Here is a 72,089-nt window from a genome sequence, read left to right as displayed (position 1 = left end):
CTAGGTAAAGTGGAGATGACAGCTGTCACCGATCTCTTGTAATAAGAGAAATATATGTTAAGTGATGGGCCCAGAGGAAGCCCTCAGGTAAGAGGGAGTTATTATCAGCATATTAGTGCCCCATGGGGCTTCCCTGCTGGCTCAGATGGTAAAGAATCTGCCTGAAATGCAGGAGACCCAGTTCAATCCCTGGGTCGGGAAGATCTTCTGGAGAAGGAAACTGCAACCCACTCCAATATTGTTGTCTGGAGAATTCCATGGATAGAGGAGCCTGGCGTGCTACAGTCCATGGTGTCGCAAGAGTTAGACATGACTGAGAAACTAACACTTCACACTTAACTAAGTGCTCCATGAATACCACTAGTTAGAGAACCAACTTCCATTCCTTCCCTCTTTCCTCTCACATAAAAGAATCTATCAATGAAAATACTCTTTCTGCAGCTTCCTTTGCAGCTAGGAGTAACCCTATGACAGAATTTCGGTAAACAAGACACAAGCACATATCTTCTAAGGGTATCCTTTGAATGGGTTTACTTTCACAATAAGAGGAGGAGACCCAATTAGTGTGGCCCAACACCCCATCACCCCTGATTCCTGCTTTAAATTCAAGGATGATGTCTGAGGCTGGGACCACAAACTCAAAGCCATAGAGAAAAGTCCAAGAGAATGACAAAGATGCCAGCCCGCCCAGCTCTGGGGAGCTGCCAGTGTACACCAGTGCCAGTGGCCATCCATTTATCCAGAGTCCTTGTCGTGTGAGAAAAATAAACCATTATGTCCAAGTCACTGAATCTGGGTTTCCTGTGTACTTGTCACTGAAATGTTGGCCTAACTGATGTAAGAGGTAAAGGGAAGACAGAAGAGAAAGTCACTAGGTGGTTTTGACCAGCAACTTTCCAGCTCAAGGAAATTTACAAATGCTCCACATAGACTCTCTGCTCTCCTCTTTCTGTGCTTTTTCTTACAAGAATCTCCCTAGCAGGAGCTTTCCTGCTCTGTTCTGCCTCCCCAACACTCATCTCTGAGTGCCTAAATCTTCCCATTGGAAGGACTGATGCTGAAGCTGAAACTCCAATACTTTGGCCACCTGATGCAAAGAACTGACTCATTTGAAAAGACCCTGATGCTGGAAAAGATTGAGGGCAGGAGGAGAAGGGGATGACAGAGGATGAGATGGTTGGATGGCATCACTGACTCAGTGGACATGAGTTTGAGTGAACTCCAGGAGTTAGTGACGGACAGGGAGGCCTGGTGTGCTGCGGTTCACGAGGTCGCAAAAGTCGGAGACAACTGAGCTACTGAACTGAACTGAACTGAAATCCTCCCAGGCTCAGCCTAGCACCACCTCATCCATGAACCATCTCCATCTCTCCACATACAATGGATCTGTCTTTACATTTCTGTTTTACACACTTTGGGTTCTTATTTTTTTAATTATATTTATTGTGTAGTTTGTTATTACCATTCCTATCTTATCTCTTCTCACAGAAACTAAGCTCTGTTACATACATTATTTCTAAATAAGATTGTGCATCAAAGGTGTTTGGCACAATCTTACAAAAAATTAGATATTATCATTATTTTGTACTTTCAATGTTTGGCCTATTCAGTCACCATATGTGTACCAAGAATCTACTTATTACAAACATGTACTGACAATGTACATGTACCATCAGGATTAATAGCATTTGCTCTGAGGATAAACAGATTGGGCTCTATGGGACAACTTTCTCAGTTTCTTCATCTTTCAAATAGGGTAATAGAGATATTATGAGGAATAATTGATTTAATATGTCTGAAGCATACAGAACAGTGTATGCTGCTGCTGCTAAGTCACTTCAGTCGTACCCAACTCTGTGCGACCCCATAGATGGCAGCCCACCAGACTCCCCTGCCCCTGGGATTCTCTAGGCAAGAACACTGGAGTGGGTTGCCATTTCCTTCTCCAATGCATGAAAGTGAAAAGTGAGAGTGAAGTCGCTCAGTCGTGTCCGACTCTTAGCAACCCCATGGACTGCAGCCTACCAGGCTCCTCTGTCCATGGGGTTTTCCAGACAAGAGTACTGGAGTGGGGTGCCATTGCCTTCTCCAACAGAAGAGTGTATAGCATGCATCAAACATTTGGGGGATAATATTATTAACCACATTGTCAATTAGTTTCAGGGGATATACCTAACATGCTTTCTACCATATAGTACGACCTCAATAAACATTGAATGGATAACGTTTGGGTAACAGTACATATAAAAAATTCCAAGTAAGACTAATTTAAATTCATATAGAGTTAAGTATATTAACATTCATGAATAATTCACAGTAACAAACATGTGTTTTTTAATTGATTTTCTTTAGAGATTACATTGAGCATTTCACAACAGCCCTTGAAGTAATTGGAGAAGCCCTGGCAAATACCACAAAACCAGAAAGAGGAATGACTTAGGTCAACTAGGAAATTCACTCACTTCTAGACTCTGCAATTGTCTACATGCTCCATGTTTCACCTCAGCACCTGGGGAGGCTTCTACTACCTTCTACGACTTTTTCCAAAGTGAAAGTCAACCCTCTCCTCTCACAGGCTCATGGGAACCCCAGCCCCACCCCAGGCTGAGCCCAACACCCGAGATCAGCTTTGTTTTCAACCCCTTGCTGAGTCTAGGCTCTGTGGTCAGAATGCATGGGTTTGTCCTCCTACCCTGTCGGTGGGAGTGTGAACTGGTGCAGTCGCCATGGAAAGCAGTATGGAGGTTCCTCAAAATGCTACAGATAGAGTTGCCATAGGATCACGGATGGCTCAGATGATAAAGAGTCTGACCGCAACGTGGGAGACCCTGGGTTCAATCCCTGGTTCAGGAAGATCCTCTAGAGAAGGGAATGGAAACCCACTCCAGTATTCTTGCCTGGAGAATTCCATGGACACAGGAGCCTGGCAGGCCCCATCCCATGGGGCTGCAAACAGTTGGACATGACTGAGTGACTAACATTTTCACTTTCACTTTATGAAATGGCAATCCTCCTCCTGGGCATATATCCAAACAAAACTATAACTCGAAAAGATACATGCACTTCCAGTGTTCACTGCTGTACTACGCAGCCATAAAAAAGAATGAAATAATACCATTTGCAGCAATATGGAGGGATCTAGAAATGGTCCTACTAAATGAAGTCAGTCAGAAAAAGAAAGACAAATATCATATATCACTTACATGTGGAATCTAAAGTATGACAAAAATTAACTTACCTATGAAACAGAAATCGACTCACAGACAGAGAATAGGCTTGTGGTTGCCAGGGTGTTTGAAGTGGGAGAAATATATTGTGAGTTTTGGGTTAATAGGTGCCAACTACTATGCATGGAATGGATAAACAGCAAGGTCCTACGGTATAGCACAGGGAATAATATCCCATATCCTGTGATAATGAAAAAGAACCTGAAAACGATATATATATATATCTATATATATATCTATATATAGATATATCTATATCTATCTATCTATCTATCTATCTATATAGAGATATAGATATCTGAATCACTTTGCTGTATGGTGGAAATTAAAACAACATTGTAAATTAAGGATACTTCCATAAAACAATGGGCTTAAATGGGCTTCCGCAGTGGCTCAGCAGTAAAGAATCTGCCTGCTATGCAGGAGTTGCAGGAGCCCCAGTTTCAATCCCTGGGTCGGGAAGATTCCCCTGCAGGAGGGCATGGTAACGCTCTCCAGTATTCTTGCTTGGAGAATCCCATGGGCAGAGCTTGGTGGGCTACAGTCCATGGGGTTTCAAAGAGGTGGACACGACTCTTTGTGGCTGAGGAGTGTTCCACGGTGTGTCGGGACCACATCTTCTTTGTCCTTTCATCTGTTGATGGACATTTAGGCTGTTTCCATGTCTTGGCTATTGTAAATAGTGCTGCAGGGAACATCAGAAGTACGTGTCTCTTTTCAAATGCCCTGGAGGGGGATTGCCATTTCATAAAGTGAAACATAGAGCGACTTAGCGTGTAGCACCCTGAAATAAAATTAAAAAAGAGAATGCCTGGGATGAGATTCTTGTCCTGCTACTTGCTAACAATCCCTCTGGGCCTTAGTCCACTTCGCACAATGGATACAATAGTAAGAGTATCCCTCATACTGAGTGGCTGGGGAGCTGAGTTAATCCAAGTAAAGTGCTGAGCACTATGTGGAGCACCGGCTGTGTGCCCAGTAGGTGTGACTCGTCTCGTTCTAGTACCCCAGCAGGGCAGCCTCTCTAAGCTGCTCCCTGAGCTCCTCCCATACTTCACAACTTAGCACTTGTTCAGTCCCATAACGGTCCCCTCCCTGATTCAGCCTAGATTGAATATTCTACCTCCATTTCAAGAGAACAAGACTCTCTAAAGACCCCAGGTGTTTGTTAGCACACACTCACATCAAATGGTGACTAGAAAGGCATGTCCGACATCCCAGACTAGTAGCATCTATAGGTGTTTGGGAAAGGGGTCCTTTAAGGGATTCACTTTTAAGATTGTTGCTGTTGAGAGTGACACATCATTCTTTTTTGCTGTTGTTGTTCTTCACTGTATAAACTGCTATTGATTCGTCCAGACTCATTACAAATGACACCCTCAGAGGGTATATGACACGGCACAATCATACATTCCCAGAGTTTATCATCTTCAGGGGGAAACCACAAATAAACAATTGCACTCTCAACAGCCACAGACAATCTTAAAAATGAATCACTTGAAGGACCCCTTTCCCAAGCCCCCAGGGTATTTAATATGCCTTTCTATTCACCGTTTGAGCAAAGCCTGAGAAAGAGAGCTGTGTTCTCTTGAAATTGAGGTAGAATATTTGACCTGTGCTGAGTTTGGGAGGGGACTGGTATCTGTGGGGTGCCCACCACATGTTGGCCCTGCAGGAGGGCTTACGCCCTCATATTGAATCTTTACTACCATCCTACGAAGTAGACGGTGTTCCTCATTTTAAATAGGAGGAAACCAAGGCACAGAGTGGTCTTAGTACTTGCTTGCATTTACTCAGCTATATACTGACTCTAGAATTTGCATTCGGATCTTTGTGCTGACAGAGTCCTGTCCCCCTGGGTTTCGTTGAAGACGGGATGGAGCGGTCCGGGATTAGGGGAGCATGAATAGAGGAATTTGGGCAGGCAGGAAAGCCAGACTTTTCTCCCCTCGCCAATCCTATTAAGGGCTGATTCCGACTAAAATCCTGCCAGGTGTACATCAACAAGAGAGGAAAACATTCCTGCGAAGGCTTCTTTTATTTGCAGAGTGGGAATTATCCGGCCATGATCACCAGAAGAAGTGTTTTGCTTGGAAACCAAGAACTCTGGCCATCGTCGTCTTCTGAATTCATATCGAATTACTCATGGTGTGCTGGAAAGCCTGCTTTAGAGGAAGTCATTGCTAACTGGGGATCTGGATTCTGACACACGAGTTGCCAGACTTCAGGCTAGTGATAGGAGCTGACGGAACCTCAGTTGTCTCATCTAAAAATGGGATTATCAGAGATATCAGCTCAGAGGATGATAATGAGGGACTATTAAATGACTGTATGATTAGGGTGCATGCCTAATTGTTCGTTCAAATGAGGACACTGCCTGGGGAGAGTCCTGCTGAGAATTATGCTGGGACAACAGGGGTAAACTGATGCCATCCTGTGCAAACTGGTCACACCAGGGGTGAGTGGTAAGAAGCCCCCCAGCAGAGGGGCTGCCACCGGGTAAGCCCCGCACATGCCCTTCCCTGACAGTATTTTAAGCACAATACCAAAGTCAAGCTACTGTAGTGCACCATTTATCATTTTTCTGACCGTATTAGACTCACAGGCAGAGATGTGAGCTCAGCCTGGCTCCTATTAGTCTTTAGTTAGTCATTTTTCTAAGGCTGATCAACTGTGAACATGTGCAGACTCATCTACATCTGATTTCTAAGTCATATTTCTAAGTCTGACCGACTGCGAACATGTGGAGACTCATCAGTACAACACAGAGGCTTCTCAGTGTAGTCAGAACAAGACCACGGGAGAGAGTTTGTTCATAGGCAAGAGGAAGGAAGGTGTGTGCTGTAATCTATTTAAAAACAGACAGAAGACACAGCAGCTTCAGAGCAGAAGATGGGAGAGGGGATGTAAATGCACAGCGGGGAACAAGTTAGAACACCCAATTTAGTCACCTATATCTACCAAGGAGTGAAGATGCAGGGGTCGAAATAGTCCAGCAAGGAGAAGCGTCTTTAGCAACTGCTGGACAATAAAGTTAAGTTGCTCAGTCGTATCCGACTCCTAGTGACCCCATGGACTGTAGCCTACCAGGCTCCTCCGTCCATGGGATTTTCCAGGCAAGAGTACTGGAGTGGGTTGCCATTGCCTTCTCCAGGCAATAACTGGTGGAAATAACAGGGGAGGAAGGCAGAAATCCTAGGATTTCATTCTCCCAGATAAGCAGGGGATACTTAGTACCTATTTGTTTCTTTCCTCTGCTTCTTTTGTGGTAAGGATTTATAAAGTAATCTGAGAAGGTGATTTACAGTTTACACCCACAGCCTAGAAGCTGATGATCACGAATGCCTGCCTGGTCATCAATTTTTCTTCCTTTCCTCCCCACTCCCTACCGCCTCCTTTCCTCTCACAGCTCTTTATTGAGCCAGGCGCTGAGGATGCAGGGATGAAGAGACAGGTTCGTATTTGTCAGGGAAGAAAGGCGCTGAGCAGATAATGAACCACAACTGGAGTAAGTGCCCTGAGATAGAATCCGCTCCTCACCCCAGACCCTTGACTTTTGCTCTGGTTGACATGTCCCTGTGTCCTCAAAGCATCTGACGAAACACGTCCAACACTGAGCTCATGGTCTTCCTCCCACATTCTTCCTGCCCCTATTGTCAGAGTTGATAGGATCACTAACTCTCAAGCCCTTGTCTTTTTACTACACCACAGTGCATGGTTCACCGGAGCAGAGTCTTGGGGAGAAGGTGATTTGTGTTTTTAGAGACCTACAGAGAGCTGTGGTGTTGGAGAAGACTCTTGAGAATCCCCTGGACTGCTAGGAGATCAAACCAGTCAATCCTAAAGAAAATCAATCCTGAATATTCATTAGAAGGGCTGATGCTAAAGCTGAAGCTCCAATACTTTGGCCACCTGATGCGAAGAACTGCCTCACTGGAAAAGACCCTGATGCTGGGAAAGACTGAAAGTGGGAGAAGGGGATGACAGAGGATGAGATGGTTGGATGGCATCACCAACTCAATGGACATGAGTTTGAGTCAACTCTGGGAGATGGCGGTGGGCAGGGAGAACTGGTGTGCTGGAGTCCATGGGGTTGCAAAGAGTCAGATGCAACTGAGCGACTGAACAACAGAGAGCTCATGGGAGAGCGAGTGTTGGGGGCTGCACATTCTGACCATTAACTCTGGGTTTGCTTTACAAATGAATGTGTGTGTGGAGGGGGCTGGATATGGTGGCGGGAAGTGAATTTGTGAGTCAAGATAACAATCCTGGCTCTGATGAATCTAAGTCCCTCTCCCCTTCTGCTGTGGAATCACCTTCCCCTCTTGCTTTGTCATTTTCATCATCAATAGCAACAAAAACCCAAAATGCAGAACTCAAGCCTCTGTTCAACCTGCATTCTCAGAATAAGAGAGGCTCATTTGCTAAATGCCTTCTGTGACAAGAAGACAGCAGGTCTGGTTGCAATCGCCACCCGATACTCTCCACCCCATCCCTCCTTATCTATCATCTATTTACCCATTTGAGTAATGGGAGGAAAAACCAGCTCTGTAATCAATCTCATTTTCCCTGAGTGCTCAGAGTTAAAAATCATTTGCATTTCGACAATGGCCCAGCAGTTCCTTACCCCATCCATCAAGGTGAATGATAAATTGGCTGCCCAGTTTCCGTCTGATCTTTAATTGAATAACTGCATGCTATCAACACAAATTTGCAGTTTGGCCTAGAGCTTATTTTGGGGTGGTGGGGTGGGCTTTGCTTCTTTACTAAAGTGTTTCCAATTTTAAATTTATATTATGTCCATATAATAGTGTGTATGGGTTTGGAGAGAAAATGCGGGTGGTGGACAAAGAGAGGGCAGAGTGATGGGGCTGGGAAAGAGGGTACATGAAGGGGCGAAAGCATGCAAACCACTAATTAAAATGGGAAAACAAAGTTCTTTCACTGGGGCCACAGGCAGTGAATGTTCCTTGCAAGAAGAAAAAAAAAAAGTGTAGCCCCTAATACTTAGAGATTTGCAACTGGGTAATAACTTTGTAAAATGTGATGGACAGTTACCGGATTATCTCCTTAATCACACCTTTATTTCTATTAAGCAGGGCTTACGCTCCCAGCAGGTTTCAAACATGTGTTAACACTGAACATCCCATGAAGGAATCAAAGGGCCATAGTGACTGCAGCTTTGTAGAGGGACTCTACAAATAGAAGCATCCAGAAAGAGGGGCAGAAAAACCAGTGCAGGGCAAAAACAGCCTCAGTCTGCTCTGGCTTAAATAAATCTCTCTTCCCCCCAACCACTGCAGAATGTCAGGAACTTTGGAGGGAGATGATAGAAACACAGGGAAAGGCATACAGATCAGCAATACTGCAGAAATTCTTCTTCCTTTTTTTTTTCTTCAATGAAATCTTAGGATTCTAAGAGTTGGTTGTTTTAAAGGACTAATTCCCATAAGACATAATTAGCATTTATATGACATTTTATTATGAGTAGTCTTTTTCTTACAATCCAAATGTGTAACCACTCTGAATAGTTAACCTGCCAGTAAACCCTCAGCAAGAGATGAAAATGATCAGAGTCCCAGTTTGTGGTTTAAAATTGAGCCCCTCATAAGGTACAAAGTACTCTAGTAGTTACTGGAATCTCTTCCCAGGAGTTTGCACAGGAGGGAAAAAAGGGGATAGATGCTAATGAAGGATGCAGACTAAGTACTGACTATCTATTAACTTGGCCAATCCTACCTTCTGCACTGTGGATACTGGTATCCCATATTGGAAATGAGGAAACTGAGCCCAGAGAGATCCATTAACTTGCTCATACTTACAAAATCATGGGATTTAAACTCAGATCCTCCCCCTCATTAGCCAGCTTAAGTGAAAGGAACAAAGAGCTCAGCAGCTATTTGGAGGTCTTCTTTCTGGATCCTGTTTTTAAGGATCCTTGCTTCCCCTCCGTTTTTTTAAAATTCCCTTCCAATATCCAATGTGCTCATAGTTTCCACTGACTCTTCCATATTTACTCTTTTCTACCCTGATCTGTGCCTCACAGAACAGCCACCCTTGCTCTCTGGCATTGTGTCCAGCCAAGGGAGGACCTGGAAGCAGACTGGAAGGAGGGACAAGATGACACTGGGGTTTCTCCCTCCCAGGCTCCCTCCCTGCAAAGTTGCAGCAGTGGTTGCCCAGGTCCCGCAAGGTGGCCATCTTCACAACAACTGTCTCCAAACTGCAATAATCCAACAGTTGATGAGTGCCTGAGAGCCAAAATTTGAACTGCCGTGCTGAAGAAGACTCTTGAGAGTCCCTTGGACTGCAAGGAGATCCAACCAGTCCATCCTAAAGGAAATCCGTCCTGAATATTCACTGGAAGGACTGATGCTAAATTCCAATACTTTGGCCACCTGATGTGAAGAACAGACTCATTGGAAAAGACCCTGATGCTGGGAAAGATTGAAGGCAGGAGGAGAAGGGGATGACAGAGTTTGTACATGAGTTTGAACAAACTCCAGGAGATAGTGAAGAACAGGAAAGCCTGATGTGCTGCAGTCCATGGGGTTGCAAAGAGTCGGATAAGACTTGGTAACTGAACAGCACCAATAACAGTTTCCAAATGTTTTGATCTCAGAATCCTTTTAGAAATAGTGGAAGACACCCCTCCCCAAGAGCTTTTGTTTTTCTCTCAATGTTTACCATGCTAGAAATTAAAACCGAAAAATTCTAAAACACAAGACCTGCAAACATACATTCCAGGAGCCATCAGAGTGGAGACACCATCTCAGGTCACATAGATAGAAAACTCCCTTGAGTGCTCATGATGGAACAAGAACAGAAGAGGCAAAAAACTATCTCAGTATCTCTTGTAAGATGGTTTTGACACTGTGGATCTCTGACAGAGTCTCAGGGATCCCACAGGCTTCCAGCCTAAGAACCGCTGCGCACACTCAGACGCGCTCCAGGACGCTTCTCCAGCCTCGCTAGGCTTCTCACTCTGCCTGGACCTTCGTAATTCAGCTTTATGCTTCTCTCCTCCACCACTCCGATGTTTTGAGTATGCCCTCTGTTTTCTACCAGAATGCTGACTCATCACAGACCAAGGGGTGGCTGGAAATTTACCTTGGAAATAGTGCTGGGGCCAGAAGAGGCTCAGGAATGCCAGCAGCAAAGAAAAAAGATATTCCTTCTGCCTGCACTGACCTTTTTCCTTTGAACGTTGATTCATCTTTTCAATGGTATTTATTAGTTCCTCACTGATGAAAGGGTGTATGTAGAATCAGAGAGATGATGGCTTCTTTTTCCTGGACTCAGGCCAGAATGTAGAGATCTACATGCTGCCAGAGATGTAGACAAGACAAACCCTCTTCAGAGGAGACTCGAAACGAGTTAGTGAGGAAGAAACGAAGGAAAGTTTCCTCTGAAGGAGAGGAATTTCTTCCCGTCTTCCAGGCTCCCACTGAATTTGGATCAGATCTCAATTGTCCCATATCACTTTATATTGTCATTTATATAACATATTTCTCTCCCCTCTTCTAGACTGTAAGCTCTTCAAGACGCTTTCAGTCACCAAGGCAGTTCTACCTTCAGTGTGTGATAAACGTTTATTGAAGGATGGAGTAGAGAGAGAACTCTTTCATAACCACCGTTTTCTTGCCCATAGTCAAGAGGAGACAGTTCATGCTTAGCTGCAAAGACCTGTGTTTTTTTTCTTGAACAGTTTTCTAGAGGATAATTGATCTGCAACAAAACTCCATATATTGAAGATGTATAATTTGATGATATTGGAACATATGCCCATGATACCATTAGCACAATCAAGGATAAAGCAAATACCACCTAAACTTTTCTTAAGCTTGTGTCTCTTCTTTACCATTTTTTGTGGTAAGAATATGTAATATGAGATTTACCCTCTTATACGTAACAAATTTTTAAGTACAAATACTGTTAACTGTGGGTACCTCATTGTGCAACAGGTCTCTAGAACTTGCTCATCCAGCTTAAATGAAACTTTATACATTGTTGAACAATAACTTTCCATTTCTGCCACACCTAGCCCCTGACAAGTGGAATCATGCAGTGTTAGTTTTACAAATCACATGGGAAGTCATTCGATATGCCTGTAGAAGCAGAAAGGGAAGCCCCTGAAATGTTTATGCAGGTGTTGTGATACCTTTGGGATAAATGATTGGAAATAAAAAGCCCCGAGTTTCCATCTCAGCCCCACCACTGACTAGTGGCACTGCCTTTCACAAGTCACTTCCTTTCTCTGAGCCTCATGTCCTCAGAATGAATGGTTTGGCAGAGTGAATGCCAACTCATGCTTCCACATTTCAGGGTGCCACTGCAAGGGATCTGAAATCTACAAGGGTACCAAACATTGGTGGATGCCTTAAAAATTAGTATCTCTGACACATATCTGAATTACGTTATCACATATGTGGAGATGTGCTTATAATTGATGAAATATGAGACTCAGGTCGTTCTTGAAATTGGTATGTATATTTTGACATGTATGTATATTCCAATCAAAAGATAATAAAATTATTTAGTGTGTCATAATCTGACTCTAGAGAGAAGCTCTTCTTCTTGGAAAAACTGGAAATTGCTGAGCCTCAAGCCTTAGTTTTGCCTCTGAAGGCTCTAGATCTGATGCATGAAGCAAGAATGGACAGTTTTTCTCACCTGCAGATTGGAAGGGCTTTGCTCACCACTGTTATATACACTGATGGAGGAAATATCTGCCTAAAGCCAATGAACACATCTTCTAGTTTTCTAGTTCATTTCTTTCTCCGCAGACAGCACCCATGACATAAGCACAAGCCCCATATTATGAGAAGAGCCTGAAAGTGTTTAAAGTGTGTGGTGGAAAAACATTTTTTTTTTTTTTAACCAGACAAAGCAATTTTTGCTCTCACCTTCACCCATTGTAATCTCTAATCTTCACTCAAAAATATTTTATAAACTTCCTTTCTCCAACAGATGAGACAGGTTTGAAGGAGAACTAAGGCTACAGAAAACATGTTTGGGGAGCCACTATACAGATGAAAAGAAATTTGTTAACTCTCAGGGAAATTTGTCAATGCCTAATTCAAGAAATTCATTGACAACTGAATGGGAATTGTCAACTCTTAGAACCAATGAAATGTTCCCTTGGTATCTCTAATTTTCTTGAAGAGATCTCCAGTCTTTCCCATTCTGTTGTTTTCCTCTATTTCTTTGCATTGATCACTGAGGAAGGCTTTCTTATCTCTCCTTGCTATTCTTTGGAACTCTGCATTCAGATGTTTATATCTTTCCTTTTCTCCTTTGCTTTTCGCTTTTCTTCTTTTCACAGCTATTTGTAAGGCCTCCCCAGACCGCCGTTTTACTTTTTTGCATTTCTTTTCCATGGGGATGGTCTTGATCCCTGTCTCCTGTACAATGTCACGAACCTCAGTCCGTAGTTCATCAGGCACTCTAACTATCAGATCTAGGCCCTTAAATGTGTTTCTCACTTCCACTGTATAATCATAAGGGATTTGATTTAGGTCATACCTGAATGGTCTAGTGGTTTTCCCTACTTTCTTCAATTTAAGTCTGAATTTAGTAATAAGGAGTTCATGATCTGAGCCACAGTCAGCTCCTGGTCTTGTTTTTGTTGACTGTATAGAGCTTCTCCATCTTTGGCTGCAAAGAATATAATCAATCTGATTTCGGTGTTGACCATCTGGTGATGTCCTTGTGTAGAGTGTTCTCTTGTGTTGTTGGAAGAGGGTGTTTGCTATGACCAGTGCATTTTCTTGGCAAAACTCTATTAGTCTTTGCCCTGCTTCATTCTGTATTCTAAGGCCAAATTTGTCTGTTACTCCAGGTGTTTCTTGACTTCCTACTTTTGCATTCCAGTCCCCTATAATGAAAAGGACATCTTTTTTGGGTGTTAGTTCTAAAAGGCCTTGTAGGTCTTCATAGAACTGTTCAACTTCAGCTTCTTCAGCATTACTGGTTGGGGCATAGACTTGGATTACTGTGATATTGAATGGTTTGCCTTGGAAACGAACAGAGATCATTCTGTCATTTTTGAGATTGAATCCAAGTACTGCATTTCGGACTCTTTTGTTGACCATGATGGCTACTCCATTTCTTCTGAGGGATTCCTGCCCGCAGTAGTAGATATAATGGTCATCTGAGTTAAATTCACCCATTCCAGTCCATTTTAGTTCGCTGATTCCTAGAATGTCGACATTCACTCTTGCCATTTCTTGTTTGACCACTTCCAATTTGCCTTGATTTATGGACCTGACATTCCAGGTTCCTATGCAATATTGCTCTTAACAGCATCGGACCTTGCTTCTATCACCAGTCACATCCACAGCTAGGTATTCTTTTTGCTTTGGATCCATCCCTTCATTCTTTCTGAAGTTATTTCTCCACTGATCTTCAGTAGCATATTGGGCACCTACTGACCTGGGGAGTTTCTCTTTCAGTATCTTATCATTTTGCCTTTTCGTACTATTCATGGGGTTCTCAAGAAAAGAATACTGAAGTGGTTTGCCATTCCCTTCTCCAGTGGACCACATTCTGTCAGACCTCTCCACCATGACCTGCCCATCTTGGGTTGCCCCATGGGCATGGCTTAGTTTCATTGAGAAAGAAAATTAGAGATACCAAGAGGAAATTAGAGATATCAAGGGAACATTTCATGCAAAGATGGGCTCGATAAAGGATAGAAATGGTAGGGACCTAACAGAAGCAGAAGATATCAAGAAGAGGTGGGAAGATTACACAGAAGAACAGTACAAAAAAGATCTTCACGTCCCAGATAATCACAATGGTGTGATCACTGACCTAGAGCCAGACATCCTGGAATGTGAAGTCAAGTGGGCCCTAGAATGCATCACTATGAACAAAGCTAGTGGAGGTGATGGAATTCCAGTTGAGCTTTTTCAAATCCTGAAAGATGATGCTGTGAAAGTGCTGCACTCAATATGCTAGCAAATTTGGAAAACTCAGCAGTGGCCACAGGACTGGAAAAGGTCAGTTTTCATTCTAATCCCAAAGAAAGGCAATGCCAAAGAATGCTCAAACTACTGCACAATTGCACTCATCTCACACGCTAGTAAAGTAATGCTCTAAGCCAGGCTTCAGCAATATGTGAACCGTGAACTTCCTGATGTTCAAGCTGGTTTTAGAAAAGGCAGAGGAACCAGAGATCAAATTGCCAACATCCGCTGGATCATGGAAAAAGCAAAAGAGTTCCGGAAAAACATCTATTTCTGCTTTATTGACTATGCCAAAGCCTTTGACTGTGTAGATCACAATAAACTGTGGAAAATTCTTCAAGAGATGGGAATACCAAACCGCCTGATCTGCCTCTTGAGAAATCTGTATGCAGGTCAGGAAGCAACAGTTAGAACTGGACATGGAACAACAGACTGGTTACAAATAGGAAAAGGAGTACGTCAAGGCTGTATATTGTCACCCTGCTTATTTAACTTCTATGCAGAGTACATCATGAGAAATGCTGGGCTGGAAGAAACACAAGCTGGAATCAAGATTGCCGGGAGAAATAGCAATAACCTCAGATATGCAGATGACACCACCCTTATGGCAGAAAGTGAAGAGGAACTCAAAAGTCTCTTGATGCAAGTGAAAGTGGAGAGTGAAAAAGTTGGCTTAAAGCTCAACATTCAGAAAACGAAGATCATGGCATCTGGTCCCATCACTTCATGGGAAATAGATGGGGAAACAGTGCAAAGAGTGTCAGACTTTATTTTTCTGGGTTCCAAAATCACTACAGATGGTTACTGCAGCCATGAGATTAAAAGACGCTTACTCCTTGGAAGGAAAATTATGTCCAATCTAGATAGCATATTAAAAAGCAGAGACATTACTTTGCCAACAAAGGTCTGTCTAGTCAAGGCTATGGTTTTCCCTGTGGTCATGTATGGATGTGAGAGTTGGATTGTGAAGAAGGCTGAGCGCCGAAGAATTGATGCTTTTGAACTGTGATATTGGAGAAGACTCTTGAGAGTCCCTTGGACTGCAAGGAGATCCAACCAGTCCATTCTGAAGGAGATCAGCCCTGGGATTTCTTTGGAAGGAATGATGCTAAAGCTGAAACTCCAGTACTTTGGCCACCTCATGCGAAGAGTTGACTCATTGGAAAAGACTCTGATGCTGGGAGGGATTGGGGGCAGGAGGAGAAGGGGACGACAGAGGATGAGATGGCTGGATGGCATCACTGACTCGATGGACATGAGTCTGAGTGAACTCCGGGAGTTGGTGATGGATAGGGAGGCCTCACGTGCTGCGATTCATGGGGTCCCAAAGAGTCGGACACGACTGAGCGACTGAACTGAACTCAACTGAACTGAGAACCAATGAACTAAATAATTATGCTTTAAACATTTTCAATAATATTTTTTTCTATATTTCTGCTACCAAAATAATACATACCTACTGTAGAATTTGGAAAAGATAGAAAGCCTCAAAAGAATATCTAAACCACCATCAATCTACATTTAGCATTTTACATGCTTTCATGTATCTTTATACTTAGAAATTTTAAATTGCTTCATGCTATTCATATGTTTGATAACTTGCCTTCTCTTAAAAGCTTTTATTATAGAATATTAGACACATGTGAAGAACTATAAGTAAGTTACATTATAAAGCATGATAATAAAATGAATTATGTTTAGAGATTCAAATATCACCATTATTGTTTAACCTGTCTTTATGCTTCTCCTCACTTCTCCCGACTTGGAATGAGGGTGTAAGGCTGGGAGCTAAAGCAGCCATGTGATGAGTATGAGGGAAAGGCTAAGAAAATTAATGAAAAATCTGACCTTGACCATCCTTGCACCCATCTATCTACAAGTTTATGCTTATGCCATTTTAAAATATGGTTATATGATTTGCTTAAATACTACATGGTTGATTTTCTGTGAACGAGACTGAATGTAGTACTGATTGGGATGGCATCTCTCACCCACTTATTCTCCAAACTAGACTCTTATATCCAGCAGTATCCAAAAAGTTAGTGAAGAAGTTCCACAAATAATCTTTTAAGACATGTTACACTTTAAAAAAATGTATGTATTTATATATTTGGCCATGTCACTTTTGGGATCCTTGCTCCCTGACTAGGGATCAAACACGTGACCCCTGCATTGGAAGCATGAAGAGCCTTTAACCACTAGACCACCAGGAAGTCCCCTCTATAAGTAGGTTTTTTAAATCAGGGTTCACATTTCTTAGTGAAGCTCCCATGATCTGGCCACTCCCTGTTTTCTTATCCTCATGAGAATCACTCTGCCTCTCATGAATTTGGTCACTGACTTGACCCTTTATAATTTCCAAGAAAATACTAAATTCTTTCCAATTTCATAGCTTTCAAGCATTCGATTTCATTTGCCTGGATCCCTTCTCCCCTGAGTAACTGTCCCATTCTAAACGAGCCCCACCTCTTTTAAGCAAATCACCAGGCTTGGAGTTCCACTAGAGGAAACTCCTTATCAATTTTGTTGACTGTATACCAAGCAGAGCCTAGCACAGCGCATAACAGATTATAATTGCTCAAAAGTATTCTGTTAGATGAGCGGGTGAACACATTATGTGCTAAGCAAGTGTCAGACAAAGCCTATCCTCAGTTCCTCTTTAATTTTCCAAGCCAGGTTTCTTCATCTTTGAGATGGGTAGATGATCCTTGTGTTTCAGCATGGTTTGAGAAATAAATATGATCATTGTGTTTAGGGGATAAATAGGTGCTTGAAATATGGCATATTTGACTCTGATAGGGGAGTCTTTATCCCCCAATTAAAAAATTTTCCTTCCAACTTCACACTTCAAAACTAACACTTGGTAGAATTGTTATTAGTGATAATTATAATCCATTCCAATACATGCTGAGCACTTGTTCATATGCCAGTATGTTATATGTATGACCTTATTTTTATGTCATAGGCCTCTGTTATTATCCCTTTGTTGCAGATGAAGAAACTGAGGCTGAGACTAAGGACAAGCTTCTCGGGGTGCCCGGCCGCTGCCTACAGATGGAAACCTACAATCAGGCTTCATCAGAAACTAGCCAGCAGAGAGCCTGATATTTACAGGACGTGTTCCCTGCTTTGCTTCATTTTGTTCTTTTCCTGAGAAAAAGGCAAAGCAGAATAAAATGAGGTGATACCATTTTTTTTTTTTTTTTTTAAAGAAAAGCAAGTTCCAAAGACTGCTCTGAGGTCAATACAGATTTTCATTCCAATCTTCTCTCCTCCTAGATCCACAGGCTCTGAAATGAAAATTGACACTCAAGCTGGTGACCCTAAGGCAGGATCCTCAACCAGAAAACAATGCCCAAGTCAGACCTGCGGCAGCGTACCTTCCAGGTCCAGAAAGCAGATTGATACGCATGACGGAGATTTACCTACAAGAATTGAAAGCAAAAGGCATTTGTTTTAACCTGAGCTCCTTATGTACTGGTTGGCCAAAAAGTCTGTTCAGGATTTTACAAAGCAACTTATGGCCAACCTGATCTTTCTGGCCACCTCAGTAGAAATGTACACATAGGAGGTGCTTAATAAACGTTGGCTGAAATGCATTTCATGGGTCTCATGATATAGTGAGATTTTATGATTTTAATATAATTTATTCTTTATGTCACACAATTTAATATAGTAACCCATACTCTTCAAAACTTGCCCTAACCTTGCCTTCCAGTTTCTTCTCTTAATAATCCAGCCCTGGCACATAGTTCTAACCACTTCTGGGTACTGTTTCCTAGATACGCCCTAGTGTTTAGTTGCTGTGTTTAGCTGCTCTGTGCCTTTGGACCTGCTCTGTACCTGCTTCCAAGAATTCCTGCACCCCAGTCTCACCTCTTTGCATAGATTTGGCCAACTCATCCAGTAGGTCTCTGTTACACAGGCTTTTCCCCCCTGAAGCCCATCTCAGGTAAGACAGATCCACACCAGTGAGCTTTCAAATCTTCCAGACATAATTACAGTAACATTTTCCATTTTGTGGCACAGTGTGGCCAGCAGATATTTAATAAAACATGGACTTTAGAGTTGGAAAGATGGGGCCACAAATTCCAACTCTACCACATTAAAGTCATGCATCCTGGTGATCTACCTAAATGTGAGCTTCTATTTCCTCTTTGGAAATGAGGGTGCTCTGAGCCGCCTGTTAGGGCTGTTGTGGGAATGGGAGGGGAGGACATTTATGATTCCCACCACAGATCTGGTTCATGGTCAGCAGTGCCTCATTCTGGTTACTCAGGCTCTCAGCTCAAAGTTCTCTCCTGAGAATGGCCCCATCTAATATCCCACTCCTCCATCCTACCCTCTTCTTTAAAGCTTTGGGCCCAGGTTGTCCAATTTCAAATTCCAGCTCTACTTCTGAGTGTGGGTAAAGTAACTTAATTCTGTTCTCTCATTTTCCTCACATGTAAACTGGGGCCAATAATAATAATGATGGACTCATAAGCATGTCACAGGGACCGAAAGCTCAGATGAGTACCCGATGATGAATACTCTGGTCGTTACTGTACTGTTCACTCCTGTGTCTCTGGGGTACACATTAGTGCCTGGCCCAGAGAGGAACTCATCTTGTATTTGTTGAATGAATGAATGCACATGCTCTGGTTCTTTTCTCCTTCCCTTGCCTCCTATCCTTGGTTCTTGGAATAGAATGTGGGCTCCCCTGGGGCAGGAAGAAGGTGCCATTGCTATTAGGTGGTCAACCGCCAGCTTAGGGTCTGGCACCGGCAGTTAGTCAGAATAGAAGGGGCATTGTCCACAACGTATTCCTGCTGCGTTCCCCTGGAAGTGAGTTCAATAGCATCAGCTGGCAGAATAGTCAGCACTCCGCCCACCACTCAGCAACCTCTTGCCACCACTTACTCAAGCTCACTTAACAGAGGGTGACCCAGGGATGCTAAGCGGCTTCCTCTCTGGCATGACAAGGACCTTGGCCATTGTCTCTCTTGACTGAGTACAAGACTTACTTATTCTGCTGGCAGATGCGTTTAGAGGATGCCCTGTTTGGCTGGCAGCAAGAGGACTCTTTTCTTTCTTTGTGGGTCTAATCCCTTGAATCAATATTTGTTCCCACCTCCCTCTGTTTACAGATGGAGACGGCTGGGCTGAAACGACATCTCCAAAGTAAGAGGACCAAAGTGGGCCACGAGGAGGGAGTGTGGGAAAGAGAAGGAAGGGCCCAGCCTGAGGGCCCTTCAACAGGTCAGGGGCTCTGCTTTCCAGTAAAACCAGTCACTTCCTTGGCGACTTCCCTTAAGCTCTTTGCAAGCTTCCCAAAAGAGGTGGTGCAGGAGGAGTGGAGGGGTGGCCAACTGCAGTTCAGTCTGACCAACAAAGAGAAGTAGGCCATGGCTGACTAACAGAGAGGCATTGACAGAGACCGGCCCTGGCACCAGGAGGCCACCCGGCTTGAATATTCTTTTCTTCCAAAACAAGAGGGCCTCCCAAAGCTTGGAGTCACACTGTCCACGTCTGGGTTTGTAAAGCACGTGTTTCTCTCGCACAGAGCCTGCGGCACCATCTCTTTGGCCCCCTCTCCCATCCCCTCCCTTCCTCACGACGGGACACAGACTATTTTTGTCGATTCATCAACACCGTCATCCCTGAGTTTGCCTCCTACTGCTAGATCTAGTATCTCCGCACAGCTGCCGGCAGAGTCTGACTCTGCTACCAGACAGATGCTGTTCCATCACACAAGTACTCTGGATGCCAACACGAGAGCTTCCCCCTAGTCCTCTGCTGGCTGATCACTTTTCAGGTCAGATGGGAGGGGAGAGACAGAGGGTGGGGAGAGAGGTGAAGAGAGAGGGGCAGACTCACCGATGGAGGAAGCCAAGGCAATATGAGACTGGAGAGCTCTGATTTTTATTTAAGATTTTTTTTTTTTTTGATGTGGACCATTTTAATAATCTTTATTGACTTTGTTACAACATTGCTTCTTTTTTATGTTTTGTTTTTTTTTTTTTTTTGCCAAGAGGAATGTGGAATCTTAGCTTCCTGACAAGGGATCAAATCCCATCTCCCTCATTGGAAGGTGAAGTCTTAACCGCTGGACCACTGGAGAAGGCCCCTGAATCTCCGACTTATAAACCAGATGTGATGGAAGGGTGCTTAAGAGACGACATACTCTACTTTCACTTGTGTGTCCTTGAAAATTGGTATGAAACCTGAGGCAGGAGAATGTCGATCAAAAAACCTCGCAGAGTAAAGGACATTCTCCTAAAAGCTAAAAGTCATTAAACATTCACTAACGTATATTAGTTTTCAGACATAACAGTTGAGATATGTGTGCTGTGCTCAGTCATGCCTGACTCTTGGTGACCCCATGGGCTGTAGCCCTCCAGGCTCCTTTGTCCATGGGATTTCCCAGGTAAGAATACTTTAGTGAGTTGCCATTTCCTTCTCCAGGGGATCTTCCCAACCCAGGGATGGAAACCTTGTCTCCTGTGCCTCTTGTGTTGGCAGGAGGCAGCTTTACCACTGTGCCACCTGGGAAGCCCAACTTATTTTACTTTTTAAATGCAATAGTTCAGATATTGGCTGCCTATTTCATACGTAATCATTTATTTGGCTTTTTTCTTGCACAACTGAACAGAAGTTGGTGTGCTTCAGCCTAAAATGTGTCCAGCTGAGGCCACAGTTTACTTTTGGGACAGACCTGATGTCCCCAACTCAGCTGTATTAAGGTAACAAGGCCAGTGGTACTTCCTGTAACTGTGACTTAGCTATCGTAACTGGCTTCACTGTTATTCTTGTCATAGATGAGGGAGGGGGCGTTGCTGTAGTCTGGGGGTCAGCATCGCCATGTCCACAGTGTCTATTTCATCAAGTGAATGCCCGCAGCACATGAAGCAGAAATGTCCTGCTTGCTAAAAAGTCAAAAGTCAAACAGTCCAGGGCCATCGGTGGTGGCTCAAAAATTGGGCTTTGTCAACAAAGGAGGGCTTGAATCCCATTTGCTGGTTCTGAAGCTCTTTCTATAGTGTCTGGGGTCCAGAAGACCAGGATACGCTTAAAGGTCAATGCCATAAATAGCACCATCATCAAGAGCTAAAGCCTGATCATGGGAGGAATAAGGAATCAGAATAAGAATGAGCCCTATTGTCAACTAGCACTGAAATTTATTGGCCCTGCAGGGGCCTGGCCAGTTTTAACACTTGGCAACTCTTTTGTCTGCCAGCTCACCAAAGCCACCCAGGCTGGGCTTCCGTCCTTTTGAGTACAACACAGTGCAGGTCACAGATTTCAGAGTCCCAGAGCCCTGGCCCAGGAATGGGCTTCCCGTCTTCCACATGAACTTGGGTACATTCATTACAACCTCTGAAATTTGATTTCACTTATCAAATGAGAATAGTACTGTTTACTTTATACTAACTCTTAAGAGGGTCACAGGGTTCAGATGGATACACATATAAAATTATTAGCACAATCTGACACATGATAAATCCTTTGACTGGTAGTTCTCAATGGAGGATGGCTTTGCTGCCCAGCGGACATCTGGCGACATCTGAGGAGTTTTCCCAATTATAGGACTGGGGGGAGTACATGCTACAGGCATCTAGTAGGTAAGTCAGGAATGTTGCTAAGTATCCTACAATCCATAGCCCCATAGAGTAAGGAACCATCTGTCTCAGGTGTCAACAGTGCCAAGGCTGAGAAACTCTGGTGAGATAGATAACAACCATTATGCACCAGGCATGTTCCTGTATGAATGGAATCTCTTTAAACTGTACAGGTTCCAAAATGTGGATGCTGACTTAAAAGGCTGATCACAATGACAACACCCACTCATTTACAAAGAGCTTTCACATACATACTACACTATTTCATTCGATCTTCAAAAGGACCTGTTTCTAAGTATTATTAATGTCAACTTATCCTCCAGGGGATCTTCCCGACCCAGGGACAGAACCCACATCTCTTGCATTGGCAGGCAGGTTCTTTACCACTAGCGCCACCTGGGAAGCCCTATTTTATAGGCTGTCACACTTAGGTTGAGACCTTGGATCACTCAGCTGGTAAACAACATCCCAAGTTTAGGATACAGTTCTCCTGTTCACTCGTGTACCATCACAGGCATCTGGCATATTTAGATAACATGGCTGCTCAGCTTTGAAGAGTTTGGGTAACGCATTCAGCTGTGAAAGGGGACATATCATACTAATCATTGGGGAGCAATCTTTGCAAGCACACGAAATGATGTGTACAGCAGGCACTCAAAAATCAGAGCTCCATCAGCGTCCCTGAGTCCTCTGGATGACTGGGCAGCATATAGTCCTCAGCCCCCATTTGTAAGCCAAGAGACCCCCAAGGCCAAGTCAGGCCTCAGGTGCTGTGTCAGGTCCCCCAGCAAAAGCCTGTGCAGGAGCGTCAGGCTCAGACAGTGGCCCAGGACCTGCTGTCCACAGTCACTTGGTTCAGCAAGTGATGCTGCCTGTTAGGTTCCGCCCTGTGCTGGTTAGCGAGTCCTTCTAGCGCCTGGTACCCCAGGGCTGATGCCTTGACAACCACACTACCACATTCTTATTACCTATCGGGCAGGTCACCTTTCTGATAGACAGCTTTGAAAATTATTCCCTAAATTTATTTTTAGTAGCAAAGACAGATCATAGTTCTGACATGCTCTGCTTGTTCTGACATGAAACAGCGTTCTTGTTTCTTTTTCTTGGAGACGCATAACTGCTGACTTTGGTTCACGTGGCATGTCACTATGGCATAGTGTTTATTTGCTCAGATCTTCCATAACATTTACATATGCCTTCATTCATTCATTCATTCACTCACCCTGCATGTGAATATCTACGGTGAACTTAGCACTCTGCTGTGCATTTACTGGATTGAAACAACACGCTTCTATTCAGTCCTTGGCCTTGAGGACTTCTCAGTCTAGTGGGTAAGGCAAGGGTGTAACGAGGATCCATTTTTAAAGTGGTCAGTGAAACAAAAGAGGTATGTATCGTACCTTGCAGGATGGAATTCAGAATTATTTGTGGATCTGTAGAGCAGGTTGCCTGGTTCACTCTGGATGGTGAAAGATGGGGTAACAGCAGAGGCTGAAGACTGGATTTTGTTGGAATATGCCATAATCTGTGTGCAGGGGATGGAAGAGAACTGTGCATCTACAACTGACAAAAGCTGATGAGACTCTGATCTGGAAGAAGGCCTGGATGCCTGAGTGACTCTTAATGACCTTGATGTGCCCTTGGTGAATGACATTTCAAAGGCACCACTGAGTATCCGAATGTATTAGCAAAAAGCTGTAGAAAAGGAATTGCTAACACTGCGTGGGGTAGGGGTGGAAGCAGTTCCCCAGAAGATGTGTTATTTCAACAGGGCAGAAAGTGTTTAGAAAGGCTCCCTGGTGGGGAAGGGAAGCGGGAGATTTCTGGGCAGAGCAAGAGTGAAGCCAACACTATTGAAAGATGACAGTGTTGTTGGATCAAAGCATGGGGGAGGGAGGGCGGAGGGATGAAGCTGGAGGGCGCTTTGGGGTCGTTCGCATGCTGGGCTAGCGGGGAGAGGTCCTACCTCTGCGGGGGACCTACTGGGTTGTGGCTGATTTATGCGGAGGCGTGATCTGGTAAGATCTACACTGTGCACGCATCTCCCTGGGAGCGGTACGGGGCTGTGGGAGGCTGGACTGTGAGCTCAGATCAGGGGGCAAAGGGACAAGTCAGGCAGCTGCTGCACCCACCCGAAAGAGACTGTGAGCCCTCCTCAGGCTTCACCCAACAGAACAGTCTCTACCTTTGCCCAAGCTGGTTACCTATGCTTCCCACCAGATGCCCCAGCACATATTCAGAGGGGAAAAAAAACAAAACAAAACAGGGAAAAGGCCAAGAATAAATGAAACAAAACTTAAGATGTGTTTCAATCCCAGAGGAAATCAACCCTGAATATTCACTGGAAGGGTTGATGCTGAAGCTGAAGCTCCAATACTTTAGCCACCTGATGCGAAGAGCTGACTCATTGGAAAAGACCCTGATGCTCAGAAAGATTGAAGGCTAATGGAGAAGGGGACAGCAGAGGATGAGATGGTTATGTAGCACCACCAACTCAATAGACATGAATCTGAGAAAACTCCGGAAAATAGTGAAGGACAGGAGAGCCTGGTGTGCTGCAGTCTGTGGGGTTACAAAGAATCAGACATAACTTAATGACTGAACAACAACAAAGATGTTTAAATACTCAAGTACCTAGTAGAATTTGTAGTCCCTATACTTCATGGTATACCTGCTTATTTAATTATACCTGCTTATTTATATGGTATACCTGCTTATTTATACCATACACCTGTTTATTTAACTTATAGGCAAGGTACATCATGTGAAATGCTGGGCTGGATGAAGCACAAGCTGAAATCAAGATTGCCGGAGGAACATTAATAATCTCAGATATGCAGACGACACCACCCTTATGATAGAAAGTGAAGAACTAAAAAGACTCTTGATGAAAGTGAAAGAGGAGAGTGAAAAAGCTGGTTTAAAACTCAGTATTCAAAAAACTAAAATCATAGGATCCGTCCCATGGTAAATAGATGGGGAAACAATGGAAAGACTGAGAGACTTTATTTTCTTGGGCTCCAAAATCACTGTAGATGGTGACTGCAGCCATGACCAACATAGACAGCATATTAAAAAGCAGAGACATTACTTTGCCAACAAAGGTCCATCTAGGCAAAGCTATGGTTTTTCCAGTGGTCATGTATGGATGTGAGAGTTGGACTATAAAGAAAGATGAGCACCGAAGAATTGATGCTTTTGAACTGTGGTGTTGGAGAAGACTCTTGAGAGTCCCTTGGATTGCAAGGAGATCAAACCAGTCCATCCTAAAGGAAATCAGTCCTAAATATTCATTGGAAGGACTGACGCTGAAGCCGAAGCTCCAATACTTTGGCCACCTAATGTGAAGAACTGACTCACTGGAATAAGACCCTGATGCTGGGAAAGAGTGAAGGCAGGAGTAGAAGCGGACGACAGAGGATGAGATGGCTGGATGACATCACTGACTCAATGGACGTAAGTTTGAGTAAACTCTCACAAAGAGTCGGACGTGACTGAACTGAACTGATACTTGATGGAATAAATGCACAAAGACATGAGAAACAAGCAAGTGGAGAGTGAGGGTGAGTGTCTCCTCAAAGGGGCTCTGAAAATATTTTTATCTTTCTGTGGTTCTAATATCACCCTCAGTCCCTGATGGGTGTGAAGCTGGGGTTAGTGATTGGACTTATCCTGTGGGTAAGAACCACCGCTCTCATGTGTGGAGTGGCTGTTATGGTTCATCATGCATGATGCTCAGGGTACCACATACACCATCTTAGTTCTTCCTTGTAACAACTACAAAGCAGACTTTATTGGTGAGGTTCAGACAGTTTAGGGATGTGCCCAAGGTCGCAGTCTAGCAAGTGTGAAATTGGGATTTGAACTCTAGTCCATGTGGGTCTAAAGCCTTCTGCATTAGTAAGTACACTACTGAAGACACCAGCTTCACCATTGTAGGATGAGAAATACATGCAAGTTGTGAATATTACCTCTCTTTGTGTATCATGAAGACCTAATTCAGAGTCTTTAAATATGGACATGGACAGAAAAACCTGATTTTGGGTAAGGAAGAAAATGGTAGGAAAGAGAAAAAGGAGTATAAAACATCTACCTCCAATTTTTGTTGTGGGGTGTAAGCTCATTACCCACTTTGGGTCTGGGATTTTTCTTCAATAAAATGAAATAAATCAATTAAATCACATGAAAGCTATATTCTGTCTCAGTAGTCCTGGGATTCTATGCCCCAAGCTGAACTCCTTATCGTGCAGTAGAAAGTAACATCATGAAGTGTGATGGTGCTGAGTGTTTTAAACTCATCTGAAGATAAAATAGGAAACACTGTGTTCAGTTTCAGAAGAGAATGGAAATGTAGTTTCCAGATTTAGCAAATAAACACTGAGGGTGTTCATTTAAATTAGAATTTCAGACAGGCAACACATATTTTCTTAGTATGACTATGTCCCGTGCAATATTTGGGATGTAATTATACTAAAAGTTTTTCATTATGTACCCAAACTTAAAACTTAACTGGGTGTCCTAAATTTTACCTGGCAAGCCTAAAATCTTGACAAAATAAAAGTAGGGGCATAGTTGATTAAAGTCAGAAGGAAAGGTTGAGGAAAGTATGGAGGAGCAGGCTTTCTCATCTCACAAAGCAGCAAATACCTCTCAGTGCAGTTCAGTTCAGTCACTCATGTTCATCGAGTCGGTGATGCCATCCAGCCATCTGATCCTGTGTCGTCCCCTTCTCCTCCTGCCCCCAATCCCTCCCAGCATCAGGGTCTTTTCCAGTGAGTCAACTCTTCACATGAGGTGGCCAAAGTACTGAAGTTTCAGCTTCAGTATCAGTCCTTCCAAAGAACACCCAGGGCTGATCTCCTTTAGAATAGACTGGTTGGATCTCCTTGCAGTCCAAGGGACTCGCAAGAGTCTTCTCCAACACCACAGTTCAAAAGCATCAATTCTTCAGTACTCAGCTTTCTTCACAGTCCAACTCTCACATCCATACATGACCACTGGAAAAACCATAGCCTTGACTAGACAGACCTTTGTTGGCAAAGTAATGTCTCTGCTTTTCAATATGCTGTCTAGATTGGTCATAACTTTCCTTCCAAGGAGTAAGCGTCTTTTAATCTCATGGCTGCAGTCACCATCTCCAGTGATTTTAGAGTCCAGAAAAATAAAGTCTGACACTGTTTCCACATCTATTTCCCATGAAGTGATGGGACCAGATGCCATGATCTTAGTTTTCCGAATGTTGAGCTTGAAGCCAACTGTTTCACTCTCCTCTTTCACTTTCATCAAGAGGTTTTTTAGTTCCTCTTCACTTTCTGCCATAAGGGTGGTGTCATCTGCATATCTGAGGTTGTTGATATTTCTCCCAGCAATCTTGATTCCAGCTTGTGTTTCTTCCAGCCCAGCGTTTCTCATGATGTACTCTGCATAGAAGTTAAATAAGCAGGGTGACAATGTATAGCCTTGATGTACTCATTTTCCTATTTGTAACCAGTCTGTTGTTCCATGTCCAGTTCTAACTGTTGCTTCCTGAACTGCATATAGGTTTCTGAAGAGTCAGGTCAGGTGGTCTGGTATTCCCATCTCTTGAAGAATTTTCCACAGTTGATTGTGATCGACACAGTCAAAGGCTTTGGCATAGTCAATAAAGCAGAAATAGATGTTTTTCTGGAACTCTTTTGCTTTTTTGATGATCCAGCGGATGTTGGCAATTTGATCTCTGGTTCCTCTGCCTTTTCTAAAACCAGCTTGAACATCAGGAAGTTCACGGTTCACATATTGCTGAAGCCTGGCTTGGAGAATTTGGAGCATTACTTTACTAGCGTGTGAGATGAGTGCAATTGTGAAGTAGTTTGAGCATTCTTTGGCATTGCCTTTCTTTGGGATTAGAATGAAAACTGACCTTTTCCAGTCCTGTGGCCACTGCTGAGTTTCCCCAATTTGCTGGCATATTGAGTGCAGCACTTTCACAGCATCATCTTTCAGGATTTGAAATAGCTCAACTGGAATTCCATCATCTCCACTAGCCTTGTTCATAGTGATGCTTTCTAGGGCCCACTTGACTTCACATTCCAGGATGTCTGGCTCTAGGTGAGTGATCACACGCTCATGATTATCTGGGTTGTGAAGCTCTTTTTTTTACAGTTCTTCTGTGTATTTTTGCCACCTCTTCTTAATATCTTCTGCTTCTGTTTGGTCCATACCATTTCTGTCCTTAATCGAGCCCATATTTGCATGAAATGTTCCCTTGGTATTTCTAATTTTCTTGAAGAGATCTTTAGTCTTTCCCATTCTGTTGTTTTCCTCTATTTCTTTGCATTGATCGCTGAGGAAGGCTTTCTTATCTCTCCTTGCTAATCTTTGAAACTCTGCATTCAGATGCTTATATCTTTCCTTTTCTCCTTTGCTTTTCGCTTCTCTTCTTTTCACAGCTATTTGTAAGGCCTCCCCAGACAGCCATTTTGTTTTTTTGCATTTCTTTTCATTTGGTATAAAACTATTAAAAATCAGATTTATTAACCCAAAAGATGCACAAATATCTACCATTGCTTTGCCACATGTGGCAAATATATTTCCATGTTTTCTAGTATATAATATAGTAAACTTCTGATGAATAAGCATGGCTCACTTAATTTAAAACAAATATTTAGGGAGAGGCACTCCTCTAGCATGCCTTTAATTATGAGTTGCTATACATTTCCCTTAAAACATACTTGCAAATGAATCAGGCTTTCATAAGCAGAAATTGGAGTAACAAGTGGAGCAAAGTTTAGTTAAATTGCCATGGGCTTGATTGGTCTACCTTAGAAATACATGGATTTTCACTGGACACTCTCATTCATTCAGAAAGAAGGCACACAAGTTCAGTTGAGGCTATTAGAAAAAGTCAAGTATTAAGAAGTCGTTTGAAGTCAAGGCCTGATTTCGTGTGGGTGTGTGTATGCGTGTGCACACACACGCATGTGAGTGACACACAGGATGTCTAAGAGGCAGATGGTTTGGACTATAAAAAAGTTGCTGATTCCAAAGTGAAGTTGCATTAGGAGAGTTCTTGTTAAGCACTATAAAGATATACAGCTGTAGCTTGTGACTCATGGTGTTTCTTCCCAAAACATTACTGATGAATCCTGCAGCCCACAAACCCCAAGTCACCTTACTTCAGACCGATCTTTATCATCCTTAAACTCTCCTGCCATCACCAGCTGATTGGAGGTCCCTTATATGAACTTTACAATGTACTCAAGTATACCATATTTCAAAGGGCATTAAAGATCCTTGCCAAGCTTGCTGATTTCCCAGGACAAAGTTCAGTATATAAACTGCATTCCTGGGCCATACTCATGGAAGCTCTGAAGGGACACCCATAGCAACCACTCTCAGCCAGATCTTCTCACTTTGCCCTGATATGGAACGAACCTTCCTTTACAGCCTGGCCCAAAGGCCACTTCTTCCAGAAAGACCTTCTGTTTCCCCCAACATCAAGAGCTAATATTTCCTTCTCAACTCCTCCAGAGTTATTTTGAAGAATAAATAAGATGATGGTGGAAGCTTATTAAGGAACAGATAATTTATAACATGCAGAAGGAAAAAGCCAAGGCCAATCTGGTTCCAGAGTAAAAGATAAGAACTTTAAAAATAACAACAAAACAGCAACAGCTACTACGCCCATGATTTTCATCTTTACTGAGTATCTATTATAAGAATATTAAGGGTTTTACAATTTTCTTCTCAATTTAATTCTCACCATGGGATGGGGGATTGTTATCACTCACTTCAAAATGAAGAAAATAAGGTCCAGAGGAGTTCATATCCAAAATAAATAGTGAACTTGTATAACTCAATGGCAAAACCCCCAAACAATCCAATTTAAAAAATGGGCAGAGGAACTGAACAAACATTTTTTCCAAAGAAGACATGCAGATGGCCAACAGGCACATGAAAAGATGTTCAACATCATTAGTCATCAGGGAAATGCAAATAAAAACACAGTGAGTTTCACCTCACACCTGTTGGAATGGTTATCATCAAAAGGATAAGAAGGAACAAGTGTTGGCAACGATGTGGAGAAAAGAAAACTCTTGTGCTCTGTTGAGGAGGAATGTAAATTGATGCAGCCTCTATGGAAAATGGTATGGAGGTTTTTCAAAAATTTAAACATAGGATTGCCACATAATCAAGCAGTTTCACCCTGGGTATTCATCTGAAGGAAATGAAACACTATCCGAAAAATCTGTACCCCTATATTCATTGCAACGCTATTCATAATAGCCAAGATAGGGAAACAAGCCAAGTGTCCATTGATAACTGACTGGATAAAGAAAATGTGATATATATATATATATATATATGTATGTATGTATGTATACACATATATGCATTTGTATACATACAGTACACACACAATGGAACATTATTCAACCATAAAATAGAATGAAATCTTGCCATTTGCAACAACATGGACAAATCTTGAGGATATTATGATGAATGTAATAATAATTGTAATTTGTCTTTCATATAGAGAAAGACAAATATCATATGGTCATATTTATATGTGGAATTTTCTTTTAAAAGGCACCAAGTTATAGAGGACAGCATATTTGTGGCTCAGCGGTAAAACATCTGCCTGCCAGTGCAGGAGACTTAGGAGATGAGGGCTCAATCCTTGGGTCAGGAAGATCCCCTGGAGGAGGAAATAGCAACCTATCCCAGTAATCTTGCTTGGAGAATCCCATGGACAGAGGAGCCTGGCGGGCTATAGTCCATGGGCTCACAAAGAGTCAGACATGACTGAGCACACACACATGTCAATTATATCTCAATACAACATTTAAAGAAAGAAGAAGGCACAGACAGCTTAAGTAAGCAGACTAGCATCACAGAACAAAGAAGCTACAAAGCTATCATTCAAGCCCATCTTTCAATAGGAAGATGATAATATAGACCAGCCCATGGAATTGCCTCTCTGAGATCTAGTAAGAAGGATACAGGAGAAACGGACACAAAGTAGCAGAAGTTGGTTAGTTAGTTCAGTTGCTCAGTCGTGTCTGACTCTTTGCGACCCCATGGACTGCAGCACGTCAGGCCTCCCTGTCCATCACCATCTCCTGGAGCTTGCTCAAACTCATGTCCACTGAGTCAGTGATGCCATCCAACCATCTCATCCTGCGTCATCCCCTTCCCCTCCTGCCTTCAATCTCTCCCAGCATCAGGGTCTTTTCCAATGAGTCCGTTCTTTGCATCAGGTGGCCAAAGTATTGGACTTTCAAACAAGTACTGACAATTTTGAGTGTAGTTGACATTAGCTATTTTAAATCCCATGCCTAGAATCCACTTTTAGGAGGCCATGCCTCCTCCCAGAATGTTGAAGCACACATGAACATGTATTGAATGAGGAGTGCCCACAGAACAGAATGCCCTGTTACTATACCACCACAGTGGCAAAGAAAAGAAGGGAGTGGGGGGCTGTCAGCCAACACAGAGCCTGGGGTTCCACGGCCCCGAGCAGCAGCTGAGCAGCCATGAACCTTGCGATGCAACCCAGCCTCTTGCCTGGACCATACAAGCCAGGTGGTACATGAAGCTGATCAGATACACTTTCCGGTGTCTGCTACTGTGGGGCCCCAGGGAGACAGTGGTCGTCTGAAATGGCTTCTGATTGCAGGGAGGGGCTTTAAGAGCAGGTAACAACTTCTGAAGCGCTTGACAGGCATGAGATGCTCTCTGTGTGTGTGCTTAATCGCTCAGTTGTGGCCAACTCTTTGTGACCCTCTGGACTGCAGCCTACCAGGCTCCTCTGTCCATGCAATTCTCCAGGCAAGAATACTGGAATGGGTTGCCGTTCCCTTCTCCAGGGGATCTTCCCAACCCAGGGATTGAACCCAGGTCTCCTGCACTGCTGGCGGATTCTTTACTGTCTGAGCCACCTGAGAAGCCCAGAGACGCATTTCTATGGGCTAGTCTACTAGTGCACAGCACAGCTTCATACCGAAACTGACCTGGTTTAAATTATACCTTGCAGCTTTTTTTCCCCTGTGATTCTGGGCTTGTAACTTCACCTTTTTGTGCCGTATTCACCTCACTTTGAGGTGAGGAATAATCATGCCCATCTTGTGATGAGAATTAAACGAGAGAAAAATGGCAGACCCCGTGACATACCCATGATAGGTAATAAATGGTGGAAATGGTGGTAGTAGTTGCTGCTGCTTTATTGTTACTTGTATAATGCTTAAGTCTTTTGCACTGAAACCAGACAGGCCTTGGCTTTTTGTTTCTGAATCCAAATCAGACTTGCCAAGTCACAGCACTGGCCTAGCAACACTGAACAAGTTGCTTCCCGGCTGGACCTGAGGGCGCCTCGAGCTTCGGGTTTGTCTGCTGTGAGTGTGGCTCCCTCGCTTCTTCCCTCTGGCCCCGTTCTCCTCCTCCCTCCCCTCTGCTTTTTTTAACCTTGTCTTTTCTTTTCCCTTTTTGGTTCCTCTGGAATTCCTGGTTCCTGTTGCCATGGCTTTTGTTTAACTGATTTTCTTGCCTGTAGTGAGAGGTCTTATTCCTGCCTCCTTCCTTCCTATCTTCCTTCACACAGCATATTCTCTACTGCACCAAATACCATAAATATAGAAGAGGAGGGACTATTTCCCAGGGACCTGACGACACCCCCAGGAAAAAATTATGCTTGAATCTATAATATGGGATAGACTTTATTAAATGTCGTTCTTAATGTGTTTATTCACTCAGGAAACAGTGTTTCCATCCCTTCTAATTACCAAGCACTGTGCTTGGCACAGATACAATTCTATGGGAACTTAAGAAGGGCCTAATTGATTCTGCCTAGCCTGTGGCTGCCGAAAGGGCAAGACTAGCAAAAATAGAACCCTTACCAAAGACAAATGTTAGGCTGTTACAAGAAAGTCTTACTCCTTTACATTTTGCTTTATATTGGCCAATAAAATAGGAATTTCTGCTGGTACTTCTGCTCTTGTAGAAAAGTATCTTCTCTCCAGTCTGTTATGGTAGCCATGTCCATAGGTGCCATCTCATCACTCACACACTGAGACACGTGCTTGTATATCATTTCTCCTCTCTCTTCTCTGTATTCCCCCTATGACTGATTCTTTCCTTTTCCTTCTCTTTTTTTCTTTCTCAGCCGTGAGTTTCAGCTTTATCTGGGGACTTTCCGGAGGATTATAACCCAGGAGACAGCTTCTCGGAAAACTCCGAAGAATCTCTCCTCTCCTTCTTCCTTTTCTCCTCTGTTTAACTCCCTTTATTCACTTTGGCAGCTTTAGTTTTTCATGAGTGGCGCTCAAAACTCAAAATGCTCACCACCTTCAAAGTGCTCAGCAGTGACATTTTGATCGTGAGGTATTTTCAACAGCAACATATTTAATATTGGATGTGCGGTCTATGAATTAGTATTAGGTCACTCTTTTCATGGAGTATCATGGAGACTCACTTTGTTCAGACCTTTGCTTAACCGCATCTCCGCAGACAGGCCCTCCCTCAAACAGCACACTACCCTCCCACCCTACCTCAATCTTCCTTGCTGCCTTTACAACTTGTTAAGTGATTCACTTCTTGTGTGTCTCCTTTAGGACCTGTTAGGCTCCCTGAGGTCAACAGCTTTGTCTTCTCTGCTAGACATCTGGCAGACAGTCAATAAACATTTCTTGATTGATTGCATTATATATAATATTTAATAACATGAAATTTCTCCTTATATTAAATGAAATGGTAGAAAATTACACTGTATCATCATGTCAATTGAATGAAATACACAGCAGAGAAAAACTATGGAAAGAAAGGATTCACGTTCATGGTGCTTATCTCTGGGTGTTCATATTTTCCTTAGATTGAGGTATGCGTGTGTGTGTGTGTGTGTGTGTGTGTGTGTATACATAAATCTGAATTGCCCTGATATCTTCCAGTGAGAACATATTTTAAAGAATTTTATTGGAGGATAATTGCTTTACAGTTCTGTGCCGGTTTCCGCTACACAACAGCATGAGTCAGCTATAAGCATACATATATCCCCTCTCTTTTGAGTCTACCCACCAGCCCATCCCTCCCATGGAGGTCATCACAGAGCACCAAGCTGAGTCCCCTGGGCTGCATAGCAGCTTCCCACTAGCTGCCTATTGTACACACTGTTGTGTATATACATCAATGCTATATTCTCAGATCGTCCCACCCGCTCCTTTTTTTTTTTTAATAGTTTCTTTTAAATAAGAGTGAATGCAAAGATTTTGTGGCTGGGACAGATTGAGCACTGTGAAAGCAACTGAGGGATCAGTGCATGGCTGGGAAGACCGTCCAGATCTAGCTGACTCATTGCCCTGACCCACAGCGGATGATTCCTTTGATTGCCAGCGATACGTTTAAAGTGAATGTTTTGATGACATAAGTGAAAATGAAGAAGTAGAATCAACAGGCTCAAGATGGTTTGAGGGGTGTTAGGGTTGAAACATGAAAGAAAGTGAGGGTTTGGCAGAGCCCTTGTTTCGGTGGTGCCAAACCCGAGATGATCCAAAACTGCTTCCAGATGTGGATGAAACCTCAAGCAGAGGTTGTGCACAGGCCACTCATGCAGTCCTAATGCTTCCCAGCCCCAGGACAGGCTGAGATGGAAGATAACTCCTCTGGCAGAGCTGAGAAAGGGAGGCTTTCTGGAGGAGGGTTTAATTTCTCCTTGAGCCTTTTCTTTGCTGCTATTTAGCGTTATCCCCTACCCACAGACTCAGCTTTCTTCTTCTCTGAGCACACCTTGCTTCAGAAGAGTATGTCCAAACTCAGCCAGCAGAAGTTCAAACAAGTCTCGCTCTCTGAATTTTCATCCATTCATTTAGCCAGTGTTTATGGAGCGTCTGCAGTGTTTCAAGCACTGGACTGGACTCCGGGAGATATAGGCATGAATAAACCAGATAAAAATCCTTGCCCTGGTGAAGCAGACATTAGAGTAGTGGGCTGGTCGTGTTGTCGTGAGTGCTTGGCCAAGCCCCAGTGTTCTGTTATTGCTTTTGGAAAAAATGTCTGGATTAGCTTTTCATTTTTACAATGGGACGGTTGCCTCAGTTTCTGAATTAGCGCTAGTTCCTGGAAGGAGCTGGAACCAGTCTTGGAAAATAACTTTGGCCATGACCTCGACCTTGCCCCTATGGGATTATCTCCTGAAGAATCTGGTGATTTGCTGCCCCTTGATCCCTAAGAGCCATGGAGAGTTTGACCTTGAACCAAATGTTTAACCAGAACAACCACTCTGTTAGCTGTTCATCCTAATAAATAATAATAGCTATCATTTATTGATCACTCACTCACCATCGACTGGAAATGTGCCAAGATTTTTCTTTCATCATCTCATTTAACAGTCACAATCCCTGTGAGGTTTCTGCTTTCAGTATAGCCAAGTAAACTTCTACCAGATCCCACCCTTCTATAGATAACATCTGTAAACTGTGAGCTAAACACAAAACAAAGATGGAAATCAAAACAATGATGTGCAGGCACTAGAAAGTGAAAAAATAGCAGGCAGATTCTGGAGGAAATAAAAACTTTGGAAGAAGCATGTAGCCTGTGGTTGCTGAGTGGGAAAACTATAATACAAAACCCCTAGTCTTTCCAGCGAAGAGCGAAGTAACAGAGTTCAGGGTGGCCACAGCCCCTGAAAAGTGAGAGAGACAGAGCCAAAGTGTGTTTATAAACCCTGTACAATCCCCCACTTATTCCTATATGTGTGGGTCAAGGTGAAAGTAGCTTGCACTTAAAATTTAAAGAATGCACATCTACTACAAGTGTGCAGCTTTGCAGTGTGAGTCTAACCAAGTGCGATGGTTAGCTTAATGCGTCAGCTAGGCAGTCTGCAGTTTCTTTGTTGCTGTTATTCAGTCACAAAGTCCTGCCTGACTCTTTGCAACCCCATGAACTGCAGCATACCAGGCTCCCCTGTCCTTCACTATCTCCTGGAATATGCTCAGATTCATGTCCATTGAGTCAGTGATGCCATCTAACCATCTCATCCATCCACCTCCTCCTTTTGCCTTCAGTCTTTCCCAGCATCAGGGTCTTTTCCAATGAGTTAGCTCTTTGCATCAGGTGGCCAAAGTATTGCAGCTTCAACTCTAGCATCAGTCCTTCCAATGTTATCCAGGTTTGATTTCCTTTAGGATTGACTGGTTTGATCTCCTTGCGGTCCAGTTACTCAATCTAATACTAATCTAGTGAAGGTTTGCCGACATGGTTAATATCTACAATAGGTCGACTTTAGTGAAAGGGGATTACACTCGGCAGTGCAGGTGGGCCTCATCCAATAAGCTGAAGGTCTTCAGAGCAAACACTGAGGTTTTCTGGAGACGATTTCAGTCTCAAGACTGCACATCAAATCCCATCTGAGTTTCTAGCCTGTAGCCGACAGATTCCAGGTTTGCCAGCTCTGTAATTTTGTGACCTAATTCCCTGAAATACACCTCTTTTATCATAATCATACATATTGGTTCTGTTTCTTGGGAGAATCCTGACTCAGGCACCAAGTTAATTGCTAAAACAAAAAGATCAACACTCTTCAGAACTGTAACTGAATCTAGAGGTTCCAGAATACAATGATCAGGATAAAATCCCAAGTAACTTAATATACCAAGAACCATAAAATTGTAACCCAGTTGCAAGAAGAAAGACAACATGCTAAGATTGACTCTAAGAAGACCCAAGGGTTGGAATTAGCAGACAAGGGTTTTAAAGAAGCGGTTTTAGCTGTGGTCAGTGAAGTGAAGGAAGATATGGTTGTGGTGAGTGAAAAGACACACAATTTCAAAAAAGAAGGAAAACAAATCTAATAATCAAATGGAAATGATCAAACTGTAAAATAGAATATGTGAAATAAAAATTCTCTGGGTGGACATAATAGGATGGAGAGGATGAGGGAAAGAGTTTAGATATTACTGAACTGAGAGTAGAAAGGAAAAAAAAAATTAATAAAAATGAAAGGAGACTCAAAGGAACTAGGGCAGTAACGAAAGGTTTCCTTCTGAATATCCAGGAGGAGAAAGATAGAATCGGGCAGAAAAATTACTTCAAGATACAGTGCTTGTTGGGATGGTTAATACTATGTGTCAACTAGACTGAATCAACACATCGCTGGAAAACAGGGATCCCCAACCTCCAAGATCTAATACTTGATGATCTGAGATAGAACTGATATAAAAATATTATAAATAAAGTGTAAAATAAATAAAATGTGCTTGAATCATCCCCAAACCATCCCTCCCATCTTCTAGTCCATGGAAAAATTGTTTTCCTTGAACCCAGGCCCTGGTGCCGAAATATTACTTCTGGACGTGTCTGTGTATGGATGTGAGAGTTGGACTATAAGAAAGCTGAGCACCGAAGAATTGATGCTTTGGAACTGTGGTGTTGGAGAAGACTCTTGAGAGTCCCTTGGACTGCAAGGAGATCCAACCAGTCCATCCTAAAGGAAATCAGTCCTGAATGTTCATTGGAAGGACTGATGCTGAAGCTGAAACTCCAATACTTTGGCCACCTGATGCAGAGAACTGACTCATTTGAAAAGACCCTGATGCTGGAAAAGATTGGGGCAGGAGAAGGGGACGACAGAGGATGAGATGGTTGGATGGCATCACCGACTCAGTGGACACGAGTTTGAGCAAATTCTGGAAGTTGGCGATGGACAGGGAGGCCTGGTGTGCTGCAGACCATGGGGTCGCAAAGAGTCAGACATGACTGGACAACTGAACTGAACTGAACTAATGTGTCTGTGAAAGCATTTTCAGAAGTAATTAGCATTTGAATGGGTGATCAAAGAAAGAAGATCACCCTCCACAGTGTGGGTGGGTATCGTTGAATTTGATGAGAACTTGAATCAAAGTGAACAGTGGAGGAAGGGTGAACGTACGCCCTGCCCTCAGCTGAGACATCCATCTCTCCTTGCCCTTAGCCATTTGATACATGAGAATCAAGTACCATAACTCAGTACTTGAGCCTCACGTACTGACTGATACCACCGGATTTCCTGGTTCTCCACCTTACAGATGACATATCATGGGACTTCTCAGCCTCTGTAAGAATATGAGCCAATTCCTATAATAACTCTCTTTTTTTATGCCTCTTTTTATGTATTCTATTGGTTCTGCTATTCTGGAGAACTCTAAGACAGCTGAAAATTTCCAGTCTTTGGGAAAGACATAAATGTTCACATTCAAGAATTCAGAGAACTCTAAGGATGATAGACATAAAGAAAACCACATCCAGGAAAATCAAAGTCAAATTGCTGAGAACCAAAGATGAAGAGAAGTCTTTAAAGCACCCCAAGGAAAATGATACATTACATAATGGGTGATAACCATTCAGAATCTTGCTGACTTTTCATCAGTAACTGTGGAGTCCGGAAACAGGTGAAAGTATCTTTGAAGTGCTAAAAGATAAACAACCCAGAATAAGAATATCCATTGATACTTTCTTTCAAGAATAAAGCTGAAATAAAGATTTTTTTAAAAAATAAAACAAAGCTAAGAGAACTTATTGTCTGAAGATCTGTGCTGCATGAAATAATAAAAGGAGGGGCTTCAGGCTGAAGAGAAGTTATACCAGATGGAGACTTGAGTCTTTGGCAGGGATGAAAATGTACTGGAAATTGTAAATAACTGGGTAAATGTAATACACTAGCTTTTTTTTTTTTTTTTCTGTGAAAGCTCTTTAAAATATACAGGACTCATTAAAGCAAAAATTATAACATTGTCTTGAGGGGATTATAATGTATGTAGTTATAATAATAGGGCAATTATAACCCAAAGGAAGATGAGAAGAGATAAATAGACCTATGGGATTGTAAGAGTTCTACATTTTATGACAAGTATTGCAAGATTAACTGTAAGTAGAGAGAAAATATAAGAATGTATATTGTAATCAATAGAGTGGTCACTTTTAAAGTGCAAAGAAATACACTAAAAAGTCAAGAGAGAAAGTAAAAATTGAATCCTAAAAAAATTCCAAAGCATGTTGTAAAGAAGAAAGCAGCACAAACAGAGGATACAAACTGAAAAAAAGAAAAATTAATAAACTAGTAGAACTAAAACCAAACATATCAATAGTTACAATACGATAAATGTGTATGAAGTAAACACTCCAATTAAAAATCAGAAACTTGAAAGAATTAAAAAAGAGAAGCACCGCCTAGGCGCTACCTAAAAGAAATGCAATTTAAATACAAAAATGCAGATTGGTCACAATTAAGTGTACAGAAGAAGATAAACCATGAAAACCGTAAGTATAAAGTGACTTGACTTGCTTGATCTCATATCAAACAAATTGCAACTCTTGCCAGTAAATAATTTTTCTGTTTCTTATCTCCAATTCATCCTCCTTGGCCTACTTTGTGATGTTAGAAGCAAATATTTCACCTTTGCCGGCTCTGTTATGTTTTGCCAGTAGAGCGCGCTGTAGGGTCACTGCAGGAGGTAAAGGTTTCTCTCCCAGATTGGTGTGTTCTTACCTTCTCCAGTAGTCATGTATGGATATGAGAGTTGGACTGTGAAGAAAGCTGAGCGCTGAAGAATTGATGCTTTTGAACTGTGGTGTTGGAGAAGACTTTTGAGAGCCCCTTGGACTGCAAGGAGATCCAACCAGTCCATTCTAAAGGAGATCAGTCCTGGGTGTTCTTTGGAAGGACTGATGCTAAAGCTGAAACTCCAGTACTTTGGCCACCTCATGCGAAGAGTTGACTCATTGGAAAAGACCCTGATGCTGGGAGGGATTGTGGGAAGGAGGAGAAGGGGACGACAGAGGATGAGATGGCTGGATGGCATCACCGACTCGATGGACGTGAGTTTGAATGAACTCCGGGAGTTGGTGATGGACAGGGAGGCCTGGCGTGCTGCAATTCAAGGGGTCACAAAGAGTCAGACATGACTGAGCGACTGAACTAACTGACTGACTGACTGACTGACACCCCGGGGCACGTGGTTGTCCACAGTGGGTGCGGGACCTCCAAGGTGCTCACTTCTCAGGGACTTTCAGTGGCATCCTTGTGGGTGGCTTCTCAGCAGGTTGACATCGGCATCTGAGCTGGGAATCCAAACACTCCTGCAGGGGCCCCATAGGTACCTTCGCAGTGAGTTTCAGAAGCACCCTAGCAGGTATCTTCCTGGACAGTTTATTTGGTGCCTCAGACGGCTCATTAGGTAGTTTCCTAGTGCATTTCATCAGCTTGCTGGTGTGTTCTTTCCTACATGAGAGCTCTGGTCTGTGGCACCTCGCTGACCTTCTCTGCCACCAATGTGCCAAATCACACATTTTCCAACAAGATCTGAGTCCCATGCTTAGGTTTCTCTTCCTTGTGTACTATTCCTCTGCCCCAGAGGTAGTGGCTGCTCCCTGTATCAGCTTTTATTGTGCTCTGTAGAGGTCTCTTTGTCCCTTAGTAGTTAATCCTCTATTGTTAATTAATAACTCTTTACATTAAACTTGCTCCTCAAATGCTGTGTGATCTCTGAACCCTGCCTGATACAGACTTCAAGACAAGGAGCTTTAGCAAGGACAGAAAGACCTTTTGTAATGATGAAAGGACATGGACAGAATTAGAGAGATACGTAGTGATCATAGTCGTAGATGGAGACTTTAACACCCTTCCCTCAGGAACTAGGGAAAAAAAAAAGATAAATTTTCTGAACAGCACTGTCAACCATCATAACCTAATTGATATCTATAGAACATTATACCATGATATAATGCTAATTTTTTGAGTGCATGTGACCATTAAGAAAGGCCATAATTGAAAAGGATTGAAATCGCCTAGAGCATGTTCTCTGACCTCACTGTAACTAAACTGAGGTCTGTAACAATGCAATATCTAGGAATATCTAAAATATTTGATAATCAATATGCTTCTAAATAAAATATGGACCAAAGAAGAAATTGGAAGGGAAATCAGAAAATATTTTGATCTGAATGCTAACAAAGATACATAAACATTTTTAGAATAGGTGGTGATTTAAATGCTTGTGTTTAAAAAAAAAGAAGAAAGCTTAAAACAACAATGACCTCTTATTTCACCTTGAAAAGTGAAAGTGAGTCATTCAGTCTTGTCAGGCAAGAATACTGGAGTGGGTTGCCATTTCCTTCTCCAGGGGATCTTCCCAACCCAGGAATCAAACCTGGGCCACCCATATTGCAGGCAGACTCTTTACTGACTGAGCCACCAGGGAAATCACACTGCAAGAAACCTTATTTCACAAATAGAATAGCAAAGTAAATTCAAAATAGACAAAAAATACAAAGAAGTGCAGCAATCAAGGAAATGCAAAACTGGGAAGCAGTAAACAAAGTTAACAAAATCAAAAGTCCATTCCTTGAAGAGTCTGAGAAACAGTAAAACTCTAGCTAGATGGATCAAGGAAAAGAGAGCAAACAGAAATTACCAATATTAGATATAAACAAGGGATAGTTATTATAGATGCTACAGACATTTAAAGGACATCTGAAGGATATTATGAATAACTTGCCACAAATTGAATAACTTAAGAATTCAATATTTCTTGAAAAATACAAGTTAGTAAAACTGACTTGAGAAGAGACAGGTCATTTGAATAGTCTCATATCTAATAAATCTGAATCATCAAACACACCCACAGGAAAAAAAATAGCAGACTTTGAAGTTTTGACCAGTGAATCCTATCAGATACCAAAGGAAGAAATTATATCCTATCAGAAATTAAAGAAAGAAGTTAAACCAATTTTACATAAATTCAGAAAATAGAGAGGAAAAACTTTCCACTTGTTTTATACATAAGACATTTACTATGTGAAGCATTTTAAAGTGGAAGTTCAGCATAACCACAATACCGAACCTTGACAAAATATTAAAAAAAAATTAGACTAACCATGCTTGCACATAGATGCAAAAATACTTAAAGGGAGATTAGCAAATTGAATCATGGAAGGCTGCTTTACCATTTAAAAATCAATTAGTAGTATTTGCCACATTAACACAGTATAGGAGATAAAACACAGAATCACTTTAATAGGCGTAGAAAAAGAAATTTACAGATTTCAAAACCCATTCATTATAAAGAAAAAGTCTTAAAAAACTAGGAATAGTTGAGAATTTCTGTAACCTGATGAGGCACTCCTATAGAAATCCTATAGCAAACTTCATACCTAACATAGGATAATAGAGAAATATTGGTAAGCAACAAGTCAAAAAAAAAAAAAAAAGGAAGGAAGGAAAGAAGGAAGACTGATAGCAGTAGAGCACAGCTGATTATACGACTGATTCTATTTTCATGCAATATAATCATTTACATAGAAAATTCAAAGGAAACTCTCCTACATGTACCAGCCCTAATAAATGCATTTAATAAGATAGTAGGGTACAATATTAATATGCCTAAATTACTTGTAATTATATATCCTCATAGTTAATTTGTAAAAGATTTCATTTAAAATAGTGTTTATACAGCATAAAACATTTTGGACTACATTTAATAAAACATATAGAAAATCTCTATGCTGAAAATGATAAAACAGTGCTCAGAGAAATTAAAATAGATCTACATAAATGGAGGACTATGCCCTATTCAGTTATGTAAGATGTAAACTCATCCTAAACTGGTCTATAGATTCAGCACAATCCTAAAAGGATTTATTTATTTATTTATTTATTTATTTATTAGGTGAGGGGAAGACATTCACAAGCTGATTCTAAAATTTATATGGAAATGCTAAGATATGCAAGGCAGTTTTGAAAGAATAAAGTTGGAGAGCTAACATTACCTCATTTTAAAACTTACTATAAAGCTACAGTATTCAGGATAATATTGTCTTGATATAAAGATCAAGAAATAGATCAATAGAAAAGCATAGAGAGATGGATATAGACTCCTGTTTATATTGCCATTTTATTTTTTCAACAAAGACGTCAACTCAGTCCAATAGGGAAAAGACTTTTCCCCAAGTTTTAAAAATCTGTGGTGAAATACATAAAACATTTACTATCTGAAGCATTTTAAAGTGACAGTTCAGTGGCATTAAGGACATTCATGTTGTTCTGCAGCCATGGCTGCTGTTTATTTCCAGAACTCTTTTCATCTTGCAAAATTGAAACTCAGTACTCATTAAATGCTAACTTCTCTCTTCCTCCCAGAACTTGGCAACCACCATTCTACTTTCTGTTTCTCTGAATTTGACTACTCTAAGTACCTCACTGGAAGGACTGGTGTTGAAGCTGAATCGCCAATACTTTGGCCACCTGATGCGAAGAACTGACTCATGTGAAAAGACTCTGATGCTGGGAAAGAATGAAGGTGGGAGGAGAAGGGGATGACAGAGGATGGGATGGTTGGATGGCATCACTGACTCAATGGATATGAGTTTGAATGAACTACAGGAGTTGGTGATGGACAGGGAGGCCTGGCGTGCTGCAGTCCATGGGGTCAAAAAGAGTTAGACACGACTGAGCGACTGAACTGAACTGAAGTACCTCATATAAATGGAATCATAGTGTATTTTTTTATGCATGTGACTTACTATATCACTTAGCATAATGCCATCAAGTTTCATCCTTGTTGTAGCATGTGTCAACATGTAGCACTCCCTTTCTTTTGGAGGCTGAATATTGCACTGCCTGTATATACCACATTTTGCTTATCCATTTATCTGTCAACTCAAGCTTAGGTTACTTCCACATTCTGGACATTGTGAATAATGCTGCTAGGAACACAGGTACACAAATATCCCTTTAAGATCCTACTCTCAATTATCTTGAGCATGTATCAAGAGGTATAATTGCTGGATTATATGGTAAACTGATTTTTAGCTTTTTGAAGAATAACCATACCATTTCCCACAGTGCACTATCTTACATTCCCACCAACAATGCACAAGGGTTCTAACCTCTCCTCATCCTCACCAGTCAGTCATCAGAAAGAATATTGCTTATTTTTACTTTCTAGTTGTACCCATGGCTAAGACGTAACAGTGACATAGTAAAGGATATGCGTAAAGGATATGCAGCTGGATCATAAGGGAAAAGGCAGCAGCGCCCCGTGGACGTCTCTTCCTGTTCTCTCCCTTCCATAAAGGGACACACAGCGTGAACACACCTCCCCCAGCACTGAAAATGCAGAAACTTAAGTGCAACATTTTTGCCTACAAAAGCCCATTAAAGAGGCAGCACCCAAGATTTTTTTTGGGGGTGGGGGGCTGGTCACATAAGCACCAACAGTGAAACATTTTTAACAAATGTGCTAGAAAAACTAGAGGCCTGTAACAAAACAAAAAAACCACTGTGACCCTCCATCCCTACCTCTCACAATATTCAAAATTGTTTCAAATGAATCCTTTAACTCTCTTGAGTAGCCACATGCTTCCCCAGGAGGAAAGCAGGGGATCAGAGCAATGAAACCACGCTAAGACAACAAAAATAAATGAGAGTCAGGCTTTGAAGGCAGAGCTCTCTGTCTTCCACACCCGTGTGGTTCATTGATCTTCAAGCTCCATCCTAGAGTTCTGCCTAATCATCTTTTTCTTCATGGAGTCCCCAGGGCCCAGGGGCATCTGGTTGCTAGTAGACACCTTGTAACTATTTGCTGAAGAGGTGACTGACTGATCTCCAGAACACCCTGCTGCCCATCCGAGCACAACCCTTCCCACAATCTGCAGCACACGCCGAGTAGCCAAGATCTTCCCTTGCTACGTCCTCTGGAAGAAGCTTGGTTTTCAGGCTTCATATTTAGTGACTGCAGCCAAATTATGAGAGAGTGATTGCTAAAGGTCTATACACTAGATCAAAAGTAGTTTTTACACAGAGAGTGAGTGACATGTGAATCTAAAGTAAAATATGTTAAAAAGATTTGAGCTCAAAAATCAACATCATTTTCCCCCTGATTCCATTTAGAAAAAGTTTCAAATACTCAGAAGACCCTGGGAAAGATAGAGGGTAGGAGGAGAAGGGGACGACAGAGGATGAGATGGTTGGATGGCATCACTGACTCAATGGGCATGAGTTTGAGCAAGCTCTGGGAGATGGTGATGGACAGGGAAGCCTGGTGTGCTGCAGTCCACGGGGTCGCAAAGAGTCGGACACGACTGAGCCAATGAACAACAAAAACTGAGAGAGAGAGAAGTCGCTCAGTCGTGTCCGACTCTTAGCCACCCCATGGACTGTAGCCCGCCAGGCTCCTCTGTCCATGGGATTTTCCAGACAAGAATACTGGAGTGGGTTGCCGTTTCCTTCTCCAAAAAACTTAGAGGGGACCATCAAATTCTATCTAGGATGTATTTGAATTAAGGGAGAGAGAAGGCTTTTATGAGGATGGCTGAGACTGGAAGACAAAATAGAAAAAACGTGGAAGGCTGAGTAGGGGGAGGGGTCAGTGAGGGAATGCTCTGCTCATTAAACAAAGGAGGGAAGCAAGCTCGGTTTTAAAGTATCTAAGTGGCCAAGACTATGTCTTGCGGAGTTTTGCCTCCCCTGTGGGTCCTGATCCCTGATGTTCTCGGGTGACCCTGGGTTCCCACAAGTGTGATATTCTGCTTTTGAAATCTAGCCTCAGGGTAGAGACAAGCCTGTGTGTACTTGGGTGGTGGAGCACCTGGCATCTCTCAAGTTAACATGACCAACCCTCCTGGAAAACTCGAAGGGAAAGAAGAGAGGCACCGGAGCCACTGGGTGTCTACAGCACACCATCCCTGCCATCGCAGGAGCCAAGTCCAGGGACTCGGGCCTGGCTTCCCGCCTCCTCACTCCAGGTCTGCCTCCCCTGCCACCACCTTGTACCTCTTGCCCCTCAGGGCTGTCTGCAAGTATCTGCTGTGTCACCTTCCCAAGCAAGGCCTCCAGACCCCCTTCGTTCCTTCCCTTGAATAACTTGTACCCCAGTTTCCTTTGGCTGTCATCAAGAAAACGAGGCTTCCGTAGTCCTCAGCCACCCTTGCTGTTGCCAGATGGACTTTCCAGGCTCTTGCTGAGAAGACACAGTTTATGATTTGACTGGGGCTCCCGTGTAACTGAGCTGAACCCCATGGGGCCTTCTCTGGGCAGGCCTTCCCGCATATCCTCTGCTTTAGCTGCACTTTGAAGCACCTAGAAGATAGTATTTGATGCATATTTCCTGAGTTGTTTTGCAGATGTAAAAAACCCCACCCTCTCCAACAAAAGGAAGATGTTAATTACTGGATGACTGAGAGTACCGAAGGGCTGTCCAGGTGGCTCAGTGGTGAGGAATCCACAGGCCCATGCAGGAGAAGCAAGAGATGCGAGTTTGATGAGTTTGATAACTGGGTCAGGAAGCTCCCCTGGAGAAGGAAATGGCAACCCACTCCAGTATTCTTGCCTGGGAAATCCTATAAACAGAGGATCCTGGTGGCTATAGTCCATGAGGTCACTCGCAAGAGAGTCGGATACGACTTAGTTACTAAACAACAACTGTCTTGCTGTCTGTGAGCACGTGGCCCCAGGCCTCCTGGAGCCCAAGGACTGACAGTGTTAATCCCTGTGACACTACCCTGCTGCCTCACCATCAGCCAGTAGAGAACTGTGCACAAGCTAATCACAGACTCTGCAACCTCCTCCCTCCCCTCAACCTGGCTGTATACAAAAATTATTTATTTTTAACTGAACAATAATTGCTTTACAATACTGTGTTGGTTTCTGCCATACAGCAACATGAATCAGCCATAGGTATACCTATGCGCCTTCCCTTTTGAAACTCCCTAAACTGGCTTTTAAAAGTGCTTTGCTGAAACCCTTTGAGGAGTATGGGGGCTTTGTAGGGCCTGAACCACCAGTCTCCGTGCTGGGACCTGCAATGAACTTTTCCCTGCTCCAAACTCCAACGCTTCAGTTTATTTGGTCTCGCTGCACATTGAGCACACAAACTTGTGTTAACACTTAACCATTCATACAATTTATCAGTCAAACCTGGACCCTTCTTTGAACACAACAGAGCCCTGTTAATAATTACATGGGGACAAGAGCCACACATGTGTGGTTTGGGGCTGGATGTGTGGGCATCCTACCCAATCCGTCCTATTACAGTTTATAATACAAATCCTCAGCCAAACAATAACGAGCTGGTTTTCTTCCAGAGAGAAAGATAAACAGAGGGAGAGAGTCATACACCTAAAACTATACAGGAGGGTGAGAGGAAAAGAGAGGAGGAGGAAGATCAGAAGAGAGACACTGTGGAGAATATTCTCTGTAGATACTGGAGTGAATGCTCACAGCTTCACAGCTTAGGTCTTTTTCCGTGTTTATATAGGAGATACTTGTCCTTTGAAATGTTAAATGTTCTGTTTCTTTCATGCAAAGAGGAAATTCTTATCATATCTTAAGATGTCTTTTCATGTCTTAAAGATTTTGAAATCTGAATGTGTATTACAAGGAATGCCAGAAAGAACTTTCTCACTGCTCCCAGGGAGAGAAATAATTTGTGACAGAGTTTTTATTGCCTGCATATCTACGGACTCGGCCATGTGTAGAAGATAGATCTATTCAGACTGACATCTCGGGTGAGATATTTGCAATGGTAGCCCCCCATTTTGAATTTTACATTGAATTTTGATATATACAAATTGCTCCAAATGTCCCCAGGAAGCTTGTACGAGGATGTCATACTATAGCAAGAAGTTACAACTTCTGGAGAATGACCTGTACTTTCCAGGCAGTGCAATGAAAGGCAGTGGAAATCACCTAATCTCTTCAAGTGATACATATAATTTTCAAGTCTAATAGAGGTAGATGTTGATAAGTCATGTTTCAAGAAGACCTAACACTTAGGTGCCTGTGGTCTATCTGTCAAAGGCTAAGGCTGACTTTTAAGAGAAATCTCTAGAGATAATTTGCTTAAAGAAAAAGGCGGGGAGAAGCTATGAATTTAACCATACAGCTGATGTAGATCAAACAGTGGTCTCCCTCCATGTATCATTAAATTACACTTAAAAAATTAATTTATTTATTTTAATTGGAGGCTAATTACTTTACAATATTGTAGTGGTTTTTGCCATACAATGACATGAATCAGCCAGGGGTGTACATGTGTTCCCCATCCTGAACCCCCCTCCCACCTCCCTCCCCATCCCATCCCTCTGGGTCATCCCAGTGCACCAATCCCGAGCACCCTGCCTCATGCATTGAACCTGGACTGGTGATCTATTTCACATATGATAATATGCATGTTTCTATGCTAAATTACACTGTCTTTTGCAGAGGTGTCAAAAAGGATGAAGACTAAGCTTACCCCATAAGGCAACACAGGACTGCAGGTAGCCAAAAGATCCCAAGTGCTGAGCAGGTTCAGACTCAAATTTTCACGACACTTAAAGTAAGTATATGGGGAGTGATGCTAAAGCTGAAACTCCAGGACTCTGGCCACCTCATGCGAAGAGCTGACTCATTGGAAAGGACTCTGATGCTGGGAGGGGTTGGGGGCAGGAGGAGAAGCTGACGACAGAGGATGAGATGGTATGGACCTTGAGTCTGAGTGAACTCTGGGAGTTGGTGATGGACAGGGAGGCCTGGCGTGCTGCACTTCGTGGGGTCGCAAAGAGTCAGACAGGACTGAGTGACTAAACTGAACTGATATGGGTTGATATATTGATGCTGATTATGTTTTCTAAAGTTGATTATGTTTTCTAAAGTTAATTTGCGCATAAATAAGTGTGCATTCCATGTATATCAATAACTATCCCCAAACACTATATCTGAATTAATGGTCCATTTCCTAGTTGACTCTGCCTTTCAAAGTTAAAAAAAAATAAAATATGATACTTGCCACCTCCACACCTGCCTTAATCCTAGTCTCCTGAGAATCCATTATCAAATGGCTAAACCCAAGTTGCCAACTCTGGCAGGAATCTTTGAAGACACAAGAGTAATAATTAGAACTCTATGTCTTCTAGAGCTGAGAGAAATGTATCTCTGAAGTGAAAAATTTATATTCCTGATATTGGTATATATTTTAGAGATAGATGTCAGGGGTTCAAGGTGTCCAAACTAAGAAAAATACAATAAGTATGTGATAGCAACACCACAGCAGAATATTATAGGATAATTTAATTTTGATAGCATTCATGTCACATCAGTACATAAAATAGTAGCCCCATCGAGTGGCTACTGGAACATTTAACATTAAAGGTAAATGCCAGATATGAAAAGATTTATTCGTCCTCAAACTAGTAAACTTTAACCTTAAAGTGAAACAAGATATTCACTGATGGTGCTTCTTAGATTATTTCTTTCAGATTTTGAGTCTTGTGTGCAGAAGCTACAATCCAGCAGAGCACTGAAAAGCCTGAGGAAAAAGGCCTGAAATCATCATCAAAAAGGCTAAGCATTCTTGTAGTTCTAACACTATTATCTATCTATTGCTTCATAGAATATTTACAGAAATATTTTTGTTGAGTTTATGGTAAGTCCTTCTACCCAATTTGCCCTAGAAGTAAAAATTGACTCCAAATGAGATTAATGTACTATTTCCCTGTTACATAAATAATTACACTAAGACGTGTGATGCTCTGTCACATACTAATGTTAGCAACTGAACTGGATTAAACAGCATTGTAGAGATGAAAATAATTCCTTCTAGGTGTGCTGAGGGACATACCAGAAAAGTTCCTTGCAATTTACTTCCAGGGCATTTTGGGATTTGAAGATGCATGCGATAATTTTTCAAATGTAACTGAAATTTGGATTTTGTTTTCTTACAATGTTAAAAAATGAAAAAAAATTTAAAGTACATCAATGTTTTCCACAGTGTGCCAACCATCCAAGGGTGATTGCATTGTACTGGATGGGAAAATAGAAATGAAATTGGCTTAGAACCAAAAGTAAAAATACAAAGACATTTGTGATGTGTGGTGATGGGAATGGAGGAAGGAATGGAGAAATATGTGATCAGGTTGGTAGAAGGAATACAATGACTTCAATTTTGAGCCCCAAATTAAAATGCAAGATCTAAGACTCTAAATATATCAGTGGGATAAAGGAGAGAAAATTACGGCTTCCCCAGAAAACTTCAAATATTGTTCCTTTAGTAGTGCATGAAGAGGTAGTGAAACATTGACAAAGTGTTAATACAAGGAAAGAAAACTACAAAAAGAAACCAATTATTGTAAAGTGAATTAGATTCTTCAAATCTGCTTCTGTTTTCCCCAAATTATTGCTAGTAGCACAGGCAAAATGTGTGGGTACGAAAAAAAATGTGTTACGTTAACTGTGTCTTCTGAGTACACTTATTATTCCCAATTTACGCATCAAGGAATATTTTGCGCTGAAAGCAAGAAACAGCTTAGTCTCCAGAATGAACTCCTTTCTTTATAGAAACAAGACAAGCTTCTTATCACACACCTCTAGGTGCCTCCCGGTAAACAAAACTCCAAAGCAAACTCCCTCCAAAAACAAAACAAAACATTAGAACAATATCCCAGTCCATCAGTCAAAAACTATGAAACATGCTCTGAAGAAGAGACCAAAACACACAACGTGTCTGGAAATACATTCCGCTCTTCCATGGGAATACAGCTAATGTGAAGGTCAGAACTCTTTTCAAGAACTTTTGAAAGATCTCATTTTAATATCTACCCTTTGGTTTTTCTCAATCTGGGGCAAACTCTGTATCTTGTCATCAGTATTTCAACAACATCTCAAAACCAAAGTAGTTATGACAGCAAAGTTTCATTGTTGAACAGAAGGTACACTTCCAGAGTGAACTGATGATCACTTGTTGAAGGCGAAAAAAAGGAGTGATGATTAATTTTTTAGCTAATATTTGTCATATTTTAACAGGACTCCCTTAAACATAAATTTCTCCAGAGGATGTGGATTTTATATTTGCTTCACAAATATTTGGTTTATACATAACTCTTCAGCAATGCTCTGATGGCCTAAAGAAAGTTGACCTTTGAAGGTCTACAGAATACCTATATGCCTAGCAGAATACCCAGGCTACGAGCCCGGGAGGTTCAAATATCATGAATACAACAGGACTGAAGAATAAAAAGTACCATTCAAATCAAGCTGACCACAGCTCTGCTCATGACCAAAGGTGACGCATGAGAAGTAAACAACCATATAACTCACCAGTATCACCGTTATCTGGGTAGAAGGTCCCCGTGACAAATCCAAGCTCAATGGCTGTCCTATAAAGAGAATGAGGAAGAGTTTTATCACTTATGTAGAAGTGGAGGCATCTGTGAGCAAGGAATTCAGTTGACCACATTTTGATGGAACCATACTGCAAGGCAGACTTGGGTAAGGGGTGGGAAGGAAAGGAAGACCGAGCATTAGAACTGCCTTGTTTCTGCTTCTTTAGCCCAAACCCCATATGTCTACTGCACAGATAGAAGCCGGTTCCAACTCTCAGCAAGAAGTAACTAGCAGGGTTTTGATGAATACCTTTTAATATAACATGAGTTTGCAGATACCATCAAGGTACTTCTCTGCTGAAAAGAGCTCTGCACTTTGAAGGTGAAGGCAAACTCCTTACCAAGATTTCTGGGGTCCTGCAGGACTTGATTTTAAGCCTCCTTGCCTTTCCAACTTGCTATCTCCTTCCCAGCCTCACTAACTCATGTGTATCTTTAGAAAACCAAGCAATCACCCTCATCCATCCACAAGTATGAGGACCCTGCTGCCTTGAAGAATATGCCTCCCTAGTACTCATAAGCCTTCTTCCAGCCTCATCTCATTCATGCTCAGAACTTATTCAGTTATCATCTCCAGAAAGCCTCTCCTGACCACCCAAGGCTGATTCAACGGCATGCATACCATGTTCCTACAGCACCTTATTTCAATTCTGCCTTAGTGTTTTTAACAGCCTGCTGCTGCTGCCGCTAAGTCGCTTTAGTCGTGTCCAACTCTATGTGACCCCATAGATGGCAGCCCACCAGGCTCCTCCATCCCTGGGATTCTTCAGGCAAGAACACTGGAGTGGGTTGCCATTTCCTTCTCCAGTGCATGAAAGTGAAAAGTGAAAGGGAAGTCGCTCAGTCATGTCCGACTCTTAGCGACCCCATGGACTGCAGCCTACCAGGCTCCTCCATCCATGGGATTTTCCAGGCAAGAATACTGGAGTGGGGTGCCATTGCTTTCTCCAGTTTAACAGCCTAGATTGTGATAATTTATCAAAGGATCTGGTCTTTATATATTGTTTTATTTTGTTATGTATCTTATTGTCATATGGTCAGTACCTAACCAAGTTCCAGGCATACAGTAAATGCTTAATGCATGTCTGATACATACTTTACATAGACAGTGAATAAGCATGTGACAGAACAAGCAAGTCATTTAGTTACTACTTATCAAGCACTTATATACTGGGTTCTGTGCTAAATTCATTACGTATATTCACTCTCTGTTCTTGCCTAGATTCTGTCATCAAATGGTATAAATGATTTGTCTTGATTCTCTAAACCTATCCCATTTTCAAAACTATTCATTATTCAGTTTTCTAGCTGGGGTTCCTGGCTTAATTTCCACATCTGGAGTTTGCCTGAGGAGACCTATCTTAGTGGACTTTCTTGAACTTGACCTGATTTGTGTGACCACAGGAGTCTGCCAGAGCTGTTCTCAGTTTTTTTTTCTTTTTTAATTAATTAATTTATTTTAATTGGAGGCTAATTACTTTGCAATATTGTAGTGGTTTTTGCCATACATTGACATGAATGTTCTTAGTTTTAAATGAAGCTTTTGTTTTTTTTTCTTATGATAAGAGCTTTGAAGCTATTAAAGGCCAAAAGGCTATTTGGTTTAGTTAGGCCATTTGGTTTAACTTAAGAGGTTGACAAACTCTAGCCCATGGGGTAAATGCAGCTCACTGCCTCTTTCAATAAATAAGGTTGTACTGGCTCACAGCCATACCCATTTGCTTACAGACTGTCCATGCGGCATTTCCACTACAACAGCAGAGTTGGGTAGTTGTAGAAGAGACTGTTTGACTTGGAAAGTCTAAAGTCTAAAATATTTACTATCTGGCCGTTGACATGAAAAGTCTGTCAACTCCTGATCTAGATCATCTTCTCTTCTAACGATGGCACCTTCCTCAGCATTTTCGCTGAAGAGAAATGTTTAACTTGCTAATTTATTGGAAGATCTAACACAGAAAGACATCTTTTATGTTAAATTGAATCTATGTGCTACAGAGGAAAAGAACAAGACGAGAAGGAAAATCCAAAATGTTAACTTTCTTTGGTCATTTGTATATTTGAATTATAGATTTAAAAAAAGATTTTTAAAAATGGTTTTCTTTAGTGAATCAATGCTGCTTCTATAAGTGAAAAAAATGAAAAATATAAACTCTTCTACACATTTGTCCTAGATATATTTACTTATTTGAGCTCATTATGGTGGCAATAGACCCTTTCATGAATTTCTCTGTAAAGGTGGATGATAAATGATACGAGGATGAAAAGAAACTGTGGTGATACAAATAAAATTATGGGAGAAGCAGATAGCTTCTGGCTTGTGTTAGTGGCTTTAGTAGCTCTAGAATAAGAAGGCAATGGTACAGATGATCTCATTTGCAAAGCAGAAAAAGAGACGCGGACGTAAAGAATAAATTTATGGATAACAAGGGGGAAAGGTGGGGTGGGAAGAACTAAGAGATTGGGATCGACTTATATACACTATTGATACTATCTATAAACTAGGTAACTAATGAGAACTGACCATAGAGCACAGGGAACTCTACTTAGTGCACTGTGGTGACCTGAATGGGAAGGAAGTCCCAAAGAGAGGGGACGCATGTATATGTATGGCTGATTCATTTTGCTGTAAAGTAGAAACTAGCTCAACATTGTAAAGCAACCATACTTCTATAAAAAATAATTTAAAAAAAAGGACATTGAGAGTTAACCTATGGAAAAAGAGTCATGTGAGTTCTTCTCCTTGAACTTCCTGCCTTCAATCTGCTTTTCCAAGAGTTCTTGAGACCACCAAGCCTCACAGCTACAACCTGAAATTTCCTTTGTCCTTCCTTGATCTCCCCTGTCTAGTCCTTTAGATTTGTCTCCATCTCCATCTCTGCAGACTCATACCACTCATCTCTAATGATGGAGGACTTGCTTTCTCCAGAGACAACACATTCTGCTCTTGATTTATAAAAATGTTCTTTGATCTTTCATGTTAAGATTGATCTGGCATCTTCCATTCATTAGTCCTAATTCTTTCCAAGTGACCCTACCCCCCAGTCTACTCCCTTTTTCATGGCAACTCTGGAGAAGCTAAGATCCCTTAGCTTCTTCCTTTTCCACCTGGACATCCCCGGGTCTTCCAGATTTTCCTCATGGGGCACTCTTTCTGGTTCCCTCACCATCCTTTATGCCTTCTCTGATGATACTCCAATTGGTTCCTGTTTCAAGTGTGGTTTACCCCAAGACAGAATGGTACCACTCCTTCCTACTTTCAGATACTGGGTTTTACTAAAGCACAGGAGTCCAGAGTTATATTATACCCAATGTCATGGCCTTGCTCATAGCCACTCAATGTATGGTTATGTATAAATTCCAGGTTTCTACATGGCTCCAACATTAGCATTTTAGATCACTTTACTTCATCCTCTCTGGAAAAGACCACAAATTTCTGTGGCCAGTTTTCTGGTATTGGATGTTTAGGTTATCTCTATAATTTCTCCTATTATAAACAACTCCACCATAAGATGACTTTTCCTCAAAAAAACTTTTTCTAATTCTTAGAACTATCTTAAAGATTTTCTTCCCAGATAATTATTTTCATCAATAAATAATTTTTGGTTGAAAAATTGTAAGACAATAGAATATAAGCACATTTTCGAGATCACTGAGTCCAATTTCTCATTATAAGTAAAGATAATTGAATAAGAACAAATAGCAACTCAGCAAGAGAACTCATGCACCAGACTCATGTCTTGATGGCTTGCCTTTTTTTGCCCCATCCCATCCTAAAACTACTCTTTTCTACTTAATGAGGTACACAAAGTCCAGGTACGTATACCACCTTCTGAATAAACACAGTTATTAACACACATAACAGAAAATAAAACAAATTAACATATTCTACAAATATATTCTATGATATACTAGATATATATCTAATATATATACAATATATAATATAATATCTATATTATATTTAATATATTTATATATTATATTTAATTATATATATTATATCTATATAGATATTATATCTATAATATATATAGATAAGTATCTACCTCAAGTAGATATTTTTTAAAAATATTTCCATTTCAAAGATTTAGACAATTAGAGGAAACGAAAGGGTGTCAAATTTCTGGGATATGTATATTTCTATATAGAGAAGAGTCTTTAATTATTTAAAACTCATGAAATCGCTCACCTTTTCAAGCTTGTCTATATGAGAAAGGCTCTTCCATTGCAAACACATATATTTTAAAATAGGTACAACTTCTTGGATTATATGCAGGACTGGCCTCAAAATCCTTAAAAAGATTTCTCCAAGCACTAGCAGCACTTACAAAATCCTAAACGCTGAAAACACTTATCTAATCCTCATGTGGAGTGAGACAAATGCTATGGGCCAATATGGCAGAGAATACCCCCCAGTGCTAACTCTGATATAACTTACGAAATAACTTCCCTCATCTCCTTTTCTTCACTTGTTACTCTTCTTTTGGCAGCAGGTAGGGGGTGTAATGAATAATACCTTCCCCTTGAGTTTTATGAATGATTTAATTAGCAGACCTCCCATTTTCATTGAGTGCCAGGCACCAGGTTGGACACTAAGAACAAAGCTATGAACAGATGGGTGTGGCTCCTGCCTTTGTGGTCAAAGTGAAAAGTCGCTCAGTTGTGTCCAACTCTTTGTGACTCCGTGGACTGCAGCCTCCCAGGCTCCTCAGTCCATGGAATTTTCCAGGCAAGAGTACTGGAGTGGGTTGCCATTTCCTTCTCCAGGGGATCTTCCCAACTGAGGGACTGAACCTGGGTCTCCCACATTGCAGGCAGACACTTTACCCTCTAAGCCACCAGGGAAGCCTTTGTGGTAGTTACTGCCAACTTCCCGTAGAGGCAAACAATCATTGTGATCTTTAAGTCTTTGATTCTGGCTTCCTCTCCCTCATTGTCAGCAGACTTCCAAGAAAAAGGATGATTTAATAAGGGGAAAATGCCAGACTTATTTCAGGGTCTAGTCAGTTTACAATTCTCTCTTTAAGCCCACCTCCATGCCTACTCACTTTCATAGATTAGACTTGAAGCAGTCACTCTGATCAAAAAGAAAACCTTTCTGGCCACTACTGCTTGAAACAAGCACTATTATCTTGTGACTTGGAGTTTTTTCTCCAGCAGTTTGAAAGTTTGTTGTTCAGTTGCTCAGTCATATCTGACTCTTTGCAGCCTCATGGACTGCAGCACGCCAGGCTTCCCTGTCCTTCACCATCTCCCGGAGTTTGCTCAAACTCATGTCCATTGAGTCAGTGATGCCATCCAACAACCTCATCCTCTGTTGTCCCCTTCTCCTCCTGCCTTCAGTCTTTCCCAGCATCAGGTCTTTTCCAATGGGCTGGCACTTTGCATCAGGTGGCCAAAGTATTGGAGCTTCAGCATCAATCCTTCCAATGAATATCCAGGGTTGATTTCCTTGAGGATTGACTGGTTTGATCTCCAGTTTGAAAGTTGGACCCAGAGAATGAGATTTTTTTAGGTGGCTGGATTGTAATTTACACATTTGGAAGCTTGAAATGACCATGTCTTTTTCCCCTATGAAAAAGAGACCAAAGAAAGCCAGTCCTTGAAGGAGAAGAAAAAGGTGGCCGTGTAGGCAGAGGCAGAGATGCGTGATGGAGGAAGTCCAGACAGCACTGTGAACTTCTCTTCCGATCCTGACCTTGTTTTTTTTTTAACTGATTGATTGATTTCAGGCCGTGCTGGGTCTTTGTTGCTCTGTGTTGGCTTCCTCTCGTCACAGTGAGCAGGGGCTACTCTCTAGTCGTGGTGCTCGGGTCTCCCATTGTGGTGGCCTCTCGTTGTGGACCGTGGACTCTAGGGACGCTGCTTCAGTAGTTGAGTCTCACAGGCTCTAGAGCACAGCCTCCGTAATTGTGGCACAGAGAACTTAGTTCCTCTGCAGCACTTGGGATCTTCCTGGACCAGGAATCGAATCCGTGTTCCCTAGTTGACAGGTGAATTCTTAACCACTGGACCACCAGGGATGTCCCTGACCTTCTTTTTCATGAGAGAAATTCTTTTCCTTATAATAAATCCCACTCTTTGCTTAAGCTACCACAGGCTGGTTTCTATAAAGTCAAGTGACCTAACTAATATGCTGGGGGTGGGGATGGAGATTAGGGTTGCTTCCTCAACAAACCCGAGTATAATGGTCTCACAGCAAGGATGACTCAGTAACTGTGGGAGACACTTCTGGGGAGTAGTTACAAGATGAAGGGGGAGTCATGTGCCAAAACACAATGTGTGAAAAGGAAACATCAAAATGAGAGATGATCAAAACTCAGCACTGCCAGAATTTGAGAGCTGACACAAAGAGCCTTCTTAATCATAGAGAAAAAGAGCCTTGGAGATGTAAATTTAAACAATGAAACAGAGGTGAGTTTTAAGTATAGTTATTCAAAAGGCCTGGTTGAACACTGGTCTTGCATTTAAAGTAATGAGACTGATCATTTTAACAGAAAGACCAGAATTTAAACATAAAAATCATCCCTGACTCACTTAAGTGGTCACCTAAAAAGGTGGAATTCTTATTCCCATAAAGCTGTGAAAGCCAATTCCAGAATGCGGGTTGTTTAGATCTCATGGTACACAGCTAGAGAGTGCTTTAGATGGAGCCCAGCTGGCTTCACAATTACCAGCTGTGTGACATCAGGGGGAGGCACAGAACCTCTATGGTCCTTAAGGTCTTTCATCTGAAAAATAGGGCAATGTATATGCAATTGAGAGGCCATGCTGCTGCTGCTGCTGATGAGTCGCTTCAGTCATGTCCGACTCTGTGCTACCTCATAGATGGCAGCCCACCAGGCTCCCCCGTCCCTGGGATTCTCCAGGCAAGAACACTGGAGTGGGTTGCCATTTCCTTCTCCAATGCATGAAAGTGAAAAGTGAGAGTGAAGTTGCTCAGTCATGTCTGACTCTTAGCGACTCCATGGACTGCAGCCTACCAGGCTCCTCCATCCATGGGATTTTCCAGGCAAGAGTACTGGAGTGGGGTGCCATTGCCTTCTCCGTGAGAGGCCATAGCTGAGAATGAATGACATACAGTAAGCAGCAGAAGGCCTGGTGTATTATCTGTCCCTTGCTATGTTTGCTGTGTCTCTTTTCAGCTCTTGATGTGGCACTTATGTTTTTGGTCAAGCCAGAAGACATTTGGAAGAAAGACTAGTAAATACAGACAAGGTGAGAAATGGCGTTGGAAACAAGGTCAGACTGTCTCAGTTATTTATTTAATATCTACTGTTTGCTGGACCCGGGGCCAAACTATCAAGCAATGAAGCATATTAACTTCCCTCATATTAACTTTACTGAACACAAATTTTGATTTTCTTAGTCTTAACTGACATTGCAAATGAGGACAAATCATTCAGTAGAACACAACCGCTTCACAAACATGGGGGCCCATGATTTCCTATGTGTGTGTTGCATGTTCTGAAACAGCTTAACAAATGAATAAGCCAACAGCTCCTCACCCAGCACACTGTGTCATTATGGTCTGGCCACTTGTTGCAAGGCCTGGATGCCCTATAAGCTTACTGATGTTTTCTGCCTGATTAAATTCCCAATTCTGAGAGAACTGCCTGATCCACAATAGGTGGTATAGGAAGGAAGGGAAAAATAGAAGGATGGAATGAGGGAGGAAAAGAAGGAAGAAAGCAAGGAATATACATATATATATAAAAGACTTCCCTGGTGGCTCAGATGTTAAAGCATCTGCCTACAATGCGGGAGACCTGCGTTTGATCCCTGGGTAGGGAAGATCCTCTGGAGAAGGAAATGGCAACCCACTCCAGTACTGTTGCCTGGAAAATCCCATGGATGGAAGAGCCTGGTAGGCTATAGTCTATGGGGTCGCAAAGAGTTGGACACAACTGAGCGACTTCACCTTACCTTACCTCACCTATATATATATATATATAAAATAAAGGGGCCTCAACTTGGATAATCTTCAGGGGCTTTCTACCATGACTGTGTTATGATTTTGCAAGTCTATTTCCAGTAGCAGAGGACTGTTTAGACTTCTACCCTGATGCCCCTACCAGGAAAATAACACAGACAGCCTTGTGCCTTTTATAACTCATCAGGAAGAGTCAAAACATTCTCCCAGGGAGCAAAATTCACATAGAAGCCCTAGTTGTGAGTTGGAGCAGAAAGGACAAGGTATCGTCTGCAGAGGTCCAGCTCTACTGACTGAAACATACAGATACAAACCCAGGATAGGAATAAACTCCTGGGAGGGAAAAGCCCATGGGCTGCACAGTGCTCAGGGCAAAGACACCATCCAACCACCCCCAAATGTGAGTGAGCACACTCACGTCTTGGGCAGATCTAAGTCTGCAGTGAATAGGAGAGAGATGGGTGACGGATGTTCTAGGATTCTACTTTGCCACTGAGTCTTTGGGAGACAGTCTGATTCATTTACATACATACATTCAATTACTTATTCAGATAATGTTTACTGATCAGGAAGGCCAAGTTATATGAAAGTACTTGGGAAGAACCACCAACCTAGCCTTAGAACTTAGGGAGGTAATACCAAATGTTAGGAGGTAGCATTTCAGATGAGAGAATGGATAAGTATAAGCTGGTCAGCTGAAGAGTTGTTGGTGTTCAGTTGCTCAGTCATGTCCGACTCTTTGTGACCCCATAAGCTGAAGCACACCAGGTTTTACTGTCTTTCACTATCTCCTGGAGTTTTCTCAAACTCATGTCCACTGAGTTGATATTGCCATCCAATCATCTCATCCTCTGTCACACCCTTCTCCTCCTGTGCTCAATATTTCCAAGCATCAGGGTCTCTTCCAATGAATCGACTCTTTGTATCAGGTGGCCAAAGTATTGGAGCTTCAGGTTCAGCATCAGTCCTTCCAATGAATATTCAGGGTTGATTTCCTTTAGGACTGACTGGTTTGATCTTCTTGCAGTCCAAGGGACTCTAAAGAGTCCTCTCTAGCACCACAGTTCAAAAGCATCAATTCTTTTGATGTCCAAAAGCATTCAGCCTTCTTGATGGTCCAAGTCTCACATCCATACATGACTACTGGAAAAACCATAGCTTTGACTAGATGGACCTTTGTCAACAAAATGATGCCTCTGCTTTTTAATACACAGTCTAGGTTCGTCATGACCTTTCTTTCAAGGAGCAAGCATCTTTTAATTTCATGATTGCAGTCACCACAGTCATCCACAATGATTTTGTAGGCCAATAAAGTAAAATCTGTCATTGTTTCCACTTTTCCCCCATCTATTTGCCGTGAAGTGATGAGACTGGATGCTGCGATCTTAGTTTTTTTAATGTTGAGTTTTAAGCCAGTTTTTTCACTCTCCTCTCTCACCCTCATCAAGAGGCTCTTTAGTTCCTCTTCACTTTCTGCAATTAGAGTGTTCTTTCTGCATATCTGAGGTTATTGATATTAAGAGATAATTAGGAGGTAAGGATGTTATGTCTGTCTTTGGTTTACAGATGCTTCAGGTCATGTCTCCTCTGTGATGTGCTTCCCTCATTACAGGCCTGGGTGTAGACTAAGCGCTTCACAAAGCAGTCATCATCACGACATCAGTGCTGACACATTGTCGCTGCTTTTCAGTGTTGGCCAGCATCAGGCCTTTAGCCATGCTGTGGTGTTTGCTAGATACCACATGCAGCCTGGGGCTTATTTTTTATTCTTTAGCTTGTCAACACCCAAGGTCAGGGACTCTATCTGCTTCACTTCCTTGAAGCTATAAAACCACAGCACGACTAATGTGACACAGTAGAGCAAAGAGTGACCTCAATTTTCCCACTGGTCTGAAGGCCCTGAGGTCAGCTCTTCTCAGGGATCAGGCTTTAACAGAGCGAGGGACCTTTGCACTTCGGCATCACCCCTGCCACATGCATGCCTCAGTTAAATGTGCAATTTTAAGAGAAATGAAATTGAGTTCAGAAAGTGGTTGCTGAGGCTGTGGGTATTTGATCCCGTTACTTGGGCATCTGTGGGTGGTAGAGATGCACAGTCTTGGACTCCAGGGCCATCAAGGTGATCTTGCAGTGACAGGGATTTTCATGACTGCCCTTGTCTGAGTTCTTCAAGGTCCAAAGTATGTACACTGATTGTTCTGCCTACGGTCTATTTCCACCTACTCCAAGGAGAATGTAAGCTCCACGTGGGGAGGAGATTTTTTTTTTTTCTGATCTGTTTTCATACTGTATCCTCAGGGGTTAGAACAGTACCTGGCACAGAATAGGTGCTCAATTAGTAGTAGCTGGATAATCAAATTAGCTGAATGAGCTTGGGGAAGATTATTTGAAATCCAGCTTCAGGTTGATTCATATTTCAAATGGGATTAATCATATATATCTTATACCTCTTTCAAGACTCTTTTAAAGGTAAAATGAAAACGGAAAGACCCTTAGTTGAATGTTCAGTTGCCATCTTTTGTATTTTACCAACTTTACAGTATTGTAGCTGACCATCCATCCATCCATCCATCCACCCATCCATCATTTTAGTTTAGGACCTACTATGCACCTTTGTAGAGCATCTACTGTGATTCCAAACCAAGGATTGTTCCAGACGTGATGGTGACCATCTGGAATGTTTGCATCAGGACTGCAGTATGATGACCTATATCTTCTTTTTGTAAATGAGGAAATTGAGGCTTAGCAAGTTCACATGTATGGCAAGTGCCAGAGCAGAGATCCACACTCCATGTCTGTCAAACTGGCTTCTGACTCCTGGCTCTTCTACTTCCTCTCTTTGAGTTTTCTCCTCTGCCTGCTTCACAGGACACTGTGTACGTGCCTGGCATGTACACAGTAAATGATGCAAAGTGCTTACATAGCACCACAGCAACTGCTGCAGTCACAGGTGTTCCCCCGGGGCTCCCCCAGTGATGATCCTCATGGCAAATCACGTTCAGTGTTCTTTTTCCATTACCCTCCTGTCAGTCTTCATTTAAGGCCATTCCAGCAGAAGAACTGCTTGAGGTCACAGACTCCCGCAGATCGCTGGTGTGCGCTGGCACCTGGGTGTCCTCTGAGCTTCAGAGATCCCTGCTCAGCTCTGTCTCCTCTCCAGTCCTGGGTGAACTCCTGCATTCAGATGCAGGCTGTCTCTGGGGAAAACTCCAGATGTTTCCTTATGGCCTCTCATCCAGCCCTTCCTACTTTCAGTTCAGTTCAGTCGCTCAGTCGTGTCCGACTCTTTGCGACCCCATGAATCGCTGCACGCCAGGCCTCCCTGTCCATCACCAACTCCCGGAGTTCACCTAGACTCACGTCCATCGAGTCAGTGATGCCATCCAGCCATCTCATCCTCTGTCGTCCCCTCCTCCTCCTGCCCCCAATCCCTCCCAGCATCAGTCTTTTCCAATGAGTCAACTCTTCACATGAGGTGGCCGAAGTACTGCAGTTTCATCTTTAGCATCATTCCTTCCAAAGAAATCCCAGGGCTGATCTCCTTCAGAATGGACTGGTTGGATCTCCTTGCAGTCCAAGGGACTCTCAAGAGTCTTCTCCAACACCACAGTTCAAAAGCATCAATTCTTTAGCACTCAGCCTTCTTCACAGTCCAACTCTCACATCCATACATGACCACAGGAAAAACCATAGCCTTGACTAGACGGACCTTTGTTGGCAATGTCTCTGCTTTTGAATATGCTATCTAGGTTGGTCATAACTTTCCTTCCAAGGAGTAAGCGTCTTTTAATTTCATGGCTGCAGTCACCATCTGCAGTGATTTTTCCCCAAAAGAGCCTTCTCTTCAAGAATCCATTCAGTAAACAAAATAATATTGGATAAGAATAGTAAAAGAAGTGTCCTGTGTATCGTGTTATACAAAGCTTAGAAAGCAGTATTAAACCCAACAAAGAATACCAGTGTTTCATCGGCCCCTATTAAATGTGGCATTTGGGGGTAGCTTCATACAACATCAGGTATGAACCTTGTTTGTTAGGTAAGAAGGCCTTTTGGTAAACACAGGCCCCAATCCAACTCAGCTGTTCTGGAGAAATTAACCTGCTGTGGGGACCGTACCTTGGACAGAGAGACACGCCCCCCTGGAAACTGGTTTTTCTCTTGTTTGATTTCTGCTTCATCATGGCAAGGAGGAGAAGGCTGGTCTCTGAACATCGCAGCAGCTAGCTCCATACTCACATCCCAGGGGAGCAGAGGGTTGGGAAATCAGTTCCTGGATACCTGCAGTGAGCCGAACGAAGGAAAAGGTGCTTCATCTGTATCACACAGGATTCATTTTCACGGCTCTGCGAGGCACATGATCCTCTTTTGCAGGTGTGTCTTCTGAAGCTGAGACCCAACATCATTTGTCCCCATCACACAGGACGACAACTGGAAACTGAACCCGAGTCTCTCTGACTCTAAAACTGGCACTCTTTCCACCCCACACCCCCATACTTAGAACTGCTCGTTTTTACTTCAGTCCCTTATATTATTTGTGTGTATGGCTTTTAGCCTCTTTTGACAGTGAAAAGAGTATCTTCCTTTTTCTCTTTATTTTTCATCTTCTCCTCTAGTTCCTAGTGTATTACAAATGCTCAATACACCCTGCTTTTAAAACATATATGGACACGTTTTGCTTTCATTATTTACTATTAACTCCATGCCCCAGACATGAGAATCAGACTTATTCATCTTACATCTTTTCTGTTGGCTTTATTGTGGCCATCCATGCTTAGAACTGTCTGGGAGATTTCGCCCTTGAAAAAAAGTGGAGCTTTTTATTCTTTTAGTTATGAGGGTACAATAACAATCTCCAAACTAATAATGTTTTGATTTTTTTTCTTAGTTGCCTTTTTTGAACTTCTATTACTTATATAAAAATGGCAAACTGCCTTCTTTATTGCTTCAAATTACTTCTGTTAAAATATTTCTCTGCCGCCAAGTTTCAACCTGAAACCAATGTTTGTATTGAGGTCACATATAGGAATGAAGGATATGTTTGGGTGCCTTTCCCCAGCTTTCGTTTTCAGCACTTTAATCCAAAGTTTCCTCTGTGGTAAAACTATTTGTCTGTTAACATTTAAAGACACTGAGATAAGAGTACTTCTTTCCAGTGATTACATCTGGAAGAGCTTGACCCTGCCTCTCTTTGGTTGAGTTCTGGTGGAAGCTAAAGAAAAAGAAGAGAAGCAAGACTGTGCTGTACTCATTAGAACAAGAGGTCTGTTGATATGCAGGGCTCTGAGATCAATGGTTTTGCTCACAATTCAATGCTCTGGTCACTCAAGACAGAAATCATCCTCAAGAAACAGAAATATGCATTAGAGACAAAATGGCGACCTCAAAGAGATAACCGATCTATCATATTTGCCAGCAGAAATAAAACAATTCTTAGCTGCTAATGACTCCTTCTTTCTAGTCTGTGCTGGGAGGGTACATGTCTGAGGGGGAACCAATTTCTTGGAGCATGCTCAGTTCAGTTCAGTTCAGTTCAGTCGCTCAGTCATGTCCGACTCTTTGCAACCCCATGAATTGCAGCACGCCAGGCTTCCCTGTCCATTACCAACTCCCGGAGTTCATTGAGACTCACATCCATCGAGTCAGTGATGCCATCCAGCCATCTCATCCTCTGTCGTCCCCTTCTCCTCCTGCCCCCAATTCCTCCCAGCATCAGAGTCTTTTCCAATGAGTCAACTCTTCCCACGAGGTGGCCAAAGTACTGGAGTTTCAGCTTTAGCATTATTCCTTCCAAAGAAATCCCAGGGCTGATCTTCAGAATGGACTGGTTGGATCTCCTTGCAGTCCAAGGGACTCTCAAGAGTCTTCTCCAACACCACATTTCAAAAGCATCAATTCTTTGGCACTCAGCCTTCTTCACAGTCCAACTCTCACATCCATACGTGACCACTGGAAAAACCATAGCATGACTAGACAGACCTTTGTTGGCAAAGTAATGTCTCTGCTTTTGAATACGCTATCTAGGTTGGTCATAACTTTCCTTCCAAGGAGTAAGTGTCTTTTAATTTCATGGCTGCAGTCACCATCTGCAGTGATTTTGGAGCCCCCCAAAATAAAGTCTGACACTGTTTCCACTGTTTCCCCATCTATTTCCCATGAAGTGATGGGACCTGATGCCATGATCTTCGTTTTCTGAATGTTGAGCTTTAAGCCAAATTTTTCACTCTCCACTTTCACTTTCATCAAGAGGCTTTTGAGTTCCTCTTCACTTTCTGCCATAAGGGTGGTGTCATATTCATATCTGAGGTTATTGATATTTCTCCCGGCAATCTTTTGATTCCAGCTTGTGTTTCTTCCAGTCCAACATTTCTCATGATGTACTCTGCGTATAAGTTAAATAAGCAAGGTGACAATATACAGCCTTGACGTACTCCTTTTCCTATTTGGAACCAGTCTATTGTTCTATATCCAGTTCTAACTGTTGCTTCCTGACCTGCATATAAATTTCTCAAGAGGCAGGTCAGGTGGTCTGGTATTCCCATCTCTTGAAGAATTTTCCACAGTTTATTGTGATCCACACAGTCAAAGGCTTTGGCGTAGTCAATAAAGCAGAAATAGATTTTTTTCTGGAACTCTCTTCCTTTTTCCATGATCCAGAGGATGTTGGCAATTTGATCTCTGGTTCCTCTGCCTTTTCTAAAACCAGCTTGAACATCTGGAAGTTCACGGTTCACATATTGCTGAAGCCTGGCTTAGAGAATTTTGAGCATTACTTTACCAGCATGTGAGATGAGTGCAATTGTGTGGTAGTTTGAGCATTCTTTGGCATTGCCTTTCTTTGAGATTGGAATGAAAACTGACCTTTTCCAGTCCTGTGGCCACTGCTGAGTTTTCCCAATTGGCTGGCATATTGAGTGCAGCACTTTCACAGCATCATCTTTCAGATTTGAAATAGCCCCATTGGAATTCCATCACCTCCACTAGCTCTGTTCGTAGTGATGCTTTCTAAGGCCCATTTGACTTCACATTCCAGGATGTCTGGCTCTAGGTCAGTGATCACAACATTGTGATTATCTGGGTCATGAAGCTCTTTTTTGTACAGTTCTTCTGTGTATTCTTGCCACCTCTTCTTAATATCTCCTGCTTCTGTTAGGTCCATACCATTTCTGTCCTTTATCGAGCCCTTCTTTGCATGAAATGTTCCCTTGGTATCTCTAATTTTCTTGAAGAGATCTCTAGTCTTTCCCATTCTGTTGTTTTCCTCTATTTCTTTGCATTGATCATTGAGGAAGGCTTTCTTATCTCTTCTTGCTATTTGTTGGAACTCTGCATTCAGATGCTTATATCTTTCCTTTTCTCCTTTGCTTTTCACTTCTTTTCTTTTCACAGCTATTTGTAAGGCCTCCCCAAACAGCCATTTTGCTTTTTTGTATTTCTTTTCCATGGGGATGGTCTTGATCCCTGTCTCCTATACAGTTTCACAAACCTCATTCCATAGTCCATCAGGCACTCTATTGATCAGATCTAGGCCCTTAAATGTATTTCTCACTTCCACTGTATAATCATAAGGGATTTGATTTAGGTCATACCTGAATGGTCTAGTGGTTTTCCCTACTTTCTTCAATTTCAGTCTGAATTTGGTAATAAGGAGTTCATGATCTGAGCCACAGTCAGCTCCTGGTCTTGTTTTTGCTGACTGTATAGAGCTTCTCCATCTTTGGCTGCAAAGAATATAATCAATCTGATTTCGGTGTTGACCATCTGGTGATGTCCATGTGTAGAGTCTTCTCTTACGTTGTTGGAAGAGGGTGTTTGTTATGACCAGTGCATTTTCTTGGCAAAACTCTATTAGTCTTTGCCCTGCTTCATTCCATATTCCAAGGCCAAATTTGCCTGTTACTCCAAGTGTTTCTTGACTTCCTACTTTTGCATTCCAGTCCCGTATACGGAAAAGGACGTTTTTTTGGTTGTTAGTTCTAAAAGGCCTTGTAGGTCTTCATAGGACCATTCAACTTCAGCTTCTTCAGTGCTACCCCCTTCCAACTTTGGAAAGCAACAGGGAATCACAGTGGGATCCAAAGAAGGAAACTAGAGCATCTAGTTCTGCCTCTAGGTTGTATATTGAAGAAGTATTCATGCTTAGTCACTCAATTGTGTTCAACATTTTGTGACCCCCATGGACTACAGCCCACTTGGCTCCTCTGTCCATGGAACTTTCCAGGCAAGAATACTGGAGAGAGTTGCCATTTCCTCCTCCAGAGGATCTTCCCAATCCAGAGACTGAATCTGTGTCTCCTGTGTCTCCTGCATTGGCAGGCAGGTTCTCTACCACTGAGCCAGCTGGGAAGCCCAAACAAGCATTAGATTTCCTATCCTCCCCTCCTTCAAAAGAGCTTCCTGAGATGGCGTGTGGGATAGGGCCCGGGGCACAGATCTCACGGGGAGTTGTACTTTCTTCAGGCATATTCAGAAACCAAGCATGGCGCAGACAGTGGCTGGATGGGAATGCGATCTCAGCTACCTTTCCTTTGGACACCACAGCTAACAACTTGATTTCTCTGTCCCTTGGTTTCTCCATCTATAACAAAGGGGTACGTATTGTTGTTTCCTGATAAATGAATCGGGACAGATGACAGATGTGAAGTTGCTTTGATAAGGCTGCACCAATCTGGAGTCAAACTGCTGGGGTTTGGATCCTACCTCCACCATTTACTTGTTTCACCATTTACCAGTGTGGCCCTGGAAAACTTCCTTCACCTCTCTGTGCTTTGCCTTCCTCGCTTGTCAAGGGCATATGGCGTTCTTGTGAGAATTAGATGAGTTCATAGATATAGAGCACTTGGAAGTCTGTGTGGCATGCAGTAAACCTCCATTTTTAGCTCTATCCTTGTATAAGTCCAGGGTAGGTCAATAGCATATCCTAAGCTGCCACTGCCTGTGACCCAGGGATATTCAAGACTTAAATGGGACAATAATGTGTTTTCTATTATTAGAAACATGAGTTATGGATTTATGCATTCTATCAGCAAACATTTTTATAAGCATCAACTATGCCAGGCATTGAGCTGGATACAGACACCTGGGGCACATGTGTTCTGCCCACAAGGAATTCTGAGTCCAGAGGGACAGACCAATGGACAAGCCAGAATCATGATAGCCTGGGAGTTCCTGGCTATAGGAGCATAGTGGAGAAAGCACTGAATTCAGCTGTTCAGTCTGGAAAGATTTCAGAGGAGGCACGATGTTTGTTGAACAGTGGCCTGGAGCTCCTGGGAAACTGCACTGCAGGCAAGAAGGAGAGCAGGTACAGAGGCCTAGAAGTGGAAAAAAGCATGGTGTGTGTGTGTGTGTGTGTGTGTGTGTGTGTGTGTGTGTGTGTGACAGAGAGCATGTGCATGAGAATGGGGAAGACAAGGAAAAGGGGCTAGGATGGCAAAGAGACCCCTGTGGTCACTCCATCTCCAGACAGGTTCTCTTTGGGGATCTCAAACTCCCCAGGTTCTTGGAAGGTGGGGTGGGCAAAAGAGGTGATTCTCTCCTTCTTCCCCTGCCTTCCATCAGACACACCTCTGATCCTCACTTTCCATCTCTTCCCATCCTCCTCTATATTATCCACACTGAGCTTCATCCAGTCTCTGGAGTGCTGTGGAGCTTCCTGGCCCAGGGTCTTTGCACCCTGTCTGCACTGCTCTCTCTGTTTTCTATCTTTTCAGCCAGATTGCTTCCACTCAACCCTCAGATGTCTCCTGGATATAGTGTCCTTTTAGGAGCAGGAACCCTTCCTCTGGGCTTCCATGGCCCCCTCCCTTACCTGTCCTAGCGTTTATCTTTGGGCTTTACTGCTCTATTCTTAGCCTCCAGCATGCAGCCTGCCACATAACAGGTAACTTAGTGAATATTTGTTTAATGACTACAATGAAGGAGCAAGGGATTCTCCTTATAGACTTCCTTTACTATTTCTCCTTCCTTCCTGGCCAAACGCAATTGATCACCAAGCTTTGTTCTTCTGGATGTCCCTCTCCTGTCTCCCCACTTGTCTTCTCTTGCCTGGATCACTGCTAGAACCTCCTCGTATCTCAGGAGTTATCCCTGCTACTGGATCCTATAATTTCCCATTTAGAATCCATCTGCGGCTCCTACTGCCCCATATTAACATTTAGCATTCTTGGTTAGCAGTCAAAGCCCTTCTAGTTACATTATACAGGTCTCCATGTTTGTCTAAAATAGCCTCTGAGGTCGTCAAGGGCTTGTCCTATATCTCCTGATAGCTAATTCCCAGCAGGGTATCTGGAACACAATTTTTGTTCAGTCAATATTTGTCTAAAGAGTAAATCAGACTCATATGAATCTAGTGTGGCAAGATGATTTTGTGTTTGGCTAAAAAGCTCTTCAGCAGGGCACTTCGTTTCAAGGGAAATGTCCCAACGAGGAAATGAGAGTTAAATTCAGCACAGCTGACTGCTTAAGAATGCCATTCGAGGACATAAATGAAATTAACTTTTCTTGTCACATTTACTAACAGGGCTGGTGAGCAGGTGCTCAGGGAGGCCGTCTGCCATGGTTACAGAGAAAGATCCCACAATGGAAACCACCCACAGTAAACCCAAGGTATGCTGAACTCCTAAGTTTCATTCATTGCCAATTAGATGGTGTTAATGACTTTTTCTTTGGGGATGGAACTTTTCTCTCCATTTCCTTTCTTCTATGCCTTTCTCCTGCACTACCCTCCACCCCTGCCCCAATTCTTTTGCAGAAGATGTGGTCTTGGTAAGCAACTTAACAAAATCAGTTACTTTTTTTGAAAATCACCCCCTTCCTCAGATTTTTCTTGTAACAATTAGTAATGTCATTGTTATCAGTGGTGGTGGTAATGAGAATACGAGCAGCTAACATCTATCTGTTGCATAACTCCATGCCAAGCACTGGCCTGAGTACTTTTGCTGAGAATTTATAGAGATCGCCACTCAAATGAAAGAAGTAACTCCAAGCCCCTTATTTCTTAGCATGGTGCTCGCTGCAGCTGCTGCTAAGTCACTTCAGTCGTGTCTGACTCTGTGTGACCCCATAGACGGCAGCCCAACAGGCTCCTCCATCCCTGGGATTCTTCAAGCAAGAACACTGGAGTGGGTTGCCATTTCCTTCTCTAATGCATGAAAGTGAAAAGTGAAAGTGAAGTCGCTCAGGCATGTCTGACTTTTCGCGATCCCATGGACTGCAGTCTACCAGGCTCCTCCGTCCATGGGATTTTCCAGGCAAGAGTACTGGAGTGGGGTGCCATCTCTTAGCACAGTATAAATTCTCAAGAAATGCTAATCATTATTATAAAGTTATCATATAATCCTAACAGCTAATTTCTTTCTTTTTTTTTTTTTTGCTAATTTCTGATGTCAGTGTAACTTTTATATTTTCTTCTGTGGTTTAGTAGATGAGGAGTCTGAGGCTTTCAGAAGGTAGTAATATTTAAGCGTGAACTTGGGGTCCACACCCAAGATGACTGTCCAAAGGCCATGCGATATAACAGATGCAAAGCACTCTGTGAAACACAGGGCTGTGTACACGCTAGCTGCTATCATACAAGGAGGTTAAGTAGGTAAGAGGGCAGGGGAAATAAATGGGGACACAGTTATCATAGCTCAGAGGAATTGTGTGTGTGTTTGCAGATGCGTGCACACAAGTCTAGAGAATTTTTTGAAGATAATTTAAGGACCCAAAAGGCTCCTTTCTTTAGGATAGGTAGCTTCTGAAATGATTGACAAGCCAAGTTTTCAGGCTTCCATCTAGGCTCGTGAGGCTACTCCAGAGCAACGGTGTGGGAGGGAGACAAGCAAGGCAGGTTTCCTCTAGCGTCTCCGTCCAACACTTGAGTGCCCATGAGGCCCAGGAAGCAGGAATTCTCATTTTACAAATGCACAGACTGAGAAGCAAGAGAGTATGAGACCCACCTGAGGCCTTCCTGTTTACACGTTAGTGTTTCTGGCCCAAAGTTTAATAGCTTCAAGAACCATACCCTTTCTTGAATAAAGCACTTAAACACTGTAACTTTCAATTAGTTAACAGTTAAGTCTTGGTGGGGAAGATCCCCTGGAGAAAGAAATGGCAACCCACTCCAGTATTCTTTCCAGGAGAATCCCATGGATGGAGGAGCCTGCTGGGCTACCGTCCACGGGATCGCAAAGAGTCGGACACAACTGAGAGACTTCACACACTACTCACACTAAGTCTATTACACCAGGCTCCTCCCTCCAGTATCTGGGGGCATCAGGGCACAGAACAGGTGCTCAGGACATCCAGGGCTCAGCTTTGGCTTGCCGTCACCTTCTCCATGACCTCAGTCAACCCCCTCTCTGGTTCTGTTTCCTCATTTGTGAAATGGGCCCGGGTGCTCAGAGGACTATAGTGTCCAGCTTGAAAAGAATAGAATTCTTCTGAGTTCAAAGCATGCTTTTAGACACATGTCGTTAGACCTGTATTTTAATTTACAAAGAGTAGAGTTAGAAATCAAGATTGTGGACTAGAAAGACACTAGGCTCGCCCCTCCTCCCCCCATCACCCCCATGGACACAGCAAAATTACAGCTATGGGGCTTCCCTGGCGGTCCAGTGGTTAAGAATATGTCTTTAAATGCAGGGGATGAGGGTTCGATCCCTGGTCAGGGAAATAAGATCCCACGTGCTGCATGGCCACTAAGCCTGTGTGCTGCTACTACTGACCCTGCCTACTACAACCAGAGAGAAGCCCACACACTGCCACAAGAGCCTGCGCTCCACAATGAAACATCCCATATGCTGTAACTAAGACCCAAGTCAGACAAAAATAAATACATATATTTATTTAAAAAAATCCAAAACTACAACTCCATAGAGAACAACTCTCCCTGGAATTACCTGACGACTAGCAGAACAGCTCTTCTACAGCCAGTGCTATAAAGGGAGGTCCACATGGAGTCTGGTAGAAAGGGAAGAGAAGCAATCTGATGGGGACCTGTACCTCTAATGAGGGATACAGAAGAGGAGGGGGATGTCACAGGCCCAGGGCTCCTCCCTGGGGAGTGATGGGTTAAAGGTCCATCTTGGGCACCCCAGCTCTGAGGTCTGACACTGGAAGAGGAGTCCCCATAGCTGGTTTGAAAACCAGCTGGGCTTTCCAGAGGGCTGTAAGCAACCAAGACTCTGCCCTTAGAGAGTCAGTCACAGACTTGCTTACTCCCAGTTGCAGTGCAGGA

General features: G+C 42.5%; 1 long non-coding RNA gene across 2 annotated transcripts; it reads right to left on the bottom strand.

Moving 5' to 3' along the window:
• Positions 1–17,180: 17,180 nt before the first annotated feature.
• On the bottom strand, positions 17,181–55,522 carry LOC133241077 (uncharacterized). 2 transcript variants are annotated; one of them, XR_009734512.1, is made up of 4 exons: positions 55,372–55,522; positions 50,873–50,931; positions 17,578–17,622; positions 17,181–17,487 (listed from the first exon to the last, which is right to left on the bottom strand). It is a non-coding gene; the product is annotated as an uncharacterized LOC133241077 (long non-coding RNA). The 2 variants fall into 2 exon arrangements; XR_009734511.1 differs by having other exon boundaries at positions 55,384–55,522.
• Positions 55,523–72,089: the final 16,567 nt, after the last annotated feature.

Source organism: Bos javanicus, chromosome 29 (assembly GCF_032452875.1).
Source record: "Bos javanicus breed banteng chromosome 29, ARS-OSU_banteng_1.0, whole genome shotgun sequence".
Lineage (NCBI taxonomy): Eukaryota > Metazoa > Chordata > Mammalia > Artiodactyla > Bovidae > Bos > Bos javanicus.
This window is presented reverse-complemented; position numbering and strand designations above follow the sequence as displayed.